Source organism: Cavia porcellus, unplaced genomic scaffold (genome assembly GCF_034190915.1).
Source record: "Cavia porcellus strain 051 isolate PalLab524CR breed Dunkin Hartley unplaced genomic scaffold, mCavPor4.1 scaffold_13, whole genome shotgun sequence".
NCBI classification, from domain to species: Eukaryota; Metazoa; Chordata; class Mammalia; order Rodentia; family Caviidae; genus Cavia; species Cavia porcellus.
In genome coordinates this window covers 73758820-73830908 of record NW_026947496.1, presented here as the reverse complement: position 1 = coordinate 73830908, position 72089 = coordinate 73758820, and positions in this window count along the sequence as shown.

Here is a 72089-nt window from a genome sequence, read left to right as displayed (position 1 = left end):
ACTATCCTACATTGCCACTGCATGTTTCCTGACCTCCCCATGCTGAACACCCCGTGGTGCTATTCTCCATCGTACATTGCCACTCACTGCCTATCCTAATTCAGACCCTATGATTCACACCACCCCGTGATGTTTTTCTAAATCGTACTAGTGAATGTAATGTTACACACCCATACAATGCGCACCAGCCAGCGATGTTTTTCAGAAACCTATCATACATTGCCACTGCATGTTTCCTGACCTCCCCATGCTCACCACCCCGGGGTGCTTTTCTCCATCCTACATTGCCACTCACTGCCAATCCTAATTCAGACCCTATGATTCACACCACCCCGTGATGTTTTTGTCACTTGTACTAGTGAATGTAATGTTACACACCCATACAATGCGCACCACCCCGCGATGTTTTTCAGAAACCTATCCTACATTGCCACTGCATGTTTCCTGACCTCCCCATGCTGACCAACCAGTGGTGCTTTTCTCCATCCTACATTGCCATTCACTGCCTATCCTAATTCAGACCCTATGATTCGCACCACCACGTGATGTTTTTCTCACTCCTTCTAGTGAATTTAATGTTACACACCCATACAATGCGCACCACCCCGCGATGTTTTTCAGAAACCTATCCTACATTGCCACTGCATGTTTCCGGAATTCCCCATGCTGACCACCCCGTGGTGCTTTTCTCCATTCTACATTGCCTGTCACTGCCTCTCCTAATTGAGACCCTATGATTCACACCACCCCGTGATGTTTTTCTCACTCCTCCTAGTGAATGTAAAGTTATACACCAATACAATGCGCACCACCCGGCGAGGTTTCTCAGAAACCTATCCTACATTGCCACTGCATGTTTCCTGACCTCCCCATGCTGACCACTCCGTGGTGCTTTTCTCCATCCTACATTGCCCCTCAATGCCTATCCTAATTCAGACCCTATGATTCACACCACCCCGTGATGTTTTTCTGAGTCTTACTAGTGAATGTAACGTTACACTCCCATACAATGCACACCACCCCGCGATGTTTTTCAGAATCCTATCCTACATTGCCACTGTATGTTTCCTGACCTTCCCATGCTGACCAACCCGTGGTGCGTTTCTCCATCCTACATTGCCACTCACTGCCTATCCGAACACAGACGCTATGTTTCACACCACCCCACGATGTTTTTCTCACTCCTACTAGTGAATGTAATGTTACAAACCCATACAATGCGGACCAACCCGAGATGTTTTTCAGAAACCTATCCTACATTGCCACTGCATGTTTCCTGACCTCCCCATGCTGACCACCCCGTGGTGCTTTTCTCCATCCTACATTGCCACTCACTGCCTATCCGAACACAGACGCTATGTTTCATACAGCCCCACGATGTTTTTCTCACTCCTACTATTGAATGTAATGTTACACACCCATACAATGCGCACCACCGCGCGATGTTTTTCAGAAACCTATCCTACAATGCCACTGCATGTTTCCTGTCCTCCCCATGCTGACCACACCGTGGTGCTTTTCTCCATCCTACTTTGCCACTCACTATCTATCCTAATTCAGACCCTATGATTCACACCACCCCGTGATGTATTTCTCACTCCTACTAGTGAATGTAATGTTACAAACTCATAAAATGCGCACCTCCCCGCGATGTTTTTCAGAAAACTATCCTACATTGCCATTGCATGTTTCCTGACCTCAACATGCTGACCATCCCGTGGTGCTTTTCTCCATCCTACATTGCCACTCACTGCCTATCCTAATTCAGACCCCATGATTCACACAACCCCGTGATGTTTTTTGCACTCCTACTAGTGAATGTAATGTTACACACCGATACAACGCACACCACCCCGCGATGTTTTTCAGAAACCTATCCTACATTGCCACTGCATGTTTCCTGACTTCCCCATGCTGACCACCCCGTGGTGCTTTTCTCCATCCTACATTGCCACTCACTGCCTATCCTAATTCAGACCCTATGATTCACACCACCCCGTGATGTTTTTCTCACTCCTACTAGTGAATGTAAAGATACACACCCGTACAATGCGCACCACGCCGCGATGTTTTTCAGAAACCTATACTACATTGCCACTGCATGTTTCCAAACCTCCCCATGCTGACCATCCCGTGGTGCTTTTTTCCATCCTACATTGCAACTCACTGCGTATCCTAATTCAGACAATATGATTCACACTACCCCGTGATGTTTTTCTCACTCCTACTAGTGAATGTAATGTTACACACCCATACAATGCGCACCACCACGCGATGTTTTTCAAAAACCTATCCTACATTGCCACTGCATGTTTCCTGACTTCCCCATTTTGACCACCCCGTGGTGCTTCTCTCCATCCTACATTGCCACTCACTGCCTATCCTAATTGAGACCCTATGATTCACACCACCCCGTGATTTTTTTCTCACTCCTACTAGTGAATGTAATGTTACACACCCATACAATGTGCACAACCCTGAGATGTTTTACTGAAACGTATCCTACATTGCCACTGCATGTTTCCTGACCTCCCCATGCTGACCACACCGTGGTGCTTTTCTCCATCCTACATTGCCACTCATTGCCTAACCTAATACAGACCCTATGATTCACACCACCCCGTGATGTATTTCTCACTCCTACTATTGAATGTAATGTTACACACCCATACAATGCGCACCTCCCCGCGATGTTTTTCAGAAACCTATCCAACATTGCCACTGCATGTTTCCTGACCTCCCCATGCTGACCACCCCGTGGTGCTTTTCTCCATCCTACATTGCCACTCACTGCCTATCCGAACACAGACCTATGTTTCACACCACCCCACGATGTTTTTCTCACGCCTACTAGTGAATGAAATGTTACACACCAATACAATGCACACCACCCCGCGTTGTTTTTCAGAAACCTATCCTACATTGCCACTGCATGTTTCCTGACCTCCCCATGCTGACCACCCCGTGGTGCTTTTCTCCATCCTACATGGCCACTCACTGCCTATCCGAACACAGACCCTATGTTTCACACCACCCCACGATGTTTTTCTCACTCCTACTAGTGAATGTAATGTTACACACCCATACAATGCGCACCACCCCGCGAGGTTTTTCAGACAACTATCCTAGATTGCCACTGCATGTTTCCTGACCTCCCCATGCTGAACACCCCGCGGTGCTTTTCTCCATCATACATTGCCACTCACTGCCTATCCTAATTCAGACCCTATGATTCACACCACCCCGTGATGTTTTTCTCACTCGTACTAGTGAATGTAATGTTACACACCCATACAATGCGCACCAGCCCACTATGTTTTTCAGAAACCTATCCAACATTGCCACTGCATGTTTCCTGGCCTCCCCATGCTGACCACCCGTGGTGCTTTTCTCCATCCTACATTGCCACTCACTGCCTATCCTAATTCAGACCCTATGATTCACACCACCCCGTGATGTTTTTGTCACTTGTACTAGTGAATGTAATGTTACACACCCATACAATGCGCACCACCGCGCGATGTTTTTCAGAAACCTATCCTACATTGCCACTGCATGTTTCCTGACCTCCCCATGCCGACCACCCCGTGGTGCTTTTCTCCATCCTACATTGCCACTCACTGCCTATCCTAATTCAGACCCTATGATTCACACCACCCCGTGATGTTTTTCTCACTCCTACTAGTGAATGTAAAATTATACACCCACACAATGCGCAGCACCCCACGAGGTTTCTCAGAAACCTGTCCTACATTGCCACTGCATGTTTCCAGACCTCCCCATGCTAACCACTCCGTGGTGCTTTTCTCCATCCTACATTTCCCCTCAATGCCTATCCTAATTCAGACCCTATGATTCGCACCACCCCGTGATGTTTTTCTCACTCCTTCTAGTGAATGTTATGTTACACACCCATACAATATACACCACCCTACGATGTTTTTCAGAAACCACTCCTACATTGCCACTGCATTTTTCTTGACCTCCCCAGGCTGACCACCCCGTGGTGCTTTTCTCCATCCTACATTGCCACTCACTGCCTATCCTAATTCAGACCCCATGATTCACAACAACCCGTGATGTTTTTCTCACTCCTACGAGGGACTGTAAAGTTACACACCCATACAATGTGCACAACCCTGAGATGTTTTACTGAAACGTATCCTACATTGCCACTGCATGTTTCCTGACCTCCCCATGCTGACCACACCGTGGTGCTTTTCTCCATCCTACATTGCCACTCACTGCCTATCCTAATACAGACCCTATGATTCACACCACCCCGTGATGTATTTCTCACTCCTACTAGTGAATGTAATGTTACACACCCATACAATGCGCACCTCCCCGCGATGTTTTTCAGAAACCTATCCTACTTTGCCACTATATGTTTCCTGACTTCCCCATGCTGACCACCCCGTGGTGCTTTTCTCCATGCTACATTGCCACTCACTGCCTATCCTAATTCAGACCCTATGATTCACAACACCCCGTGATGTTTTTCTCACTCCTACTAGTGAATGTCAAGTTACACACCCATACAATGCGCACCACGCCCTGTTGTTTTTCAGAAACCTATCCTACATTGCCACTGCATGTTTCCTGACTTCCCCATGCTGACCACCCCTTGGTAGCTTTCTCCATCCTGCATTGCCACTCTCTGCCTATCCTAATTCAGACCCTATGATTCACACCACCCCGTGATTTTTTCTCACTCCTACTAGTGAATGTAATGTTACATACAATGCCCACCACCCCGCGATGTTTTTCAGAAACCTATCCTACATTGCCACTGCATGTTTCCAGACCTCCCCATGCTTTACCACCCCGTGGTGCTTTTCTCCATCCTACATTGCCACTCACTGCCTATCCTAATTCAGACCCTATGATTCACACAACACCGTTATGTTTTTCTCACTCCTACCAGTGAATGTAATGTTACAAACCCATACAATGCGCACCACCCCGCAATGTTTTTCAGAAACCTATCCTACATTGCCACTGCATGTTTCCTGACCTCCCCATGCTGACCACCCCGTGGTGCTTTTCTCCATCCTACATTGCCACTCACTGCCTATCCTAATACAGACCCTATGATTCACACCACCCCTCGATGTTTTTCTCACTCCTAATAGTGAATGTAATGTTACACACCCATACAATGAGCACCACACTGCGATGTTTTTCAGAAACCTATCCTACATTGCCACTGCATGTTTCCTGACTTCCCCATGCTGACTACTCCGTGGTGCTTCTCTCCATCCTACATTGCCACTCACTGCCTATCCTAATTCAGACCCTATGATTCACACCACGCCGTGATGTTTTTCTCACTCGTACTAGTGAATGTAATCTTACAAACCCATACAATGCGCACCACCCCGCGATGTTTTTCAGAAACCTATCTTACATTGCCACTGCATGTTTCCTGACCTCCCCATGCTGACCACGCCGTGGTGCTTTTCTCCATCCTACATTGCCACTCACTGCCTATCTGAACACAGACCCTATGTTTCACACCACCCCACGATGTTTTTCTCACTCCTACTAGTGAATGTAATGTTACACACCAATACAATGCACACCACCCCGCGTTGTTTTTCAGAAACCTATCCTACATTGCCAATGCATGTTTCCTGACCTCCCCATGCTGACCACCCCGTGGTGCTTTTCTCCATTCTACATTGCTACTCACTGCCTATAAAAACACAGATCCTATGTTTCACACCACCCCACGATGTTTTTCTCACTCCTACTAGTGAATGTAATGTTACACACACATACAATGCGCACCACCCCGCGAGGTTTTTCAGAAAACTATCCTACATTGCCACTGCATGTTTCCTGACCTCCCCATGCTGAACACCCCGTGGTGCTTTTCTCCATCGTACATTGCCACTCACTGCCTATCCTAATTCAGACCCTATGATTCACACCACCCCGTGATGTTTTTCTCACTCGTACTAGTGAATGTAATGTTACACACCCATACAATGCGCACCAGCCCGCGATGTTTTTCAGAAAACTATCCTACATTGCCACTGCATGTTTCCTGACCTCCCCATGCTCACCACCCCGGGGTGCTTTTCTCCATCCTACATTGCCACTCACTGCCAATCCTAATTCAGACCCTATGATTCGCACCACCACGTGATGTTTTTCTCACTCCTTCTAGTGAATTTAATGTTACACACCCATAAAATGCGCACCACCCCGCGATGTTTTTCAGAAACCTATCCTACATTGCCACAGCATGTTTCCGGAATTCCCCATGCTGACCACCCCGTGGTGCTTACTCCATCCTACATTGCCTCTCACTGCCTATCCTAATTCAGACCCTATGATTCACACCACCCCATGATGTTTTTCTCACTCCTCCTAGTGAATGTAAAGTTATACACCAATACAATGCGCACCACCCGGCGAGGTTTCTCAGAAACCTATCCTACATTGCCCCTGCATGTTTCCTGACCTCACCATGCTGACCACTCCGTGGTGCTTTTCTCCATCCTACATTGCCCCTCAATGCCTATCCTAATTCAGACCCTATGATTCACACCACCCCGTAATGTTTTTCTCAGTCTTACTAGTGAATGTAACGTTACACACCCATACAAAGCACACCACCCCGCGATGTTTTTCAGAATCCTATCCTACATTGCCACTGTATGTTTCCTGACCTTCCCATGCTGACCAACCCGTGGTGCGTTTCTCCATCCTACATTGCCACTCACTGCCTATCCTAATTCAGACCCTATGATTCACACCACCCCGTGATGTTTTTCTCACTCCTACTAGTGCATGTAATGTTACAAACCCATACAATGCGCACCAACCCGAGATGTTTTTCAGAAACCTATCCTACATTGCCACTGCATGTTTCCTGACCTCCCCATGCTGACCACCCCGTGGTGTTTTTCTCCATCCTACATTGCCACTCACTGCCTATCCGAACACAGACGCTATGTTTCACACCACCCCACGATGTTTTTCTCACTCCTACTATTGAATGTAATGTTACACACCCATACAATGCGCACCACCGCGCGATGTTTTTCAGAAACCTATCCTACAATGCCACTGCATGTTTCCTGTCCTTCCCATGCTGACCAATCCGTGGTGCTTTTCTCCATCCTACTTTGCAACTCACTACCTATCCTAATTCAGACCCTATGATTCACACCACCCCGTGATGTATTTCTCACTCCTACTAGTGAATGTAATGTTACACACTCATACAATGCGTACCTCCCCGCGATGTTTTTCAGAAAACTATCCTACATTGCCACTGCATGTTTCCTGACCTCAACATGCTGACCATCCCGTGGTGCTTTTCTCCATCCTACATTGCCACTCACTGCCTATACTAATTCAGACCCTATGATTCACACAACCCCGTGATGTTTTTTTCACTCCTACTAGTGAATGTAATGTTACACACCGATACAATGCACACCACCCCGCGATGTTTTTCAGAAACCTATCCTACATTGCCACTGCATGTTTCCTGACTTCCCCTTGCTGACCACCCCGTGGTGCTTTTCTCCATCCTACATTGCCACTCACTGCCTATCCTAATTCAGACCCTATGATTCACACCACCCCGTGATGTTTTTCTCAGTCCTACTAGTGAATATAATGTTACACACCCATACAATGCGCACCACCCCGCGATGTTTTTCAGAAACCTATCCTACATTTCCACTGTATGTTTCCTGTCCTCCCCATGCTGACCAACCCGTGGTGCTTTTCTCCATCCTACATTGCCACTCACTGCCTATCCTAATTCAGACCGTATGATTCACACCACCCCGTGATGTTTTTCTCACTCCTACTAGTGAATGTAATGTTACAAACCCATACAATGTGCACCAACCCGAGATGTTTTTCAGAAACCTATCCTACATTGCCACTGCATGTTTCCTGACTACCCCATGATGACCACACCGTGGTGCTTTTCTCCATCCTACATTGCCACTCACTGCCTATCCGAACACAGACCCTATGTTTCACACCACCCCACGATGTTTTTCTCACTCCTACTAGTGAATGTAATGTTACACACCCATACAATGCGCAGCACCCCGCGATGTTTTTCAGAAACCTATCCTATATTGACACTGCATGTTTCCTGACCTCTCCATGCTGACCAACCAGTGGTGCTTTTCTCAATCCTACATTGCCACTCACTGCCTATCCTAATTCAGACCCTATGATTCGCACCACCCCGTGATGTTTTTCTCACTCCTTCTAGTGAATGTAATGTTACACACCCATACAATGCGCACCACCCCGCGATGTGTTTCAGAAACCTATCCTACATTGCCACTGCATTTTTCCGGAATTCCCCGTGCTGACCACGCCGTGGTGCTTTTCTCCATCCTCCATTGCCACTAACTGCCTATCCTAATTCAGACCCTATGATTCACAGCACCCTGTGATGTTTTTCTCACTCCTACTAGTGAATGTAAAGTTATACACCCATACAATGCGCACCACCCCGCGAGGTTTCTCAGAAACCTATCCTACATTGCCACTGCATGTTTCCTGACCTCCCCATGCTGACCACTCCGTGGTGCTTTTCTCCATCCTCCGTTGCCCCTCAATGCCTATCCTAATTCAGACCCTATGATTCACACCACCCTGTGATGTTTTTCTCAGTCCTACTTGTGAATGTAATGTTACACACCCATGCAATGCGCACCACCCCGCGATGTTTTTCAGAAACCTATCCTACATTACCACTGTATGTTTCCTGACCTCCCCATGCTGACCAACCCGTGGTGCGTTTCTCCATCCTACATTGCCACTCACTGCCTATCCTAATTCAGACCCTATGATTCACACCACCCCTTGATGTTTTTCTCACTCCTACTAGTGAATGTAATGTTACACACCCATAAAATGCGCACCTCCCCGCGATGTTTTTCAGAAACCTATCCAACATTGCCACTGCATATTTCCTGACCTCCCCATGCTGACCATCCCGTGGTGCTTTTCTCCATCCTACATTGCCACTCACTGCCTATCCTAATTCAGACCCTATGATTCACACAACCCCGTGATGTTTTTTTCACTCCTACTAGTGAATGTAATGCTACACACCCATACAATGCACACCACCCCGCAATGTTTTTCAGAAACCTATCCTACATTGCCACTGCATGTTTCCTGACTTCCCCATGCTGACCACCCCGTGGTGCTTTTCTCCATCCTACATTGCCACTCACTGCCTATCCTAATTCAGACCCTATGACTCACACCACCCCGTGATGTTTTTCTCACTCCTACTAGTGAATGTAAAGATACACACCCATACAATGCGCACCACCCCGCGATGTTTTTCAGAAACCTATCCTATATTGCCAATGCATGTTTCCAAGCCTCCCCATGCTGACCACCCCGTGGTGCTTTTCTCCATCCTACATTGCCACTCACTGCCTATCCTAATTCAGACCCTATTATTCACACCACCCCGTGATGTTTTTCTCACTCCTACCTGTGAATGTAATGTTACAAACCCATACAATGCGCAACACCCCGCAGTGTTTTTCAGAAACCTATCCTACATTGCCACTGCATGTTTCCTGACCTCCCCATGCTGACCACCCCGTGGTGATTTTCTCCATCCTACATTGCCACTCACTGCCTATTCTAATTGAGACTCTATGATTGACACCACCCCGTGATATTTTTCTCACTCCTACCAGTGAATGTAATATTACACACCCATACAATGCGCACAACCCTGCGATGTTTTACTGAAACGTATCCTACATTGCCACTGCATGTTTCCTGACCTCCCCATGCTGACCAACCAGTGGTGCTTTTCTCCATCCTACATTGCCACTCACTGCCTATCCTAATTCAGACCCTATGATTCGCACCACCCGTGATGTTTTTCTCACTCCTACTAATGAATGTAATGTTACACACCCATACAATTCGCACCACCCCGCGATGTTTTTCAGAAACCTATCCTACATTGCCACTGCATGTTTCCGGACTTCCCCATGCTGACCACCCCGTGGTGCTTTTCTCCATCCTACATTGCCACTCACTGCCTATCCTAATTCAGACCCTATGATTCACACCACCCCGTGATGTTATTCTCACTCCTCCTAGTGAATGTAAAGTTATACACCCACACAATGCACACCACCCCGCGAGGTTTCTCAGAAACCTATCCTACATTGCCACTGCATGTTTCCTGACCTCCCCATGCTAACCACTCCGTGGTGCTTTTCTCCATGCTACATTGCCCCTCAATGCCTATCCTAATTCAGACCCTATGATTCACACCACCCCGAGATGTTTTTCTCAGTCCTACTAGTTAATATAATGTTACACACCCATACAATGCGCACCACCCCGCGATGTTTTTCAGAAACCTATGCTACATTTCCACTGTCTGTTTCCTGTCCTCCCCATGCTGACCAACCCGTGGTGCTTTTCTCCATCCTACATTGCCACTCACTGCCTATACTAATTCAGACCCTATGATTCACACCACCCCGTGATGTTTTTCTCTCTCCTACTAGTGAATGTAATGTTACAAACCCATACAATGCGCACCAACCCGAGATGTTTTTCAGAAACCTATCCTACATTGCCACTGCATGTTTCCTGACTTCCACATGCTGACCACACCGTGGTGCTTTTCTCCATCCTACATTGCCACTCACTGCCTTTCCGAACACAGACCCTATGTTTCACACCACCCCACGATGTTTTTCTCACTCCTACTAGTGAATGTAATGTTACACACCCATACAATGTGCACCACCCCGAGATGTTTTTCAGAAACCTATCCTACATTGCCACTGCATTTTTCCGGAATTCCCCATGCTGACCACGCCGTGGTGCTTTTCTCCATCCTCCATTGCCACTCACTGCCTATCCTAATTCATACCCTATGATTCACACCACCCCGTGATGTTTTTCTCACTCCTCCTAGTGAATGTAAAGTTATACACCCATACAATGCGCACCACCCCGCGAGGTTTCTCAGAAACCTATCCTACATTGCCACTGCATGTTTCCTGACCTCCCCATGCTGACCACTCCGTGGTGCTTTTCTCCATCCTACATTGCCCCTCAATGCCTATCCTAATTCAGACCATATGATTCACACCACCCCGTGATGTTTTTCTTAGTCCTACTTGTGAATATAATATTACACACCCATGCAATGCGCACCACCCCGCGATGTTTTTCAGAAACCTATCCTACATTGCCACTGTATGTTTCCTGACCTCCCCATGCTGACCAACCATTGGTGCGTTTCTCCATCCTACATTGCCACTCACTGCCTATCCTAATTCAGACCCTATGATTCACACCACCCCGTGATGTTTTTCTCACTCCTACTAGTGAATGTAATGTTACACACCCATACAATGCGCACCTCCCCGCGATGTTTTTCAGAAACCTATCCAACATTGCCACTGCATGTTTCCTGACCTCCCCATGCTGAACACCCCGTGGTGGTTTTCTCCATCGTACATTGCCACTCAATGCCTATCCTAATTCAGACCCTATGATTCACACCACCCCGTGATGTTTTTCTCACTCGTACTAGTGAATGTAATGTTACACACCCATACAATGCACACCACCCCGCGATGTTTTGCAGAAACCTATCCTACATTGCCACTGCATGTTTCCTGACTTCCCCATGCTGACCACCCCGTGGTGCTTTTCTCCATCCTACATTGCCACTCACTGCCTATCCTAATTCAGACCCAATGATTCACACCACCCCGTGATGTTATTCTCACTCCTCCTAGTGAATGTAATGTTACAAACCCATACAATGTGCACCAACCCGAGATGTTTTTCAGAAACCTATCCTACATTGCCACTGCATGTTTCCTGACTTCCCCATGCTGACGACACCGTGGTGCTTTTCTCCATCCTACATTGCCACTCACTGCCTATCCGAACACAGACCCTATGTTTCACACCACCCCACGATGTTTTTCTCACTCCTACTAGTGAATGTAATGTTACACACCCATACAATGCGCACCACCCCGCGATGGTTTTCAGAAACCTATCCTATATTGACACTGCATGTTTCCTGACCTCCACATGCTGACCAACCAGTGGTGCTTTTCTCAATCCTACATTGCCACTCACTGCCTATCCTAATTCAGACCCTATGATTCGCACCACCCCGTGATGTTTTTCTCACTCCTTCTAGTGAATGTAATGTTACACACCCATACAATGCGCACCACCCCGCGATGTTTTTCAGAAACCTATCCTACATTGCCACTGCATGTTTCCGGAATTCCCCATGCTGACCACGCCGTGGTGCTTTTCTCCATCCTCCATTGCCACTCACTGCCTATCCTAATTCAGACCCTATGATTCACACCACCCTGTGATGTTTTTCTCACTCCTCCTAGTGAATGTAAAGTTATACACCCATACAATGCGCACCACCCCGCGAGGTTTCTCAGAAACCTATCCTACATTGCCACTGCATGTTTCCGGAATTCCCCATGCTGACCAACCAGTGGTGCTTTTCTCCATCCTACATTGCCCCTCAATGCCTATCCTAATTCAGACCCTATGATTCACACCACCCTGTGATGTTTTTCTCAGTCCTACTTGTGAATGTAATGTTACACACCCATGCAATGCGCACCACCCCGCGATGTTTTTCAGAAACCTATCTTACATTACCACTGCATGTTTCCTGACCTCCCCATGCTGACCAACCCGTGGTGCGTTTCTCCATCCTACATTGCCACTCACTGCCTATCCTAATTCAGACCCTATGATTCACACCACCCCTTGATGTTTTTCTCACTCCTACTAGTGAATGTAATGTTACACACCCATACAATGCGCACCTCCCCGCGATGTTTTTCAGAAACCTATCCAACATTGCTACTGCATATTTCCTGACCTCCCCATGCTGACCACCCCGGGGTGCTTTTCTCCATCCTACATTGCCACTCACTGCCAATCCTAATTCAGACCCTATGATTCACACCACCCCGTGATGTTTTTGTCACTTGTACAAGTGAATGTAATGTTACACACCCATACAATGCGCACCACCCCGAGATGTTTTTCAGAAACGTATCCTACATTGCCACTGCATGTTTCCTGACCTCCCCATGCTGACCAACCAGTGGTGCTTTTCTCCATCCTACATTGCCATTCACTGCCTATCCTAATTCAGACCCTATGATTCGCACCACCACGTGATGTTTTTCTCACTCCTTCTAGTGAATGTAATGTTACACACCCATACAATGCGCACCACCCCGCGATGTTTTTCAGAAACCTATCCTACATTGCCACTGCATGTTTCCGGAATTCCCCATGCTGACCACCCCGTGGTGCTTTTCTCCATCCTACATTGCCTCTGACTGCCTATCCTAATTCAGACCCTATGATTCACACCACCCCGTGATGTTTTTCTCACTCCTCCTAGTGAATGTAAAGTTATGCACCAATACAATGCGCACCACCCGGCGAGGTTTCTCAGAAACCTTACCTACATTGCCACTGCATGTTTCCTGACCTCCCCATGCTGACCACTCCGTGGTGCTTTTCTCCATCCTACATTGCCCCTCAATGCCTATCCTAATTCAGACCCTATGATTCACACCACCCCGTGATATTTTTCTCAGTCCTACTAGTGAATGTAATGTTACACACCCATACAATGCGCACCACCCCGCGATGTTTTTCAGAATCCTATCCTACATTGCCACTGTATGTTTCCTGACCTTCCCATGCTGACCAACCCGTGGTGCGTTTCTCCATCCTACAATGCCACTCACTGCCTATCCTAATTCAGACCCTATGATTCACACCACCCCGTGATGTTTTTCTCACTCCTACTAGTGAATGTAATGTTACAAACCCATACAATGCGCACCAACCCGAGATGTTTTTCAGAAACCTATCCTACATTGCCACTGCATGTTTCCTGTCCTCCCCATGCTGACCACCCCGTGGTGCTTTTCTCCATCCTACATTGCCACTCACTGCCTATCCGAACACAGACGCTATGTTTCACACCACCCCACGACGTTTTTCTCACTCCTACTATTGAATGTAATGTTACACACCCATACAATGCGCACCACCGCGCGATGTTTTTCAGAAACCTATCCTACAATGCCACTGCATGTTTCCTGACGTCTCCATGCTGACCAAACCGTGGTGCTTTTCTCCATCCTACTTTGCCACTCACTACCTATCCTAATTCAGGCCCTATGATTCACACCACCCCGTGATGTATTTCTCACTCATACTAGTGAATGTAATGTTACACACTCATACAATGCGCACCTCCCCGCGATGTTTTTCAGAAACCTATCCTACATTGCCACTGCATGTTTCCTGACCTCACCATGCTGACCATCCCGTGGTGCTTTTCTCCATCCTACATTGCCACTCACTGCCTATACTAATTCAGATCCTATGATTCACACAACCCCGTGATATTTTTCTCAGTCCTACTAGTGAATGTAAAGATACACACCCATACAATGCGTACCACCCCGCGATGTTTTTCAGAAACCTATCCTATATTGCCAATGCATGTTTCCAAGCCTCCCCATGCTGACCACCCCGTGGTGCTTTTCTCCATCCTACATTGCCACTCACTGCGTATCCTAATTCAGACCGTATTATTCACACCACCCCGTGATGTTTTTCTCACTCCTACCTGTGAATGTAATGTTACAAACCCATACAATGCGCAACACCCCGCAATGTTTTTCAGAAACCTATCCTACATTGCCACTGCATGTTTCCTGACCTCCCCATGCTGACAACCCCGTGGTGCTTTTCTCCATCCTACATTGCCACTCACTGCCTATCCTAATTGAGACTCTATGATTAACACAACCCCGTGATATTTTTCTCACTCCTACTAGTGAATATAATGTTACACACCCATACAATGCGCACAACCCTGCGATGTTTTACTGAAACGTATCCTACATTGCCACTGCATGTTTCCTGACCTCCCCATGCTGACCAACCAGTGGTGCTTTTCTCCATCCTACATTGCCACTCACTGCCTATCCTAATTCAGACCCTATGATTCGCACCACCCCGTGATGTTTTTCTCACTCCTACTAATGAATGTAATGTTACACACCCATACAATGCGCACCACCCCGCGATGTTTTTCAGAAACCTATCCTACATTGCCACTGCATGTTTCCGGACTTCCCCATGCTGACCACCCCGTGGTGCTTTTCTCCATCCTACATTGCCACTCACTGCCTATCCTAATTCAGACCCTATGATTCACACCACCCCGTGATGTTATTCTCACTCCTCCTAGTGAATGTAAAGTTATACACCCACACAATGCACACCACCCCGCGAGGTTTCTCAGAAACCTATCCTACATTGCCACTGCATGTTTCCTGACCTCCCCATGCTAACCACTCCGTGGTGCTTTTCTCCATGCTACATTGCCCCTCAATGCCTATCCTAATTCAGACCCTATGATTCACACCACCCCGAGATGTTTTTCTCAGTCCTACTAGTTAATATAATGTTACACACCCATACAATGCGCACCACCCCGCGATGTTTTTCAGAAACCTATCCTACATTTCCACTGTATGTTTCCTGTCCTCCCCATGCTGACCAACCCGTGGTGCTTTTCTCCATCCTACATTGCCACTCACTGCCTATACTAATTCAGACCCTATGATTCACACCACCCCGTGATGTTTTTCTCACTCCTACTAGTGAATGTAATGTTACAAACCCATACAATGCGCACCCACCCGAGATGTTTTTCAGAAACCTATCCTACATTGCCACTGCATGTTTCCTGACTTCCCCATGCTGACCACACCGTGGTGCTTTTCTCCATCCTACATTGCCACTCACTGCCTATCCGAACACAGACCCTATGTTTCACACCACCCCACGATGTTTTTCTCACTCCTACTAGTGAATGTAATGTTACACACCCATACAATGCGCACCACCCCGCGATGTTTTTCAGAAACCTATCCTATATTGACACTGCATGTTTCCTGACCTCCCCATGCTGACCAACCAGTGGTGCTTTTCTCCATCCTACATTGCCACTCACTGCCTATCCTAATTCAGACCCTATGATTCGCAAAACCCCGTGATGTTTTTCTCACTCCTTCTAGTGAATGTAATGTTACACACCCTTACAATGCGCACCACCCCGCGATGTTTTTCAGAAACCTATCCTACATTGCCACTGCATTTTTCCGGAATTCCCCATGCTGACCACGCCGTGGTGCTTTTCTCCATCCTCCATTGCCACTCACTGCCTATCCTAATTCAGACCCTATGATTCACACCAACCCGTGATGTTTTTCTCACTCCTCCTAGTGAATGTAAAGTTATACACCCATACAATGCGCACCACCCCGCGAGGTTTCGCAGAAACCTATCCTACATTGCCACTGCATGTTTCCTGACCTCCCCATGCTGACCACTCCGTGGTGCTTTTCTCCATCCTACATTGCCCCTCAATGCCTATCCTAATTCAGACCCTATGATTCACACCACCCCGTGTTGTTTTTCTTAGTCCTACTTGTGAATGTAATGTTACACACCCATGCAATGCGCACCACCCCGCGATGTTTTTCAGAAACCTATCCTACATTGCCACTGTATGTTTCCTGACCTCCCCATGCTGACCAACCAGTGGTGCGTTTCTCCACCCTACATTGCCACTCACTGCCTATCCTAATTCAGACCCTATGATTCACACCACCCCGTGATGTTTTTCTCACTCCTACTAGTGAATGAAATGTTACACACCCATACAATGCGCACCTCCCCGCGATGTTTTTCAGAAACCTATCCAACATTGCCACTGCATGTTTCCTGACCTCCCGATGCTGAACACCCCGTGGTGCTTTTCTCCATCGTACATTGCCACTCAATGCCTATCCTAATTCAGACCCTATGATTCACACCACCCCGTGATGTTTTTCTCACTCGTACTAGTGAATGTAAAGTTACACACCCATACAATGCACACCAGCCCGCGATGTTTTTCAGAAACCTATCCTACATTGCCACTGCATGTTTCCTGACCTTCCCATGCTGACCAACCCGTGGTGCGTTTCTCCATCCTACATTGCCACTCACTGCCTATCCTAATTGAGGCCCTATGATTCACACCACCCCGGAATGTTTTTCTCACTCCTAGTAGTGAATGTAATGTTACAAACCCATACAACGCGCACCACCCCGCGATGTTTTTCAGAAACCTGTCCTACATTGCCACTGCATGTTTCCGGAATTCCCCATGCTGACCACCCCGTGGTGCTTTTCTCCATCCTACATTGCCTCTCACTGCCTATCCTAATTCAGACCCTATGATTCCCACCACCCCGTGATGTTTTTCTCACTCCTCCTAGTGAATGTAAAGTTATACACCAATACAATGCGCACCACCCGGCGAGGTTTCTCAGAAACCTATCCTACATTGCCACTGCATGTTTCCTGACCTCCCCATGCTGACCACTCCGTGGTGATTTTCTCCATCCTACATTGCCCCTCAATGCCTATCCTAATTCAGACCCTATGATTCACACCACCCCGTGATGTTTTTCTCAGTCCTACTAGTGAATGTAATGTTACACACCCATACAATGCGCACCACCCCGCGATGTTTTTCAGAATCCTATCCTACATTGCCACTGTATGTTTCCTGACTTTCCCATGCTGACCAACCCGTGGTGCGTTTCTCCATCCTACATTGCCACTCACTGCCTATCCTAATTCAGACCCTATGATTCACACCACCCCGGAATGTTTTTCTCACTCCTACTAGTGAATGTAATGTTACAAACCCATACAATGCGCACCAACCCGAGATGTTTTTCAGAAACCTATCCTACATTGCCACTGCATGTTTCCTGACCTCCCCATGCTGACCACCCCGTGGTGCTTTTCTCCATCCTACATTGCCACTCACTGCCTATCCGAACACAGACGCTATGTTTCACACCACCCCACGATGTTTTTCTCACTCCTACTATTGAATGTAATGTTACACACCCATACAATGCGCACCACTGCGCGATGTTTTGCAGAAACCTATCCTACAATGCCACTGCATGTTTCCTGACCTCCCCATGCTGACCACACCGTGGTGCTTTTCTCCATCCTACTTTGCCACTCACTACCTATCCTAATTCAGACCCTATGATTCACACCACCCCGTGATGTATTTCTCACTCCTACTAGGGAATGTAATGTTACACACCCATACAATGCGCACCACCCCGCGATGTTTTTCAGAAACCTATCCTACATTGCCACTGCATGTTTCCGGACTTCCCCATGCTGACCAACCCGTGGTGCTTTTCTCCATCCTACATTGCCACTCACTGCCTATCCTAATTCAGACCCTATGATTCACACCACCCCGTGATGTTATTCTCACTCCTCCTAGTGAATGTAAAGTTATACACCCACACAATGCACACCACCCCGCGAGGTTTCTCAGAAACCTATCCTACATTGCCACTGCATGTTTACTGACCTCCCCATGCTAACCAACCCGTGGTGCTTTTCTCCATGCTACATTGCCCCTCAATGCCTATCCTAATTCAGACCCTATGATTCACACCACCCCGAGATGTTTTTATCAGTCCTACTAGTTAATATAATGTTACACAACCATACAATGCGCACCACCCCGCGATGTTTTTAAGAAACCTATCCTACATTTCCACTGTATGTTTCCTGTCCTCCCCATGCTGACCAACCCGTGGTGCTTTTCTCCATCCTACATTGCCACTCACTGCCTATACTAATTCAGACCCTATGATTCACACCACCCCGTGATGTTTTTCTCACTCCTACTAGTGAATGTAATGTTACAAACCCATACAATGCGCACCAACCCGAGATGTTTTTCAGAAACCTATCCTACATTGCCACTGCATGTTTCCTGACTTCCCCATGCTGACCACACCGTGGTGCTTTTCTCCATCCTACATTGCCACTCACTGCCTATCCGAACACAGACCCTATGTTTCACACCACCCCACGATGTTTTTCTCACTCCTACTAGTGAATGTAATGTTACACACCCATACAATGCGCACCACCCCGCGATGTTTTTCACAAACCTATCGTATATTGACACTGCATGTTTCCTGACATCCCCATGCTGACCAACCAGTGGTGCTTTTCTCCATCCTACATTGCCACTCACTGCCTATCCTAATTCAGACCCTATGATTCGCAAAACCCCGTGATGTTTTTCTCACTCCTTCTAGTGAATGTAATGTTACACACCCATACAATGCGCACCACCCCGCGATGTTTTTCAGAAACCTATCCTACATTGCCACTGCATTTTTCCGGAATTCCCCATGCTGACCACGCCGTGGTGCTTTTCTCCATCCTCCATTGCCACTCACTGCCTATCCTAATTCAGACCCTATGATTCACACCACCCCGTGATGTTTTTCTCACTCCTCCTAGTGAATGAAAAGTTATACACCCATACAATGCGCACCACCCCGCGAGGTTTCGCAGAAACCTATCCTACATTGCCACTGCATGTTTCTTGACCTCCCCATGCTGACCACTCCGTGGTGCTTTTCTCCATCCTACATTGCCCCTCAATGCCTATCCTAATTCAGACCCTATGATTCACACCACCCCGTGTTGTTTTTCTTAGTCCTACTTGTGAATGTAATGTTACACACCCATGCAATGCGCACCACCCCGCGATGTTTTTCAGAAACCTATCCTACATTGCACTGTATGTTTCCTGACCTCCCCATGCTGACCAACCACTGGTGCGTTTCTCCATCCTACATTGCCACTCACTGCCTATCCTAATTCAGACCCTATGATTCACACCACCCCGTGATGCTTTTCTCACTCCTACTAGTGAATGAAATGTTACACACCCATACAATGCGCACCTCCCCGCGATGTTTTTCAGAAACCTATCCAACATTGCCACTGCATGTTTCCTGACCTCCCGATGTTGAACACCCCGTGGTGCTTTTCTCCATCGTACATTGCCACTCAATGCCTATCCTAATTCAGACCCTATGATTCACACCACCCCGTGATGTTTTTCTCACTCGTACTAGTGAATGTAAAGTTACACACCCATACAATGCACACCAGCCCGCGATGTTTTTCAGAAACCTATCCTACATTGCCACTGCATGTTTCCTGACCTTCCCATGCTGACCAACCCGTGGTGCGTTTCTCCATCCTACATTGCCACTCACTGCCTATCCTAATTCAGACCCTATGATTCACACCACCCAGGAATGTTTTTCTCACTCCTACTAGTGAATGTAATGTTACAAACCCATACAATGCGCACCACCCCGCGATGTTTTTCAGAAACCTGTCCTACATTGCCACTGCATGTTTCCGGAATTCCCCATGCTGACCACCCCGTGGTGCTTTTCTCCATCCTACATTGCCTCTCACTGCCTATCCTAATTCAGACCCTATGATTCACACCACCCCGTGATGTTTTTCTCACTCCTCCTAGTGAATGTAAAGTTATACACCAATACAATGCGCACCACCCGGCGAGGTTTCTCAGAAACCTATCCTACATTGCCACTGCATGTTTCCTGACCTCCCCATGCTGACCACTCCGTGGTGCTTTTCTCCATCCTACATTGCCCCTCAATGCCTATCCTAATTCAGACCCTATGATTCACACCACCCCGTGATGTTTTTCTCAGTCCTACTAGTGAATGTAATGTTACACACCCATACAATGCGCACCACCCCGCGATGTTTTTCAGAATCCTATCCTACATTTCCACTGTATGTTTCCTGTCCTCCCCATGCTGACCAACCCGTGGTGCTTTTCTCCATCCTACATTGCCACTCACTGCCTATCCTAACTCAGACCCTATGATTCACACCACCCAGTGATGTTTTTCTCACTCCTACTAGTGAATGTAATGTTACAAATCCATACAATGCGCACCAACCCGAGATGTTTTTCAGAAACCTATCCTATATTGCCACTGCATGTTTCCTGACTTCCCCATGCTGACCACACCGTGGTGCTTTTCTCCATCCTACATGGCCACTCACTGCCTATACGAACACAGACCCTATGTTTCACACCACCCCACGATGTTTTTCTCACTCCTACTAGTAAATGTAATGTTACACACACATACAATGCGCACCACCCCGCGATGTTTTCCAGAAACCTATCCTATATTGACACTGCATGTTTCCTGACCTCCCCATGCTGACCAACCAGTGGTGCTTTTCTCAATCCTACATTGCCACTCACTGCCTATCCTAATTCAGACCCTATGATTCGAACCACCCCGTGATGTTTTTCTCACTCCTTCTAGTGAATGTAATGTTACACACCCATACAATGCGCACCACCCCGCGATGTTTTTCAGAAACCTATCCTACATTGCCACTGCATTTTTCCGGAATTCCCCATGCTGACCAGGCCGTGGTGCTTTTCTCCATCCTCCATTGCCACTCACTGCCTATCCTAATTCAGACCCTATGATTCACACCACCCCGTGATGTTTTTCTCACTCCTCCTAGTGAATGTAAAGTTATACACCCATACAATGCGCACCACCCCGCGAGGTTTCTCAGAAACCTATCCTACATTGCCACTGCATGTTTCCTGACCTCCCCATGCTGACCACTCCGTGGTGCTTTTCTCCATCCTACATTGCCCCTCAATGCCTATCCTAATTCAGACCCTATGATTCACACCACCCCGTGATGTTTTTCTCAGTCCTACTTGTGAATGTAATGTTACACACCCATGCAACGCGCACCACCCCGCGATGTTTTTCAGAAACCTATCCTACATTGCCACTGCATGTTTCCTGACCTTCCCATGCTGACCAACCCGTGGTGCGTTTCTCCATCCTACATTGCCACTCACTGCCTATCCTAATTGAGGCCCTATGATTCACACCACCCCGGAATGTTTTTCTCACTCCTAGTAGTGAATGTAATGTTACAAACCCATACAACGCGCACCACCCCGCGATGTTTTTCAGAAACCTGTCCTACATTGCCACTGCATGTTTCCGGAATTCCCCATGCTGACCACCCCGTGGTGCTTTTCTCCATCCTACATTGCCTCTCACTGCCTATCCTAATTCAGACCCTATGATTCCCACCACCCCGTGATGTTTTTCTCACTCCTCCTAGTGAATGTAAAGTTATACACCAATACAATGCGCACCACCCGGCGAGGTTTCTCAGAAACCTATCCTACATTGCCACTGCATGTTTCCTGACCTCCCCATGCTGACCACTCCGTGGTGATTTTCTCCATCCTACATTGCCCCTCAATGCCTATCCTAATTCAGACCCTATGATTCACACCACCCCGTGATGTTTTTCTCAGTCCTACTAGTGAATGTAATGTTACACACCCATACAATGCGCACCACCCCGCGATGTTTTTCAGAATCCTATCCTACATTGCCACTGTATGTTTCCTGACTTTCCCATGCTGACCAACCCGTGGTGCGTTTCTCCATCCTACATTGCCACTCACTGCCTATCCTAATTCAGACCCTATGATTCACACCACCCCGGAATGTTTTTCTCACTCCTACTAGTGAATGTAATGTTACAAACCCATACAATGCGCACCAACCCAAGATGTTTTTCAGAAACCTATCCTACATTGCCACTGCATGTTTCCTGACCTCCCCATGCTGACCACCCCGTGGTGCTTTTCTCCATCCTACATTGCCACTCACTGCCTATCCGAACACAGACGCTATGTTTCACACCACCCCACGATGTTTTTCTCACTCCTACTATTGAATGTAATGTTACACACCCATACAATGCGCACCACTGCGCGATGTTTTGCAGAAACCTATCCTACAATGCCACTGCATGTTTCCTGACCTCCCCATGCTGACCACACCGTGGTGCTTTTCTCCATCCTACTTTGCCACTCACTACCTATCCTAATTCAGACCCTATGATTCACACCACCCCGTGATGTATTTCTCACTCCTACTAGGGAATGTAATGTTACACACCCATACAATGCGCACCACCCCGCGATGTTTTTCAGAAACCTATCCTACATTGCCACTGCATGTTTCCGGACTTCCCCATGCTGACCAACCCGTGGTGCTTTTCTCCATCCTACATTGCCACTCACTGCCTATCCTAATTCAGACCCTATGATTCACACCACCCCGTGATGTTATTCTCACTCCTCCTAGTGAATGTAAAGTTATACACCCACACAATGCACACCACCCCGCGAGGTTTCTCAGAAACCTATCCTACATTGCCACTGCATGTTTACTGACCTCCCCATGCTAACCAACCCGTGGTGCTTTTCTCCATGCTACATTGCCCCTCAATGCCTATCCTAATTCAGACCCTATGATTCACACCACCCCGAGATGTTTTTATCAGTCCTACTAGTTAATATAATGTTACAAAACCATACAATGCGCACCACCCCGCGATGTTTTTAAGAAACCTATCCTACATTTCCACTGTATGTTTCCTGTCCTCCCCATGCTGACCAACCCGTGGTGCTTTTCTCCATCCTACATTGCCACTCACTGCCTATACTAATTCAGACCCTATGATTCACACCACCCCGTGATGTTTTTCTCACTCCTACTAGTGAATGTAATGTTACAAACCCATACAATGCGCACCAACCCGAGATGTTTTTCAGAAACCTATCCTACATTGCCACTGCATGTTTCCTGACTTCCCCATGCTGACCACACCGTGGTGCTTTTCTCCATCCTACATTGCCACTCACTGCCTATCCGAACACAGACCCTATGTTTCACACCACCCCACGATGTTTTTCTCACTCCTACTAGTGAATGTAATGTTACACACCCATACAATGCGCACCACCCCGCGATGTTTTTCACAAACCTATCGTATATTGACACTGCATGTTTCCTGACATCCCCATGCTGACCAACCAGTGGTGCTTTTCTCCATCCTACATTGCCACTCACTGCCTATCCTAATTTAGACCCTATGATTCGCAAAACCCCGTGATGTTTTTCTCACTCCTTCTAGTGAATGTAATGTTACACACCCATACAATGCGCACCACCCCGCGATGTTTTTCAGAAACCTATCCTACATTGCCACTGCATTTTTCCGGAATTCCCCATGCTGACCACGCCGTGGTGCTTTTCTCCATCCTCCATTGCCACTCACTGCCTATCCTAATTCAGACCCTATGATTCACACCACCCCGTGATGTTTTTCTCACTCCTCCTAGTGAATGAAAAGTTATACACCCATACAATGCGCACCACCCCGCGAGGTTTCGCAGAAACCTATCCTACATTGCCACTGCATGTTTCTTGACCTCCCCATGCTGACCACTCCGTGGTGCTTTTCTCCATCCTACATTGCCCCTCAATGCCTATCCTAATTCAGACCCTATGATTCACACCACCCCGTGTTGTTTTTCTTAGTCCTACTTGTGAATGTAATGTTACACACCCATGCAATGCGCACCACCCCGCGATGTTTTTCAGAAACCTATCCTACATTGCACTGTATGTTTCCTGACCTCCCCATGCTGACCAACCACTGGTGCGTTTCTCCATCCTACATTGCCACTCACTGCCTATCCTAATTCAGACCCTATGATTCACACCACCCCGTGATGCTTTTCTCACTCCTACTAGTGAATGAAATGTTACACACCCATACAATGCGCACCTCCCCGCGATGTTTTTCAGAAACCTATCCAACATTGCCACTGCATGTTTCCTGACCTCCCGATGTTGAACACCCCGTGGTGCTTTTCTCCATCGTACATTGCCACTCAATGCCTATCCTAATTCAGACCCTATGATTCACACCACCCCGTGATGTTTTTCTCACTCGTACTAGTGAATGTAAAGTTACACACCCATACAATGCACACCAGCCCGCGATGTTTTTCAGAAACCTATCCTACATTGCCACTGCATGTTTCCTGACCTTCCCATGCTGACCAACCCGTGGTGCGTTTCTCCATCCTACATTGCCACTCACTGCCTATCCTAATTCAGACCCTATGATTCACACCACCCAGGAATGTTTTTCTCACTCCTACTAGTGAATGTAATGTTACAAACCCATACAATGCGCACCACCCCGCGATGTTTTTCAGAAACCTGTCCTACATTGCCACTGCATGTTTCCGGAATTCCCCATGCTGACCACCCCGTGGTGCTTTTCTCCATCCTACATTGCCTCTCACTGCCTATCCTAATTCAGACCCTATGATTCACACCACCCCGTGATGTTTTTCTCACTCCTCCTAGTGAATGTAAAGTTATACACCAATACAATGCGCACCACCCGGCGAGGTTTCTCAGAAACCTATCCTACATTGCCACTGCATGTTTCCTGACCTCCCCATGCTGACCACTCCGTGGTGCTTTTCTCCATCCTACATTGCCCCTCAATGCCTATCCTAATTCAGACCCTATGATTCACACCACCCCGTGATGTTTTTCTCAGTCCTACTAGTGAATGTAATGTTACACACCCATACAATGCGCACCACCCCGCGATGTTTTTCAGAATCCTATCCTACATTTCCACTGTATGTTTCCTGTCCTCCCCATGCTGACCAACCCGTGGTGCTTTTCTCCATCCTACATTGCCACTCACTGCCTATCCTAACTCAGACCCTATGATTCACACCACCCAGTGATGTTTTTCTCACTCCTACTAGTGAATGTAATGTTACAAATCCATACAATGCGCACCAACCCGAGATGTTTTTCAGAAACCTATCCTATATTGCCACTGCATGTTTCCTGACTTCCCCATGCTGACCACACCGTGGTGCTTTTCTCCATCCTACATGGCCACTCACTGCCTATACGAACACAGACCCTATGTTTCACACCACCCCACGATGTTTTTCTCACTCCTACTAGTAAATGTAATGTTACACACACATACAATGCGCACCACCCCGCGATGTTTTCCAGAAACCTATCCTATATTGACACTGCATGTTTCCTGACCTCCCCATGCTGACCAACCAGTGGTGCTTTTCTCAATCCTACATTGCCACTCACTGCCTATCCTAATTCAGACCCTATGATTCGAACCACCCCGTGATGTTTTTCTCACTCCTTCTAGTGAATGTAATGTTACACACCCATACAATGCGCACCACCCCGCGATGTTTTTCAGAAACCTATCCTACATTGCCACTGCATTTTTCCGGAATTCCCCATGCTGACCAGGCCGTGGTGCTTTTCTCCATCCTCCATTGCCACTCACTGCCTATCCTAATTCAGACCCTATGATTCACACCACCCCGTGATGTTTTTCTCACTCCTCCTAGTGAATGTAAAGTTATACACCCATACAATGCGCACCACCCCGCGAGGTTTCTCAGAAACCTATCCTACATTGCCACTGCATGTTTCCTGACCTCCCCATGCTGACCACTCCGTGGTGCTTTTCTCCATCCTACATTGCCCCTCAATGCCTATCCTAATTCAGACCCTATGATTCACACCACCCCGTGATGTTTTTCTCAGTCCTACTTGTGAATGTAATGTTACACACCCATGCAACGCGCACCACCCCGCGATGTTTTTCAGAAACCTATCCTACATTGCCACTGTATGTTTCCTGACCTCCCCATGCTGACCAACCCGTGGTGCGTTTCTCCATCCTACTTTGCCACTCACTGCCTTTCCTAATTCAGACCCTATGATTCACACCACCCCGTGATGTTTTTCTCACTCCTACTAGTGAATGTAATGTTACACACCCATACAATGCGCACCTCCCCGCGATTTTTTTCAGAAACCTATCCTACATTGCCACTGCATTTTTACAGAATTCCCCATGCTGACCACGCCGTGGTGCTTTTCTCCATCCTACATTGCCACTCACTGCCTATCCTAATTCAGACCCTATGATTCACACCACCCCGTGATGTTTTTCTCACTCCTCCTAGTGAATGTAAAGTTATACACCCATACAATGCGCACCACCCCGCGAGGTTTCTCAGAAACCTATCGTACATTGCCACTGCATGTTTCCGGACTTCCCCATGCTGACCACCCCGTGGTGCTTTTCTCCATCCTACATTGCCACTCACTGCCTATCCTAATTCAGACCCTATGATTCACAGCACCCCGTGATGTTTTTCTCACTCCTACTATGGAATGTAATGTTACACACCCATACAATGCACACCACACCGCGATGTTTTTCAGAAACCTATCCTACATTGCCACAGCATGTTTCCTGACTTCCCCATGCTGACCACCCCGTGGTGCTTTTCTCCATCCTACATTGCCACTCACTGCCTAACCTAATTCAGACCCTATGATTCACACCACCCCGTGAGGTTTTTCTCACTCCTACTAGTGAATGTAAAGATACACACTCATACAATGCGCACCACCCCGCGATGTTTTTCAGAACCCTATCCTACATTGCCACTGCCTGTTTCCAGACCTCCCCATGCTTTACCACCCCGTGGTGCTTTTCTCCATCCTACATTGCCACTCACTGCCTATCCTAATTCAGACCCTATTATTCACACCACCCCGTGATGTTTATCTCACTCCTACTAGTGAATGTAATGTTACAAACCCATACAATGCGCACGACCCCGCAATGTTTGTCAGAAACCTATCCTATATTGCCACTGTGTGTTTCCTGACCTCCCCATCCTGACCACCCCGTGGTGCTTTTCTCCATCCTACATTGCCACTCACTGCCTATCCGAACACAGACCCTATGTTTCACACCACCCCACGATGTTTTTCTCACTCCTACTAGTGAATGTAATGTTACACACCAATACAAGGCACACCACCCCGCGATGTTTTTCAGAAACCTATCCTACATTGCCCCTGCATGTTTCCTGACCTCCCCATGCTGACCACCCCGTGGTGCTTTTCTCCATCCTACATTGCCCCTCAGTGCCTATCCTAATACAGACCCTATGATTCACACCACCCCGTGATGTATTTCTCACTCCTACTAGTGAATGTAATGTTACACACCCATACAATGCACACCTCCCCGAGATGTTTTTCAGAAACCTATCCAACATTGCCACTGCATGTTTCCTGACCTCCCCATGCTGACCACCCCGTGGTGCTTTTCTCCATCCTACATTGCCACTCACTGCCTATCCGAACACAGACCCTATGTTTCACACCACCCCACGATGTTTTTCTCACGCCTACTAGTGAATGTAATGTTACACACCAATACAATGCACACCACCCCGCGTTGTTTTTCAGAAACCTATCCTACATTGCCACTGCATGTTTCCTGACCTGCCCATGCTGAACACCCCGTGGTGCTTTTCTCCATCGTACATTGCCACTCACTGCCTATCCTAATTCAGACCCTATGATTCACACCACCCCGTGATGTTTTTCTCAGTCCTACTAGTGAATGTAATGTTACACACCCATACAATGCGCACCACCCCGCGATGTTTTTCAGAATCCTATCCTACATTGCCACTGTATGTTTCCTGACTTTCCCATGCTGACCAACCCGTGGTGCGTTTCTCCATCCTACATTGCCACTCACTGCCTATCCTAATTCAGACCCTATGATTCACACCACCCCGGAATGTTTTTCTCACTCCTACTAGTGAATGTAATGTTACAAACCCATACAATGCGCACCAACCCGAGATGTTTTTCAGAAACCTATCCTACATTGCCACTGCATGTTTCCTGACCTCCCCATGCTGACCACCCCGTGGTGATTTTCTCCATCCTACATTGCCACTCACTGCCTATCCGAACACAGACGCTATGTTTCACACCACCCCACGATGTTTTTCTCACTCCTACTATTGAATGTAATGTTACACACCCATACAATGCGCACCACTGCGCGATGTTTTGCAGAAACCTATCCTACAATGCCACTGCATGTTTCCTGACCTCCCCATGCTGACCACACCGTGGTGCTTTTCTCCATCCTACTTTGCCACTCACTACCTATCCTAATTCAGACCCTATGATTCACACCACCCCGTGATGTATTTCTCACTCCTACTAGGGAATGTAATGTTACACACCCATACAATGCGCACCACCCCGCGATGTTTTTCAGAAACCTATCCTACATTGCCACTGCATGTTTCCGGACTTCCCCATGCTGACCAACCCGTGGTGCTTTTCTCCATCCTACATTGCCACTCACTGCCTATCCTAATTCAGACCCTATGATTCACACCACCCCGTGATGTTATTCTCACTCCTCCTAGTGAATGTAAAGTTATACACCCACACAATGCACACCACCCCGCGAGGTTTCTCAGAAACCTATCCTACATTGCCACTGCATGTTTACTGACCTCCCCATGCTAACCAACCCGTGGTGCTTTTCTCCATGCTACATTGCCCCTCAATGCCTATCCTAATTCAGACCCTATGATTCACACCACCCCGAGATGTTTTTATCAGTCCTACTAGTTAATATAATGTTACACAACCATACAATGCGCACCACCCCGCGATGTTTTTAAGAAACCTATCCTACATTTCCACTGTATGTTTCCTGTCCTCCCCATGCTGACCAACCCGTGGTGCTTTTCTCCATCCTACATTGCCACTCACTGCCTATACTAATTCAGACCCTATGATTCACACCACCCCGTGATGTTTTTCTCACTCCTACTAGTGAATGTAATGTTACAAACCCATACAATGCGCACCAACCCGAGATGTTTTTCAGAAACCTATCCTACATTGCCACTGCATGTTTCCTGACTTCCCCATGCTGACCACACCGTGGTGCTTTTCTCCATCCTACATTGCCACTCACTGCCTATCCGAACACAGACCCTATGTTTCACACCACCCCACGATGTTTTTCTCACTCCTACTAGTGAATGTAATGTTACACACCCATACAATGCGCACCACCCCGCGATGTTTTTCACAAACCTATCGTATATTGACACTGCATGTTTCCTGACATCCCCATGCTGACCAACCAGTGGTGCTTTTCTCCATCCTACATTGCCACTCACTGCCTATCCTAATTCAGACCCTATGATTCGCAAAACCCCGTGATGTTTTTCTCACTCCTTCTAGTGAATGTAATGTTACACACCCATACAATGCGCACCACCCCGCGATGTTTTTCAGAAACCTATCCTACATTGCCACTGCATTTTTCCGGAATTCCCCATGCTGACCACGCCGTGGTGCTTTTCTCCATCCTCCATTGCCACTCACTGCCTATCCTAATTCAGACCCTATGATTCACACCACCCCGTGATGTTTTTCTCACTCCTCCTAGTGAATGAAAAGTTATACACCCATACAATGCGCACCACCCCGCGAGGTTTCGCAGAAACCTATCCTACATTGCCACTGCATGTTTCTTGACCTCCCCATGCTGACCACTCCGTGGTGCTTTTCTCCATCCTACATTGCCCCTCAATGCCTATCCTAATTCAGACCCTATGATTCACACCACCCCGTGTTGTTTTTCTTAGTCCTACTTGTGAATGTAATGTAACACACCCATGCAATGCGCACCACCCCGCGATGTTTTTCAGATACCTATCCTACATTGCCACTGTATGTTTCCTGACCTCCCCATGCTGACCAACCACTGGTGCGTTTCTCCATCCTACATTGCCACTCACTGCCTATCCTAATTCAGACCCTATGATTCACACCACCCCGTGATGCTTTTCTCACTCCTACTAGTGAATGAAATGTTACACACCCATACAATGCGCACCTCCCCGCGATGTTTTTCAGAAACCTATCCAACATTGCCACTGCATGTTTCCTGACCTCCCGATGTTGAACACCCCGTAGTGCTTTTCTCCATCGTACATTGCCACTCAATGCCTATCCTAATTCAGACCCTATGATTCACACCACCCCGTGATGTTTTTCTCACTCGTACTAGTGAATGTAAAGTTACACACCCATACAATGCACACCAGCCCGCGATGTTTTTCAGAAACCTATCCTACATTGCCACTGCATGTTTCCTGACCTTCCCATGCTGACCAACCCGTGGTGCGTTTCTCCATCCTACATTGCCACTCACTGCCTATCCTAATTCAGACCCTATGATTCACACCACCCAGGAATGTTTTTCTCACTCCTACTAGTGAATGTAATGTTACAAACCCATACAATGCGCACCACCCCGCGATGTTTTTCAGAAACCTGTCCTACATTGCCACTGCATGTTTCCGGAATTCCCCATGCTGACCACCCCGTGGTGCTTTTCTCCATCCTACATTGCCTCTCACTGCCTATCCTAATTCAGACCCTATGATTCACACCACCCCGTGATGTTTTTCTCACTCCTCCTAGTGAATGTAAAGTTATACACCAATACAATGCGCACCACCCGGCGAGGTTTCTCAGAAACCTATCCTACATTGCCACTGCATGTTTCCTTACCTACCATGCTGACCACCCCGTGGTGCTTTTCTCCATCCTACATTGCCACTCACTGCCTATCCTAATTCAGACCCTATGATTCACACCACCCCGTGATGTTTTTCTCAGTCCTACTAGTGAATGTAATGTTACACACCCATACAATGCGCACCACCCCGCGATGTTTTTCAGAATCCTATCCTACATTTCCACTGTATGTTTCCTGTCCTCCCCATGCTGACCAACCCGTGGTGCTTTTCTCCATCCTACATTGCCACTCACTGCCTATCCTAACTCAGACCCTATGATTCACACCACCCAGTGATGTTTTTCTCACTCCTACTAGTGAATGTAATGTTACAAATCCATACAATGCGCACCAACCCGAGATGTTTTTCAGAAACCTATCCTATATTGCCACTGCATGTTTCCTGACTTCCCCATGCTGACCACACCGTGGTGCTTTTCTCCATCCTACATGGCCACTCACTGCCTATACGAACACAGACCCTATGTTTCACACCACCCCACGATGTTTTTCTCACTCCTACTAGTAAATGTAATGTTACACACACATACAATGCGCACCACCCCGCGATGTTTTCCAGAAACCTATCCTATATTGACACTGCATGTTTCCTGACCTCCCCATGCTGACCAACCAGTGGTGCTTTTCTCAATCCTACATTGCCACTCACTGCCTATCCTAATTCAGACCCTATGATTCGAACCACCCCGTGATGTTTTTCTCACTCCTTCTAGTGAATGTAATGTTACACACCCATACAATGCGCACCACCCCGCGATGTTTTTCAGAAACCTATCCTACATTGCCACTGCATTTTTCCGGAATTCCCCATGCTGACCAGGCCGTGGTGCTTTTCTCCATCCTCCATTGCCACTCACTACCTATCCTAATTCAGACCCTATGATTCACACCACCCCGTGATGTTTTTCTCACTCCTCCTAGTGAATGTAAAGTTATACACCCATACAATGCGCACCACCCCGCGAGGTTTCTCAGAAACCTATCCTACATTGCCACTGCATGTTTCCTGACCTCCCCATGCTGACCACTCCGTGGTGCTTTTCTCCATCCTACATTGCCCCTCAATGCCTATCCTAATTCAGACCCTATGATTCACACCACCCCGTGATGTTTTTCTCAGTCCTACTTGTGAATGTAATGTTACACACCCATGCAACGCACACCACCCCGCGATGTTTTTCAGAAACCTATCCTACATTGCCACTGTATGTTTCCTGACCTCCCCATGCTGACCAACCCGTGGTGCGTTTCTCCATCCTACTTTGCCACTCACTGCCTTTCCTAATTCAGACCCTATGATTCACACCACCCCGTGATGTTTTTCTCACTCCTACTAGTGAATGTAATGTTACACACCCATACAATGCGCACCTCCCCGCGATTTTTTTCAGAAACCTATCCTACATTGCCACTGCATTTTTACAGAATTCCCCATGCTGACCACGCCGTGGTGCTTTTCTCCATCCTACATTGCCACTCACTGCCTATCCTAATTCAGACCCTATGATTCACACCACCCCGTGATGTTTTTCTCACTCCTCCTAGTGAATGTAAAGTTATACACCCATACAATGCGCACCACCCCGCGAGGTTTCTCAGAAACCTATCGTACATTGCCACTGCATGTTTCCGGACTTCCCCATGCTGACCACCCCGTGGTGCTTTTCTCCATCCTACATTGCCACTCACTGCCTATCCTAATTCAGACCCTATGATTCACACCACCCCGTGATGTTTTTCTCACTCCTACTATGGAATGTAATGTTACACACCCATACAATGCACACCACACCGCGATGTTTTTCAGAAACCTATCCTACATTGCCACTGCATGTTTCCTGACTTCCCCATGCTGACCACCCCGTGGTGCTTTTCTCCATCCTACATTGCCACTCACTGCCTAACCTAATTCAGACCCTATGATTCACACCACCCCGTGAGGTTTTTCTCACTCCTACTAGTGAATGTAAAGATACACACTCATACAATGCGCACCACCCCACGATGTTTTTCAGAACCCTATCCTACATTGCCACTGCCTGTTTCCAGACCTCCCCATGCTTTACCACCCCGTGGTGCTTTTCTCCATCCTACATTGCCACTCACTGCCTATCCTAATTCAGACCCTATTATTCACACCACCCGTGATGTTTATCTCACTCCTACTAGTGAATGTAATGTTACAAACCCATACAATGCGCACGACCCCGCAATGTTTGTCAGAAACCTATCCTATATTGCCACTGTGTGTTTCCTGACCTCCCCATCCTGACCACCCCGTGGTGCTTTTCTCCATCCTACATTGCCACTCACTGCCTATCCGAACACAGACCCTATGTTTCACACCACCCCACGATGTTTTTCTCACTCCTACTAGTGAATGTAATGTTACACACCAATACAAGGCACACCACCCCGCGATGTTTTTCAGAAACCTATCCTACATTGCCCCTGCATGTTTCCTGACCTCCCCATGCTGACCACCCCGTGGTGCTTTTCTCCATCCTACATTGCCCCTCAGTGCCTATCCTAATACAGACCCTATGATTCACACCACCCCGTGATGTATTTCTCACTCCTACTAGTGAATGTAATGTTACACACCCATACAATGCACACCTCCCCGAGATGTTTTTCAGAAACCTATCCAACATTGCCACTGCATGTTTCCTGACCTCCCCATGCTGACCACCCCGTGGTGCTTTTCTCCATCATACATTGCCACTCACTGCCTATCCGAACACAGACCCTATGTTTCACACCACCCCACGATGTTTTTCTCACGCCTACTAGTGAATGTAATGTTACACACCAATACAATGCACACCACCCCGCGTTGTTTTTCAGAAACCTATCCTACATTGCCACTGCATGTTTCCTGACCTGCCCATGCTGAACACCCCGTGGTGCTTTTCTCCATCGTACATTGCCACTCACTGCCTATCCTAATTCAGACCCTATGATTCACACCACCCCGTGATGTTTTTCTCACTCGTACTAGTGAATGTAATGTTACACACCCATACAATGCGCACCAGCCAACGATGTTTTTCAGAAACCTATCCAACATTGCCACTGCATGTTTCCTGGCATCCCCATGCTGACCACCCGGGGTGCTTTTCTCCATCCTACATTGCCACTCACTGCCTATCCTAATTCAGACCCTATGATTCACACCAGCCCGTGATGTTTTTGTCACTTGTACTAGTGAATGTAATGTTACACACCCATACAATGCGCACCACCCCGCGATGTTTTTCAGAAACCTATCCTACATTGCCACTGCATGTTTCCTGACCTCCCCATGCCGACCACCCCGTGGTGCTTTTCTCCATCCTACATTGCCACTCACTGCCTATCCTAATTCAGACCCTATGATTCACACCACCCCGTGATGTTTTTCTCACTCCTACTAGTGAATGTAAAATTATACACCCACACAATGCGCAGCACCCCACGAGGTTTCTCAGAAACCTATCCTACATTGCCACTGCATGTTTCCTGACCTCCCCATGCTAACCACTCCGTGGTGCTTTTCTCCATCCTACATTGCCCCTCAATGCCTATCCTAATTCAGACCCTATGATTCGCACCACCCCGTGATGTTTTTCTCACTCCTTCTAGGGAATGTAATGTTACACACCCATACAATATGCACCACCCTACGATGTTTTTCAGAAACCTCTCCTACATTGCCACTGCATGTTTCTTGACCTCCCCAGGCTGACCACCCCGTGGTGCTTTTCTCCATCCTACATTGCCACTCACTGCCTATCCTAATTCAGACCCTATGATTCACAACAACCCGTGATGTTTTTCTCACTCCTACGAGGGACTGTAAAGTTACACACCCATACAATGTGCACAACCCTGAGATGTTTTACTGAAACGTATCCTACATTGCCACTGCATGTTTCCTGACCTCCCCACGCTGACGAGACCGTGGTGCTTTTCTCCATCCTACATTGCCACTCACTGCCTATCCTAATACAGACCCTAAGATTCACACCACCCCGTGATGTATTTCTCACTCCTACTAGTGAATGTAATATTACATACAATGCGCACCACCCCGCGATGTTTTTCAGAAACCTATCCTACATTGCCAATGCATGTTTCCAGACCTCCCCATGCTTTACCACCCCGTGGTGCTTTTCTCCATCCTACATTGCCACTCACTGCCTATCCTAATTCAGACCCTATGATTCACACAACACCGTTATGTTTTTCTCACTCCTACTAGTGAATGTAATGTTACAAACCCATACAATGCGCACCACCCCGCAATGTTTTTCAGAAACCTATCCTACATTGCCACTGCATGTTTCCTGACCTCCCCATGCTGACCACCCCGTGGTGATTTTCTCCATCCTACATTGCCACTCACTGCCTATCCGAACACAGACCCTATGTTTCACACCACGCCACGATGTTTTTCTCACTCCTAGTAGTGAATGTAATGTTACACACACATACAATGCGCACCACCCCGCGAGGTTTTTCAGAAAACTATCCTACATGGCCACTGCATGTTTCCTGACCTCCCCATGCTGAACACCCCGTGGTGCTTTTCTCCATCGTACATTGCCACTCACTGCCTATCCTAATTCAGACCCTATGATTCACACAACCCCGTGATGTTTTTTTCACTCCTACTAGTGAATGTAATGTTACACACCAATACAATGCACACCACCCCGCGATGTTTTTCAGAAACCTATCCTACATTGCCACTGCATGTTTCCTGACTTCCCCATGCTGACCACCCCGTGGTGCTTTTCTCCATCCTACATTGCCACTCACTGCCTATCCTAATTCAGACCCTATTATTCACACCACCCCGTGATGTTTTTCTCACTCCTACTAGTGAATGTAACGTTACAAACCCATACAATGCGCACCACCCCACAATGTTTTTCAGAAACCTATCCTACAATGCCACTGCATGTTTCCTGACCTCCCCATGCTGACCACCCCGTGGTGCTTTTCTCCATCCTACATTGCAACTCACTGCGTATCCTAATTCAGACCCTATGATTCACACCACCCCGTGATGTTTTTCTCACTCTTACTAGTGAATGTAATGTTACACACCCATACAATGCGCACAACCCCGCGATGTTTTTCAGAAACCTATCGTACATTTCCACTGTATGTTTCCTGACCTCCCCATGCTAAGCACTCCGTGGTGCTTTTCTCCATCCTACATTGCCCCTCAATGCCTATCCTAATTCAGACCCTATGATTCACACCACCCTGAGATGTTTTTCTCAGTCCTACTAGTGAATATAATGTTACACACCCATACAATGCGCAGCACCCCGCGATGTTTTCCAGAAACCTATCCTACATTTGCACTGTATGTTTCCTGTCCTCCCCATGCTGACCAACCCGTGGTGCTTTTCTCCATCCTACATTGCCACTCACTGCCTATCCTAATTCAGACCCTATGATTCACACCACCCCATGATGTTTTTCTCACTCCTACTAGTGAATGTAATGTTACAAACCCATACAATGTGCACCAACCCGAGATGTTTTTCAGAAACCTATCCTACATTGCCACTGTATGTTTCCTGACCTCCCCATGCTGACCACCCCGTGGTGCTTTTCTCCATCCTACATTGCCACTCACTGCCTATCCGAACACAGACGCTAAGTTTCACACCACCCCACGATGTTTTTCTCACTCCTACTAGTGAATGTAATGTTACACACACATACAATGCGCACCACCCCGCGAGGTTTTTCAGAAAACTATCCTACATTGCCACTGCATGTTTCCTGACCTCCCCGTGCTGACCAACCAGTGGTGCTTTTCTCAATCCTACATTGCCACTCACTGCCTATCCTAATTCAGACCCTATGATTCGCACCACCCCGTGATGTTTTTCTCACTCCTTCTAGTGAATGTAATGTTACACACCCATACAATGCGCACCACCCCGCGATGTTTTTCAGAAACCTATCCTACATTGCCACTGCATTTTTCCGGAATTCCCCATGCTGACCACCCCGTGGTGCTTTTCTCCATCCTCCATTGCCACTCACTGCCTATCCTAATTCAGACCCTATGATTCACACCACCCCGTGATGCTTTTCTCACTCCTCCTAATGAATGTAAAGTTATACACCCATACAATGCGCACCACCCCGCGAGGTTTCTCAGAAACCTATCCTACATTGCCAATGCATGTTTCCTGACCTCCCCATGCTGACCACTCCGTGGTGCTTTTCTCCATCCTACATTGCCCCTCAATGCCTATCCTAATTCAGACCCTTTGATTCACACCACCCCGTGATGTTTTTCTCAGTCCTACTAGTGAATGTAATGTTACACACCCATACAATGCGCACCACCCCGCGATGTTTTTCAGAATCCTATCCTACATTGCCACTGTATGTTTCCTGACCTTCCCATGCTGACCACCCCGTGGTGCGGTTCTCCATCCTACATTGCCACTCACTGCCTATCCTAATTCAGACACTATGGTTCTCACCACCCCGGAATGTTTTTCTCACTCCTACTAGTGAATGTAATGTTACAAACCCATACAATGCGGACCAACCCGAGATGTTTTTCAGAAACCTATCCTACATTGCCACTGCATGTTTCCTGACCTCCCCATGCTGACCACCCCGTGGTGCTTTTCTCCATCCTACATTGCCACTCACTGCCTATCCGAAAACAGACGCTATATTTCACACCACCCCACGATGTTTTTCTCACTCCTACTATTAAATGTAATGTTACACACCCATACAATGCGCACCACCGCGCGATGTTTTTCAGAAACCTATCCTACAATGCCACTGCGTGTTTCCTGACCTCCCCATGCTGACCAACCCGTGGTGCGTTTCTCCATCCTACATTGCCACTCACTGCCTATCCTAATTCAGACCCTATGATTCACACCACCCCGGAATGTTTTTCTCACTCCTACTAGTGAATGTAATGTTACAAACCCATACAATGCCCACCAACCCGAGATGTTTTTCAGAAACCTATCCTACATTGCCACTGCATGTTTCCTGACCTCCCCATGCTGACCAACCCGTGGTGCGTTTCTCCATCCTACATTGCCACTCACTGACTATCCTAATTCAGACCCTATGATTCGCACCACCCTGTGATGTTCTTCTCACTCCTTCTAGTGAATGTAATATTACACACCCATACAATGCGCACCACCCCGCGATGTTTTTCAGAAACCTATCCTACATTGCCACTGCATTTTTCCGGAATTCCCCATGCTGACCAGGCCGTGGTGCTTTTCTCCATCCTCCATTGCCCCTCAATGCCTATCCTAATTCAGACCCTATGATTCACACCACCCCGTGATGTTTTTCTCTGTCCTACTTTTGAATGTAATGTTACACACCCAAGCAATGCGCACCACCCCGCGATGTTTTTCAGAAACCTATCCTACATTGCCACTGTATGTTTCCTGACCTCCCCATGCTGACCAACCCGTGGTGCGTTTCTCCATCCTACTTTGCCACTCACTGCCTATCCTAATTCAGACCCTATGATTCACACCACCCCGTGATGTTTTTCTCACTCCTACTAGTGAATGTAATGTTACACACCCATACAATCCGCACCTCCCCGCGATGTTTTTCAGAAACCTATCCTACATTGCCACTGCTTGTTTCCTGAATTCCCCATGCTGACCACCCCGTGGTGCTTTTCTCATTCCTACATTGCCACTCACTGCCTATCCTAATTCAGACCCTATGATTCACACCACCCCGTGATGTTTTTCTCACTCCTACTAGTGAATATAAAGATACACACCCATACAATGCGCACCACTCCGCGATGTTTTTCAGAAACCTATCCTACATTGCCACTGCATGTTTCCCAACCTCCCCATGCTGACCACCCCGTGGTGCTTTTCTCCATCCTACATTGCCACTCACTGCCTATCCTAATTCAGACCCTATTATTCACACCACCCCGTGATGTTTTTCTCACTCCTACTAGTGAATGTAATGTTACACACCCATACAATGCGCACCACCCCACGATGTTTTTCAGAAACCTATCCTACATTGCCACTGTATGTTTCCGGACTTCCCCATGCTGACCACCCCGTGGTGCTTTTCTCCATCCTACATTGCCACTCACTGCCTATCCTAATTCAGACCCAATTATTCACACCACCCCGTGATGTTTTTCTCACTCCTACTAGTGAATGTAACGTTACAAACCCATACAATGCGCACCACCCCGCAATGTTTTTCAGAAACCTATCCTACATTGCCACTGCATGTTTCCTGACCTCCCCATGCTGACCACCCCGTGGTGCTTTTCTCCATCCTACATTGCAACTCACTGCGTATCCTAATTCAGACCCTATGATTCACACCACCCCGTGATGTTTTTCTCACTCTTACTAGTGAATGTAATGTTACACACCCATACAATGCGCACAACCCCGCGATGTTTTTCAGAAACCTATCGTACATTTCCACTGTATGTTTCCTGACCTCCCCATGCTAAGCACTCCGTGGTGCTTTTCTCCATCCTACATTGCCCCTCAATGCCTATCCTAATTCAGACCCTATGATTCACACCACCCTGAGATGTTTTTCTCAGTCCTACTAGTGAATATAATGTTACACACCCATACAATGCGCAGCACCCCGTGATGTTTTCCAGAAACCTATCCTACATTTGCACTGTATGTTTCCTGTCCTCCCCATGCTGACCAACCCGTGGTGCTTTTCTCCATCCTACATTGTCACTCACTGCCTATCCTAATTCAGACCCTATGATTCACACCACCCCATGATGTTTTTCTCACTCCTACTAGTGAATGTAATGTTACAAACCCATACAATGTGCACCAACCCGAGATGTTTTTCAGAAACCTATCCTACATTGCCACTGCATGTTTCCTGACCTCCCCATGCTGACCACCCCGTGGTGCTTTTCTCCATCCTACATTGCCACTCACTGCCTATCCGAACACAGACGCTAAGTTTCACACCACCCCACGATGTTTTTCTCACTCCTACTAGTGAATGTAATGTTACACACACATACAATGCGCATCACCCCGCGAGGTTTTTCAGAAAACTATCCTACATTGCCACTGCATGTTTCCTGACCTCCCCGTGCTGACCAACCAGTGGTGCTTTTCTCAATCCTACATTGCCACTCACTGCCTATCCTAATTCAGACCCTATGATTCGCACCACCCCGTGATGTTTTTCTCACTCCTTCTAGTGAATGTAATGTTACACACCCATACAATGCGCACCACCCCGCGATGTTTTTCAGAAACCTATCCTACATTGCCACTGCATTTTTCCGGAATTCCCCATGCTGACCACGCCGTGGTGCTTTTCTCCATCCTCCATGCCACTCACTGCCTATCCTAATTCAGACCCTAAGATTCACACCACCCCGTGATGCTTTTCTCACTCCTCCTAGTGAATGTAAAGTTATACACCCATACAATGCGCACCACCCCGCGAGGTTTCTCAGAAACCTATCCTACATTGCCAATGCATGTTTCCTGACCTCCCCATGCTGACCACTCCGTGGTGCTTTTCTCCATCCTACATTGCCCCTCAATGACTATCCTAATTCAGACCCTTTGATTCACACCACCCCGTGATGTTTTTCTCAGTCCTACTAGTGAATGTAATGTTACACACCCATACAATGCGCACCACCCCGCGATGTTTTTCAGAATCCTATCCTACATTGCCACTGTATGTTTCCTGACCTTCCCATGCTGACCACCCCGTGGTGCGTTTCTCCATCCTACATTGCCACTCACTGCCTATCCTAATTCAGACCCTATGGTTCACACAACCCCGGAATGTTTTTCTCACTCCTACTAGTGAATGTAATGTTACAAACCCATACAATGCGGACCAACCCGAGATGTTTTTCAGAAACCTATCCTACATTGCCACTGCATGTTTCCTGACCTCCCCATGCTGACCACCCCGTGGTGCTTTTCTCCATCCTACATTGCCACTCACTGCCTATCCGAAAACAGACGCTATGTTTCACACCACCCCACGATGTTTTTCTCACTCCTACTATTAAATGTAATGTTACACACCCATACAATGCGCACCACCGCGCGATGTTTTTCAGAAACCTATCCTACAATGCCACTGCGTGTTTCCTGACCTCCCCATGCTGACCAACCCGTGGTGCGTTTCTCCATCCTACATTGCCACTCACTGCCTATCCTAATTCAGACCCTATGATTCACACCACCCCGGAATGTTTTTTTCACTCCTACTAGTGAATGTAATGTTACAAACCCATACAATGCGCACCAACCCGAGATGTTTTTCAGAAACCTATCCTACATTGCCACTGCATGTTTCCTGACCTCCCCATGCTGACCAACCCGTGGTGCGTTTCTACATCCTACATTGCCACTCACTGCCTATCCTAATTCAGACCCTATGATTCGCACCACCCTGTGATGTTCTTCTCACTCCTTCTAGTGAATGTAATATTACACACCCATACAATGCGCACCACCCCGCGATGTTTTTCAGAAACCTATCCTACATTGCCACTGCATTTTTCCGGAATTCCCCATGCTGACCAGGCCGTGGTGCTTTTCTCCATCCTCCATTGCCCCTCAATGCCTATCCTAATTCAGACCCTATGATTCACACCACCCCGTGATGTTTTTCTCTGTCCTACTTTTGAATGTAATGTTACACACCCAAGCAACGCGCACCACCCCGCGATGTTTTTCAGAAACCTATCCTACATTGCCACTGTATGTTTCCTGACCTCCCCATGCTGACCAACCCGTGGTGCGTTTCTCCATCCTACTTTGCCACTCACTGCCTATCCTAATTCAGACCCTATGATTCACACCACCCCGTGATGTTTTTCTCACTCCTACTAGTGAATGTAATGTTACACACCCATACAATGCGCACCTCCCCGCGATGTTTTTCAGAAACCTATCCTACATTGCCACTGCTTGTTTCCTGAATTCCCCATGCTGACCACCCCGTGGTGCTTTTCTCATTCCTACATTGCCACTCACTGCCTATCCTAATTCAGACCCTATGATTCACACCACCCCGTGATGTTTTTCTCACTCCTACTAGTGAATGTAAAGATACACACCCATACAATGCGCACCACTCCGCGATGTTTTTCAGAAACCTATCCTACATTGCCACTGCATGTTTCCAAACCTCCCCATGCTGACCACCCCGTGGTGCTTTTCTCCATCCTACATTGCCACTCACTGCCTATCCTAATTCAGACCCTATTATTCACACCACCCCGTGATGTTTTTCTCACTCCTAATAGTGAATGTAATGTTACACACCCATACAATGCGCACCACCCCACGATGTTTTTCAGAAACCTATCCTACATTGCCACTGCATGTTTCCGGACTTCCCCATGCTGACCACCACGTGGGGCTTTTCTCCATCCTACGTTGCCACTCACTGCCTATCCTAATTCAGACCCTATGATTCACACCACCCCGTGATGTTATTCTCACTCCTCTTAGTGAGTGTAAAGTTATACACCCACACAATGCGCACCACCCCGCGAGGTTTCTCAGAAACCTATCCTACATTGCCACTGCATGTTTCCTGACCTCCCCATGCTAACCACTCTGTGGTGCTTTTCTCCATCCTACATTGCCCCTCAATGCCTATCCTAATTCAGACCCTATGATTCACACCACCCCGAGATGTTTTTCTCAGTCCTACTAGTGAATATAATGTTACACACCCATACAATGCGCACCACCCCGCGATGTTTTTCAGAAACCTATCCTACATTTCCACTGTATGTTTCCTGTCCTCCCCATTCTGACCAACCCGTGGTGCTTTTCTCCATCCTACATTGCCACTCACGGCCTATCCTAATTCAGACCCTATGATTCACACCACCCCGTGATGTTTTTCTCACTCCTACTAGTGAATGTAATATTACAAACCCATACAATGCGCACCAACCCGAGATGTTTTTCAGAAACCTATCCTATATTGACACTGCATGTTTCCTGACCTCCCCATGCTGACCAACCAGTGGTGCTTTACTCAATCCTACATTGCCACTCACTGCCTATCCTAATTCAGACCCTATGATTCGCAACACCCCGTGATGTTTTTCTCACTCCTTATAGTGAATGTAATGTTACACACCCATACAATGCGCACCACCCCGCGATGTTTTTCAGAAACCTATCCTACATTGCCACTGCATTTTTCCAGAATTCCCCATGCTGACCACGCCGTGGTGCTTTTCTCCATCCTCCATTGCCACTCACTGCCTATCCTAATTCAGACCCTATGATTCACACCACCCCGTGATGTTTTTCTCACTCCTCCTAGTGAATGTAAAGTTATACACCCATACAATGCGCACCACCCCGCGAGGTTTCTCAGAAACCTATCCTACATTGCCACTGCATGTTTCCTGACCTCCCCATGCTAACCACTCCGTGGTGCTTTTCTCCATCCTACATTGCCTCTCAATGCCTATCCTAATTCACACCCTATGATTCACACCACCCCGTGATGTTTTTCTCAGTCCTACTTGTGAATGTAATGTTACACACCTTTGCAATGCGCACCACCCCGCGATGTTTTTCAGAAACCTATCCTACATTGCCACTGTATGTTTCCTGACCTCCCCATGCTGACCAACCCGTGGTGCGTTTCTCCACCCTACATTGCCACTCACTGCCTATCCTAATTCAGACCCTATGATGCACACCACGCCGTGATGTTTTTCTTACTCCTACTAGTGAATGTAATGTTACATACCCATACAATGCGCACCAACCCGCGATGTTTTTCAAAAACCTATCCTACATTGCCACTGCATGTTTCCTGACTTCCCCATGCTGACCACCCCGTGGTGCTTCTCTCCTTCCTACATTGCCACTCACTGCCTATCCTAATTGAGACCCTATGATTCACACCACCCGGTGGTATTTTTCTCACTCCTACTAGTGAATGAAATGTTACACACCCATACAATGTGCACAACCCTGAGATGTTTTACTGAAACGTATCCTACATTGCCACTGCATGTTTCCTGACCTCCCCATGCTGACCAACCCGTGGTGCTTTTCTCCATCCTACATTGCCACTCACTGCCTATCCTAATACAGACCCTATGATTCACACCACCCCGTGATGTATTTCTCACTCCTACTATGGAATGTAATGTTACACACCCATACAATGCGCACCTCCCCGCGATGTTTTTCAGAAACCTATCCAACATTGCGACTGCATGTTTCCTGACCTCCCCATGCTGACCACCCCGTGGTGCTTTTCTCCATCCCACATTGCCACTCACTGCCTATCCGAACACAGACCCTATGTTTCACACCACCCCACGATGTTTTTCTCACTCCTACTAGTGAATGTAATGTTACACACCCATACAATGCGCATCACCCCGTGATGTTTTTCAGAAACCTATCCTACATTGCCACTGCATGTTTCCTGACCTCCCCATGCTGACCACCCTGTGGTGCTTTTCTCCGTTCTACATTGCCACTCACTGCCTATACTAATTCAGACCCTATGATTCACACCAGCGCGTGATGTTTTTCTCACTCCTACTAGTGAATGTAATGTTACACACCCATACAATGCGCACCACCCTGCGATGTTTTACTGAAACCTATCCTACATTGCCACTGCATGTTTCCTGACCTCCCCATGCTGACCACCCCGTGGTGCTTCTCTCCATCCTACATTGCCACTCACTGCCTATCCTAATTCAGACCCTATGATTCACACCATCCCGTGATGTTTTTCTCACTCCTATTAGTGAATGTAATGTTACACACCCATACAATGCGCACCACCGCGCGATGTTTTTCAGAAACCTATCCTACAATGCCACTGCATGTTTCCTGACCTCCCCATGCTGACCACCCCATGGTGCTTTTCTCCATCCTACATTGCCACTCATTGCCTATCCTAATTCAGACCCTATGATTCACACCACCCCGTGATGTTTTTCTCACTCCTACTAGTGAATGTAAAGATACACACCCATACAATGCGCACCACCCCGCGATGTTTTTCAGAAACCTATCCTACATTGCCACTGCATGTTTCCAAACCTCCCCATGCTGACCACCCCGTGGTGCTTTTCTCCATCCTACATTGCCACTCACTGCCTATCCTAATTCAGACCCTATTATTCACACCACCCCGTGATGTTTTTCTCACTCCTACTAGTGAATGTAATGTTACAAACCCATACAATGCGCACCACCCCGCTATGTTTTTCAGAAACCTATCCTACATTGCCACTGCATGTTTCCTGACCTCCCCATGCTGACCAGCCCGTGGTGCTTTTCTCCATCCTACATTGCAACTCACTGCGTATCCTAATTCAGACCCTATGATTCACACCACCCCGTGATGTTTTTCTCACTCTTACTAGTGAATGTAATGTTACACACCCAGACAATGCGCACAACCCTGCGATGTTTTACTGAAACATATCCTACATTGCCACTGCATGTTTCCTGACCTCCCCATGCTGACCAACCAGTGGTGCTTTTCTCCATCCTACATTGCCACACACTGCCTATCCTAATTCAGACCCTATGATTCGCACCACCCCGTGATGTTTTTCTCACTCCTACTAATGAATGTAATGTTACACACCCATACAATGCGCACCACCCCGCGATGTTTTTCAGAAACCTATCCTACATTGCCACTGCATGTTTCCTGACCTCCCCATGCTAACCACTCCGTGGTGCTTTTCTCCATCCTACATTGCCCCTCAATGCCTATCCTAATTCAGACCCTATGATTCACACCACCCCGAGATGTTTTTCTCAGTCCTACTAGTGAATATAATGTTACACACCCATACAATGCGCACCACCCCGCGATGTTTTTCAGAAACCTATCCTACATTGCCACTGCATGTTTCCGGACTTCCCCATGCTGACCACCACGTGGTGCTTTTCTCCATCCTACGTTGCCACTCACTGCCTATCCTAATTCAGACCCTATGATTCACACCACCCCGTGATGTTATTCTCACTCCTCTTAGTGAATGTAAATTTATACACCCACACAATGCCCACCACCCCGCGAGGTTTCTCAGAAACCTATCCTACATTGCCACTGCATGTTTCCTGACCTCCCCATGCTAACCACTCCGTGGTGCTTTTCTCCATCCTACATTGCCCCTCAATGCCTATCCTAATTCAGACCCTATGATTCACACCACCCTGAGATGTTTTTCTCAGTCCTACTAGTGAATATAATGTTACACACCCATACAATGCGCACCACCCCGCGATGTTTTTCAGAAACCTATCCTACATTTCCACTGTATGTTTCTTGTCCTCCCCATGCTGACCACCCCGTGGTGCTTTTCTCCATCCTACATTGCCACTCACTGCCTATCCTAATTCAGACCCTATGGTTCACAACACCCCGTGATGTTTTTCTCACTCCTACTAGTGAATGTAATGTTACAAACCCATACAATGTGCACCAACCCGAGATGTTTTTCAGAAACCTATCCTGTATTGACACTGCATGTTTCCTGACCTCACCATGCTGACCAACCAGTGGTGCTTTTCTCAATCCTTCATTGCCACTCACTGCCTATCCTAATTCAGACCCTATGATTCGCACCACCCCGTGATGTTTTTCTCACTCCTTCTAGTGAATGTAATATTACACACCCATACAATGCGCACCACCCCGCGATGTTTTTCAGAAATCTATCCTACATTGCCACTGCATTTTTCCAGAATTCCCCATGCTGACCACGCCGTGGTGCTTTTCTCCATCCTCCATTGCCATTCACTGCCTATCCTAATTCAGACCCTATGATTCACACCACCCCGTGATGTTTTTCTCACTCCTCCTAGTGAATGTAAAGTTATACACCCATACAATGCGCACCACCCCGCGAGGTTTCTCAGAAACCTATCCTACATTGCCACTGCATGTTTCCTGACCTCCCCATGCTAACCACTCCGTGGTGCTTTTCTCCATCCTACATTGCCCCTCAATGCCTATCCTAATTCAGACCCTATGATTCACACCACCCCGTGATGTTTTTCTCAGTCCTACTTGTGAATGTAATGTTACACACCCATGCAATGCGCACCACCCCGCGATGTTTTTCAGAAACCTATCCTACATTGCCACTGTATGTTTCCTGACCTCCCCATGCTGACCAACCCGTGGTGCGTTTCTCCATCCTACATTGCCACTCACTGCCTATCCTAATTCAGACCCTATGATTCACACCACCCCGTGATGTTTTTCTCACTCCTACTAGTGAATGTAATGTTACACACCCATACAATGCGCACCTCCCCTCGATGTTTTTCAGAAACCTATCCAACATTGCCACTGCATGTTTCCTGACCTCCCCATGCTGACCACCCCGTGGTGCTTTTCTCCATCCTACATTGCCACTCACTGCCTATCCTAATTAAGACCCTATGATGCACACCACCCCGTGATGTTTTTCTTACTCCTACTAGTGAATGTAATGTTACATACCCATACAATGCGCACCACCCCGCGATGTTTTTCAAAAACCTATCCTACATTGCCACTGCATGTTTCCTGACTTCCCCATGCTGACCACCCCGTGGTGCTTCTCTCCATCCTACATTGCCACTCACTGCCTATCCTAATTGAGACCCTATGATTCACACCAGCCGGTGATATTTTTCTCACTCCTACTAGTGAATGTAATGTTACACACCCATACAATGTGCACAACCCTGAGATGTTTTACTGAAACGTATCCTACATTGCCACTGCATGTTTCCTGACCTCCCCATGCTGACCAACCCGTGGTGCTTTTCTCCATCCTACATTGCCACTCACTGCCTATCCTAATACAGACCCTATGATTCACACCACCCCATGATGTATTTCTCACTCCTACTAGTGAATGTAATGTTACACACCCATACAATGCGCACCTCCCCGGGATGTTTTTCAGAAACCTATCCAACATTGCCACTGCATGTTTCCTGACCTCCCCATGCTGACCACCCCGTGGTGCTTTTCTCCATCCTACATTGCCACTCACTGCCTATCCGAACACAGACCCTATGTTTCTCACCACCCCACGATGTTTTTCTCACTCCTACTAGTGAATGTAATGTTACACACCAATACAATGCACACCACCCTGCGTTGTTTTTCAGAAACCTATGCTACATTGCCACTGCATGTTTCCGGAATTCCCCATGCTGACCACCCCGTGGTGCTTTTCTCCATCCTACATTGTCTCTCACTGCCTATCCTAATTCAGACCCTATGATTCACACCACCCTGTGATGTTTTTCTCACTCGTACTAGTGAATGTAATGTTACACACCCATACAATGCACAACCAGCCCGCGATGTTTTTCAGAAACCTATCCTACATTGCCACTGCATGTTTCCTGACCTCCCCATGCTGACCACCACGGGGTGCTTTTCTCCATCCTACATTGCCACTCACTGCCAATCCTAATTCAGACACTATGATTCACACCACCCCGTGATGTTTTTGTCACTTGTACTAGTGAATGTAATGTTACACACCCATACAGTGCGCACCACCCCGCGATGTTTTTCAGAAACCTATCCTACATTGCCACTGCATGTTTCCTGACCTCCCCATGCTGACCAACCAGTGGTGCTTTTCTCCATCCTACATTGCCATTCACTGCCTATCCTAATTCAGACCCTATGATTCACACCACCACGTGATGTTTTTCTCACTCCTTCTAGTGAATGTAATGTTACACACCCATACAATGCGCACCACCCCGCGATGTTTTTCAGAACCCTATCCAACATTGCCACTGCATGTTTCCGGACTTCCCCATGCTGACCACCCCGTGGTGCTTTTCTCCATCCTAAATTGCGTCTCACTGCCTATCCTAATTCAGACCCTATGATTCACACCACCCCGTGATGTTTTTCTCACTCCTCCTAGTGAATGTAAAGTTATACACCAATACAATGCGCACCACCCGGCGAGGTTTCTCAGAAACCTATCCTACATTGCCACTGCATGTTTCCTGACCTCCCCATGCTGACCACTCCGTGGTGCATTTCTCCATCCTACATTGCCCCTCAATGCCTATCCTAATTCAGACCCTATGATTCACACCACCCCGTGATGTTTTTCTCAGTCCTACTAGTGAATGTAATGTTACACACCCATACAATGCGCACCACCCCGCGATGTTTTTCAGAATCCTATCCTACATTGCCACTGTATGTTTCCTGACCTTCCCATGCTGACCAACCCGTGGTGCGTTTCTCCATCCTACATTGCCACTCACTGCCTATCCTAATTCAGACCCTATGATTCACACCACCCCGGAATGTTTTTCTCACTCCTACTAGTGAATGTAATGTTACAAACCCATACAATGCGCACCAACCCGAGATGTTTTTCAGAAACCTATCCTACATTGCCACTGCATGTTTCCTGACCTCCCCATGCTGACCACACCGTGGTGCTTTTCTCCATCCTACATTGCCACTCACTGCCTATCTGAAAACAGACGCTATGTTTCACACCACCCCACGATGTTTTTCTCACTCCTACTATTGAATGTAATGTTACACACCCATACAATGCGCACCACCGCGCGATGTTTTTCAGAAACCTATCCTACAATGCCACTGCATGTTTCCTGACCTCCCCATGCTGACCACACCGTGGTGCTTTTCTCCATCCTACTTTGCCACTCACTACCTATCCTAATTCAGACCCTATGATTCACACCACCCGTGATGTATTTCTCACTCCTACTAGTGAATGTAATGTTACACACCCATACAATGCGCACCACCCCGCGATGTTTTTCAGAAACCTATCCTACATTGCCACTGCATGTTTCCGGAATTCCCCATGCTGACCACCCCGTGGTGCTTTTCTCCATCCTACATTGCCTGTCACTGCCTATCCTAATTCAGACCCTATGATTCACACCACCCCGTGATGTTTTTCTCACTCCTCCTAGTGAATGTAAAGTTATACACCAATACAATGCGCACCACCCGGCGAGGTTTCTCAGAAACCTATCCTACATTGCCACTGCATGTTTCCTGACCTCACCATGCTGACCACTCCGTGGTGCTTTTCTCCATCCTACATTGCCCCTCAATGCCTATCCTAATTCAGACCCTATGATTCACACCACCCCGTGATGTTTTTCTCAGTCCTACTAGTGAATGTAATGTTACACACCCATACAATGCGCACCACCCTGCGATGTTTTTCAGAATCCTATCCTACAATGCCACTGTATGTTTCCTGACCTTCCCATGCTGACCAACCCGTGGTGCGTTTCTCCATCCTACATTGCCACTCACTGCCTATCCTAATTCAGACCCTATGATTCACACCACCCCGGAATGTTTTTCTCACTCCTACTAGTGAATGTAATGTTACAAACCCATACAATGCGCACCAACCCGAGATGTTTTTCAGAAACCTATCCTACATTGCCACTGCATGTTTCCTGACCTCCCCATGCTGACCAACCCGTGGTGCGTTTCTCCATCCTACATTGCCACTCACTGCCTATACTAATTCAGGCCCTATGATTCGCACCACCCCGTGATGTTCTTCTCACTCCTTCTAGTGAATGTAAAGTTACACACCCATACAATGCGCACCACCCCGCGATGTTTTTGAGAAACCTATCCTACATTGCCACTGCATTTTTCCGGAATTCCCCATGCTGACCAGGCCGTGGTGCTTTTCTCCATCCTCCATTGCCACTCACTGCCTATCCTAATTCAGACCCTATGATTCACACCACCCCGTGATGTTTTTCTCACTCCTCCTAGTGAATGTAAAGTTATACACCCATACAATGCGCACCACCCCGCGAGGTTTCTCAGAAACCTATCCTACATTGCCACTGCATGTTTCCTGACCTCCCCATGCTGACCACTCCGTTGTGCTTTTCTCCATCCTACATTGCCCCTCAATGCCTACCCTAATTCAGACCCTATGATTCCCACCACCCCGTGATGTTTTTCTCAGTCCTACTTGTGAATGTAATGTTACACACCCATGCAACGCGCACCACCCCGCGATGTTTTTCAGAAACCTATCCTACATTGCCACTGTATGTTTCCTGACCTCCCCATGCTGACCAACCCTTGGTGCGTTTCTCCATCCTACTTGGCCACTCACTGCCTATCCTAATTCAGAACCTATGATTCACACCACCCCGTGATGTTTTTCTCACTCCTACTAGTGAATGTTATGTTACACACCCATACAATGCGCACCTCCCCGCGATGTTTTTAGAAACCTATCCTACATTGCCACTGCTTGTTTCCTGATTTCCCCATGCTGACCACCCCGTGGTGCTTTTCTCATTCCTACATTGCCACTCACTGCCTATCCCAATTCAGACCCTATGATTCACACCACCCCGTGATGTTTTTCTCACTCCTACTAGTGAATGTAAAGATACACACACATACAATGCGCACCACCCCGCGATGTTTTTCAGAAACCTATCCTACATTGCCACTGCATGTTTCCAAACCTCCCCATGCTGACCACCCCGTGGTGCTTTTCTCCATCCTACATTGCCACTCACTGCCTATCCTAATTCAGACCCTATTATTCACACCACCCCGTCATGTTTTTCTCACTCCTACTAGTGAATGTAATGTTACAAACCCATACAATGCGCACCACCCCGCAATGTTTTTCAGAAACCTATCCTACATTGCCACTGAATGTTTCCTGACCTCCCCATGCTGACCACCCCGTGGTGCTTTTCTCCATCCTACATTGCAACTCACTGCGTATCCTAATTCAGACCCTATGATTCACACCAACCCCTGATGTTTTTCTCACTCTTACTAGTGAATGTAATGTTACACACCCATACAATGCGCACCACCCCGCGATGTTTTTCAGAAACCTATCATACATTGCCACTGCATGTTTCCTGACTTCCCCATGCTGACCACCCCGTGGTGCTTCTCTCCATCCTACATTGCCACTCACTGCCTATCCTAATTGAGACCCTATGATTCACACCACCCCGTGATATTTTTCTCACTCCTACTAGTGAATGTAATGTTACACACCCATACAATGAGCACAACCCTGCGATGTTTTACTGAAACGTATCCTACATTGCCACTGCATGTTTCCTGACCTCCCCATGCTGACCAACCAGTGGTGCTTTTCTCCATCCTACATTGCCACTCACAGCCTATCCTAATTCAGACCCTATGATTCGCACCACCCCGTGATGTTTTTCTCACTCCTACTAATGAATGTAATGTTACACACCCATACAATGCGCACCACCCCGCGATGTTTTTCAGAAACCTATCCTATATTGCCACTGCATGTTTCCGGACTTCCCCATTCTGACCACCACGTGGTGCTTTTCTCCATCCTACGTTGCCACTCACTGCCTATCCTAATTCAGTCCCTATGATTCACACCACCGCGTGATGTTATTCTCACTCCTCTTAGTGAATGTAAACTTATACACCCACACAATGCGCACCACCCCGCGAGGTTTCTCAGAAACCTATCCTACATTGCCACTGCATGTTTCCTGACCTCCCCATGCTAACCAGTCCGTGGTGCTTTTCTCCATCCTACATTGCCCCTCAATGCCTATCCTAATTCAGACCCTATGATTCACACCACCCCGAGATGTTTTTCTCAGTCCTACTAGTGAATATAATGTTACACACCCATACAATGTGCACCACCCCGCGATGTTTTTCAGAAACCTTTCCTACATTTCCACTGTATGTTTCTTGTCCTCCCCATGCTGACCACCCCGTGGTGCTTTTCTCCATCCTACATTGCCACTCACTGCCTATCCTAATTCAGACCCTATGATTCACACCACCCCGTGATGTTTTTCTCACTCCTACTAGTGAATGTAATGTTATAAACCCATACAATGCGCACCAACCCGAGATGTTTTTCAGAAACCTATCCTATATTGACACTGCATGTTTCCTGACCTCCCCATGCTGACCAACCAGTGGTGCTTTTCTCAATCCTACATTGCCACTCACTGCCTATCCTAATTCAGACCCTATGATTCGCACCACCCCGTGATGTTTTTCTCACTCCTTCTAGTGAATGTAATGTTACACACCCATACAATGCGCACCACCCCGCGATGTTTTTCAGAAACCTATCCTACATTGCCACTGCATTTTTTCAGAATTCCCCATGCTGACCACGCCGTGGTGCTTTTCTCCATCCTCCATTGCCACTCACTGCCTATCCTAATTCAGACCCTATGATTCACACCACCCCGTGATGTTTTTCTCACTCCTCCTAGTGAATGTAAAGTTATACACCCATACAATGCGCACCACCCCGCGAGGTTTCTCAGAAACCTATCCTACATTGCCACTGCATGTTTCCTGACCTCCCCATGCTAACCACTCCGTGGTGCTTTTCTCCATCCTACATTGCCCCTCAATGCCTATCCTAATTCAGACCCTATGATTCACACCACCCCGTGATGTTTTTCTCAGTCCTACTTGTGAATGTAATGTTACACACCCACGCAATGCGCACCACCCCGCGATGTTTTTCAGAAACCTATCCTACATTGCCACTGTATGTTTCCTGACCTCCCCATGCTGACCAACCCGTGGTGCGTTTCTCCATCCTACATTGCCACTCACTGCCTATCCTAATTCAGACCCTATGATTCACACCACCCCGTGATGTTTTTCTCACTCCTACTAGTGAATGTAATGTTACACACCCATACAATGCGCACCTCCCCGCGATGTTTTTCAGAAACCTATCCAACATTGCCACTGCATGTTTCCTGACCTCCCCATGCTGACCACCCCGTGGTGCTTTTCTCCATCCTACATTGCCACTCACTGCCTATCCTAATTCAGACCCTATGATGCACACCACCCCGTGATGTTTTTCTTACTCCTACTAGTGAATGTAATGTTACATACGCATACAATGCGCACCACCACGCGATGTTTTTCAAAAACCTATCCTACATTGCCACTGCATGTTTCCTGACTTCCCCATGGTGACCACCCCGTGGTGCTTCTCTCCATCCTACATTGCCACTCACTGCCTATCCTAATTGAGACCCTATGATTCACACCACCCGGTGATATTTTTCTCACTCCTACTAGTGAATGTAATGTTACACACCCATACAATGTGCACAACCCTGAGATGTTTTACTGAAACGTATCCTACATTGCCACTGCATGTTTCCTGACCTCCACATGCTGACCAACCCGTGGTGCTTTTCTCCATCCTACATTGCCACTCACTGCCTATCCTAATACAGACCCTATGATTCACACCACCCCGTGATGTATTTCTCACTCCTACTAGTGAATGTAATGTTACACACCCATACAATGCGCACCTCCCCGCGATGTTTTTCAGAAACCTATCCAACATTGCCACTGCATGTTTCCTGAACTCCCCATGCTGACCAACCCGTGGTGCTTTTCTCCATCCTACATTGCCACTCACTGCCTATCCGAACACAGACCCTATGTTTCACACCACCCCACGATGTTTTTCTCACTCCTACTAGTGAATGTAATGTTACAAACCAATACAATGCACACCACCCTGCGTTGTTTTTCAGAAACCTATCCTACATTGCCACTGCATGTTTCCTGACCTCCCCATGCTGACCACCCCGTGGTGCTTTTCTCCATCGTACATTGCAACTCACTGCGTATCCTAATTCAGACCCTATGAATCACACCACCCCGTGATGTTTTTCTCACTCCTACTAGTGAATGTAATGTTACACACCCATACAATGCGCACCACCCCGCGATGTTTTTCAGAAACCTATCCTACATTGCCACTGCATGTTTCCGGAATTCCCCATGCTGACCACCCCGTGGTGCTTTTCTCCATCCTACATTGCCTCTCACTGCCTATCCTAATTCAGACCCTATGATTCACACCACCCCGTGATGTTTTTCTCACTCCTCCTAGTGAATGTAAAGTTATACACCAATACAATGCGCACCACCCGGCGAGGTTTCTCAGAAACCTATCCTACATTGCCACTGCATGTTTCCTGACCTCACCATGCTGACCACTCCGTGGTGCTTTTCTCCATCCTACATTGCCCCTCAATGCCTATCCTAATTCAGACCCTATGATTCACACCACCCCGTGATGTTTTTCTCAGTCCTACTAGTGAATGTAATGTTACACACCCATACAATGCGAACCACCCCGCGATGTTTTTCAGAATCCTATCCTACATTGCCACTGCATTTTTCCGGAATTCCCCATGCTGACCAGGCCGTGGTGCTTTTCTCCATCCTCCATTGCCACTCACTGCCTATCCTAATTCAGACCCTATGATTCACACCACCCCGTGATGTTTTTCTCACTCCTCCTAGTGAATGTAAAGTTATACACCCATACAATGCGCACCACCCCGCGAGGTTTCTCAGAAACCTATCCTACATTGCCACTGCATGTTTCCAAACCTCCCCATGCTGACCACCCCGTGGTGCTTTTCTCCATCCTACATTGCCACTCACTGCCTATCCTAATTCAGACCCTATTATTCACACCACCCCGTGATGTTTTTCTCACTCCTACTAGTGAATGTAATGTTACAAACCCATACAATGCGCACCACCCCGCAATGTTTTTCAGAAACCTATCCTACATTGCCACTGAATGTTTCCTGACCTCCCCATGCTGACCACCCCGTGGTGCTTTTCTCCATCCTACATTGCACCTCACTGCGTATCCTAATTCAGACCCTATGATTCACACCACCCCCTGATGTTTATCTCACTCTTACTAGTGAATGTAATGTTACACACCCATACAATGCGCACCACCCCGCGATGTTTTTCAGAAACCTATCATACATTGCCACTGCATGTTTCCTGACTTCCCCATGCTGACCACCCCGTGGTGCTTCTCTCCATCCTACATTGCCACTCACTGCCTATCCTAATTGAGACCCTATGATTCACACCACCCCGTGATATTTTTCTCACTCCTACTAGTGAATGTAATGTTACACACCCATACAATGAGCACAACCCTGCGATGTTTTACTGAAACGTATCCTACATTGCCACTGCATGTTTCCTGACCTCCCCATGCTGACCAACCAGTGGTGCTTTTCTCCATCCTACATTGCCACTCACTGCCTATCCTAATTCAGACCCTATGATTCGCACCACCCCGTGATGTTTTTCTCACTCCTACTAATGAATGTAATGTTACACACCCATACAATGCGCACCACCCCGCGATGTTTTTCAGAAACCTATCCTACATTGCCACTGCATGTTTCCGGACTTCCCCATGCTGACCACCACGTGGTGCTTTTCTCCATCCTACATTGCCACTCACTGCCTATCCTAATTCAGTCCCTATGAGTCACACCACCCCGTGATGTTATTCTCACTCCTCTTAGTGAATGTAAACTTATACACCCACACAATGCGCACCACCCCGCGAGGTTTCTCAGAAACCTATCCTACATTGCCACTGCATGTTTCCTGACCTCCCCATGCTAACCAGTCCGTGGTGCTTTTCTCCATCCTACATTGCCCCTCAATGCCTATCCTAATTCAGACCCTATGATTCACACCACCCCGAGATGTTTTTCTCAGTCCTACTAGTGAATATAATGTTACACACCCATACAATGCGCACCACCCCGCGATGTTTTTCAGAAACCTTTCCTACATTTCCACTTTATGTTTCTTGTCCTCCCCATGCTGACCAACCCGTGGTGCTTTTCTCCATCCTACATTGCCACTCACTGCCTATCCTAATTCAGACCCTATGATTCACACCACCCCGTGATGTTTTTCTCACTCCTACTAGTGAATGTAATGTTACAAACCCATACAATGCGCACCAACCCGAGATGTTTTTCAGAAACCTATCCTATATTGACACTGCATGTTTCCTGACCTCCCCAGGCTGACCAACCAGTGGTGCTTTTCTCAATCCTACATTGCCACTCACTGCCTATCCTAATTCAGACCCTATGATTCGCACCACCCCGTGATGTTTTTCTCACTCCTTCTAGTGAATGTAATGTTACACACCCATACAATGCGCACCACCCCGCGATGTTTTTCAGAAACCTATCCTACATTGCCACTGCATTTTTTCAGAATTCCCCATGCTGACCACGCCGTGGTGCTTTTCTCCATCCTCAATTGCCCCTCAATGCCTATCCTAATTCAGACCCTATGATTCACACCACCCCGTGATGTTTTTCTCAGTCCTACTTGTGAATGTAATGTTACGCACCCACGCAATGCGCACCACCCCGCGATGTTTTTCAGAAACCTATCCTACATTGCCACTGTATGTTTCCTGACCTCCCCATGCTGACCAACCCGTGGTGCGTTTCTCCATCCTACATTGCCACTCACTGCCTATCCTAATTCAGACCCTATGATTCACACCACCCCGTGATGTTTTTCCCACTCCTACTAGTGAATGTAATGTTACACACCCATACAATGCGCACCTCCCCGCGATGTTTTTCAGAAACCTATCCAACATTGCCACTGCATGTTTCCTGACCTCCCCATGCTGACCACCCCGTGGTGCTTTTCTCCATCCTACATTGCCACTCACTGCCTATCCTAATTCAGACCCTATGATGCACACCACCCCGTGATGTTTTTCTTACTCCTACTAGTGAATGTAATGTTACATACGCATACAATGCGCACCACCCCGCGATGTTTTTCAAAAACCTATCCTACATTGCCACTGCATGTTTCCTGACTTCCCCATGCTGACCACCCCGTGGTGCTTCTCTCCATCCTGCATTGCAACTCACTGCCTATCCTAATTGAGACCCTATGATTCACACCACCCGGTGATATTTTTCTCACTCCTACTAGTGAATGTAATGTTACACACCCATACAATGTGCACAACCCTGAGATGTTTTACTGAAACGTATCCTACATTGCCACTGCATGTTTCCTGACCTCCACATGCTGACCAACCCGTGGTGCTTTTCTCCATCCTACATTGCCACTCACTGCCTATCCTAATACAGACCCTATGATTCACACCACCCCGTGATGTATTTCTCACTCCTACTAGTGAATGTAATGTTACACACCCATACAATGCGCACCTCCCCGCAGTGTTTTTCAGAAACCTATCCAACATTGCCACTGCATGTTTCCTGACCTCCCCATGCTGACCAACCCGTGGTGCTTTTCTCCATCCTACATTGCCACTCACTGCCTATCCGAACACAGACCCTATGTTTCACACCACCCCACGATGTTTTTCTCACTCCTACTAGTGAATGTAATGTTACACACCAATACAATGCACACCGCCCTGCGTTGTTTTTCAGAAACCTATCCTACATTGCCACTGCATGTTTCCTGACCTCCCCATGCTGACCACCCCGTGGTGCTTTTCTCCATCGTACATTGCAACTCACTGCGTATCCTAATTCAGACCCTATGAATCACACCACCCCGTGATGTTTTTCTCACTCCTACTAGTGAATGTAATGTTACACACCCATACAATGCGCACCATCCAGCGATGTTTTTGAGAAACCTATCCTACATTGCCACTGCATGTTTCCAGACCTCCCCATGCTTTACCACCCCGTGGTGCTTTTCTCCATCCTACATTGCCACTCACTGCCTATCCTAATTCAGACCCTATGATTCACACCACCCCGTGATGTATTTCTCACTCCTACTAGTGAATGTAATGTTACACACCCATACAATGCGCACCACCCCGCGATGTTTTTCAGAAACCTATCCTACATTGCCACTGCATGTTTCCGGAATTCCCCATGCTGACCACCCCGTTTTGCTTTTCTCCATCCTACATTGCCTCTCACTGCCTATCCTAATTCAGACCCTATGATTCACACCACCCCGTGATGTTTTTCTCACTCCTCCTAGTGAATGTAAAGTTATACACCAATACAATGCGCACCACCCGGCGAGGTTTCTCAGAAACCTATCCTACATTGCCACTGCATGTTTCCTGACCTCACCATGCTGACCACTCCGTGGTGCTTTTCTCCATCCTACATTGCCCCTCAATGCCTATCCTAATTCAGACCCTATGATTCACACCACCCCGTGATGTTTTTCTCAGGCCTACTAGTGAATGTAATGTTACACACCCATACAATGCGCACCACCCCGCGATGTTTTTCAGAATCCTATCCTACAATGCCACTGTATGTTTCCTGACCTTCCCATGCTGACCAACCCGTGGTGCGTTTCTCCATCCTACATTGCCACTCACTGCCTATCCTAATTCAGACCCTATGATTCACACCACCCCGGAATGTTTTTCTCACTCCTACTAGTGAATGTAATGTTACAAACCCATACAATGCGCACCAACCCGAGATGTTTTTCAGAAACCTATCCTACATTGCGACTGCATGTTTCCTGACCTCCCCATGCTGACCAACCCGTGGTGCGTTTCTCCATCCTACATTGCCACTCACTGCCTATCCTAATTCAGGCCCCATTATTCGCACCACCCCGTGATGTTCTTCTCACTCCTTCTAGTGAATGTAATGTTACACACCCATACAATGCGCACCACCCCACGATGTTTTTGAGAAACCTATCCTACATTGCCACTGCATTTTTCCGGAATTCCCCATGCTGACCAGGCCGTGGTGCTTTTCTCCATCCTCCATTGCCACTCACTGCCTATCCTAATTCAGACCCTATGATTCACACCACCCCGTGATGTTTTTCTCACTCCTCCTAGTGAATGTAAAGTTATACACCCATACAATGCGCACCACCCCGCGAGGTTTCTCAGAAACCTATCCTACATTGCCACTGCATGTTTCCTGACCTCCCCATGCTGACCACTCCGTTGTGCTTTTCTCCATCCTACATTGCCCCTCAATGCCTACCCTAATTCAGACCCTATGATTCACACCACCCCGTGATGTTTTTCTCAGTCCTACTTGTGAATGTAATGTTACACACCCATGCAACGCGCACAACCCCGCGATGTTTTTCAGAAACCTATCCTACATTGCCACTGTATGTTTCCTGACCTCCCCATGCTGACCAACCCTTGGTGCGTTTCTCCATCCTACTTGGCCACTCACTGCCTATCCTAATTCAGACCCTATGATTCACACCACCCCATGATGTTTTTCTCACTCCTACTAGTGAATGTAATGTTACACACCCATACAATGCGCACCTCCCCGCGATGTTTTTAGAAACCTATCCTACATTGCCACTACTTGTTTCCTGATTTCCCCATGCTGACCACCCCGTGGTGCTTTTCTCATTCCTACATTGCCACTCACTGCCTATCCCAATTCAGACACTATGATTCACACCATCCCGTGATGTTTTTCTCACTCCTCCTAGTGAATGTAAAGATACACACCCATACAATGCGCTCCACCCCGCGATGTTTTTCAGAAACCTATCCTACATTGCCACTGCATGTTTCCAAACCTCCCCATGCTGACCACCCCGTGGTGCTTTTCTCCATCCTACATTGCCACTCACTGCCTATCCTAATTCAGACCTTATTATTCACACCACCCCGTGATGTTTTTCTCACTCCTACAAGTGAATGTAATGTTACAAACCCATACAATGCGCACCACCCCGCGATGTTTTTCAGAAACCTATCCTACATTGCCACTGCATGTTTCCTGACCTCCCCATGCTGACCACCCCGCGGTGCTTTTCTCCATCCTACATTGCAACTCACTGCGTATCCTAATTCAGACCCTATGATTCACACCACCCCCTGATGTTTTTCTCACTCTTACTAGTGAATGTAATGTTACACACCCATACAATGCGCACCACCCCGCGATGTTTTTCAGAAACCTATCATACATTGCCACTGCATGTTTTCTGACTTCCCCATGCTGACCACCCCGTGGTGCTTCTCTCCATCCTACATTGCCACTCACTGCCTATCCTAATTGAGACCCTATGATTCACACCACCCCGTGATATTTTTCTCACTCCTACTAGTGAATGTAATGTTACACACCCGTACAATGCGCACAACCCTGCGATGTTTTACTGAAACGTATCCTACATTGCCACTGCATGTTTCCTGACCTCCCCATGCTGACCAACCAGTGGTGCTTTTCTCCATCCTACATTGCCACTCACAGCCTGTCCTAATTCAGACCCTATGATTCGCACCACCCCGTGATGTTTTTCTCACTCCTACTAATGAATGTAATGTTACACACCCATACAATGCGCACCACCCCTCGATGTTTTTCAGAAACCTATCCTACATTGCCACTGCATGTTTCCGTACTTCCCCATGCTGACCACCACGTGGTGCTTTTCTCCATCCTACGTTGCCACTCACTGCCTATCCTAATTCAGACCCTATGATTCACACCACCCCGTGATGTTATTCTCACTCCTCTTAGTGAATGTAAACTTATACACCCACACAATGCGCACCACCCCGCGAGGTTTCTCAGAAACCTATCCTACATTGCCACTGCATGTTTCCTGACATCCCCATGCTAACCAGTCCGTGGTGCTTTTCTCCAACCTACATTCCCCTTCAATGCCTATCCTAATTCAAACCCTATGATTCACACCACCCCGAGATGTTTTTCTCAGTCCTACTAGTGAATATAATGTTACACACCCATACAATGCGCACCACCCCGCGATGTTTTTCAGAAACCTTTCCTACATTTCCACTGTATGTTTCCTGTCCTCCCCATGCTGACCAACCCGTGGTGCTTTTCTCCATCCTACATTGCCACTCACTGCCTATCCTAATTCAGACCCTATGATTCACACCACCCCGTGATGTTTTTCTCACTCCTACTAGTGAATGTAATGTTACACACCCATACAATGCGCACTACCCTGCGATGTTTTTCAGAAACCTATCCTACATTGCCACTGCATGTTTCCTTACCTACCTTGCTGACCACCCCGTGGTGCTTTTCTCCATCCTACATTGCCACTCACTGCGTATCCTAATTCAGACCCTATGATTCACACCACCCCGTGATGTTTTTCTCACTCCTAGTAGTAAATGTAATATTACAAACCCATACAATGCGCACCACCCCGCAATGTTTTTCAGAAACCTATCCTACATTACCACTGCATATTTCCTGACCTCCCCATGCTGAACACCCCGTGGTGCTTTTCTCCATCCCACATTGCCACTCACTGCCTATCCTAATACAGACCCTATGATTCATACCACCCCACGATGTTTTTCTCACTCCTACTAGTGAATGTAATGTTACACACCCATACAATGCGCACCACCCCGCGATGTTTTTCAGAAACCTATACTACATTGCCACTGCATGTTTCCAAACCTCCCCATGGTTTACAACCCCGTGGTGCTTTTCTCCATCCTACATTGCCACTCACTGCCTATCCTAATTCAGACCCTATGATTCACACCACCCCTTGATGTTTTTCTCACTCCTACTAGTGAATGTAATGTTGCACACCCATACAATGCGCACCACCCCGCGATGTTTTTCAGAAACCTATTCTACATTGCCACTGCATGTTTCCTTACCTCCCCATGCTGACCACCCCGTGGTGCTTTTCTGCATCCTACATTGCCACTCACTGCCTATCCTAATTCAGACCCTATGATTCACACCACCCCGTGATGTTTTTCTCACTCCTACTAGTGAATGTAATGTTACACACCCATACAATGCGCACCACCCCGCGATGTTTTTCAGAAACCTATCCTACATTGCCACTGCATGTTTCCTTACCTGCATGCTGACCACCCCGTGGTGCTTTTCTCCATCCTATATTGCCACTCACTGCCTATCCTAATTCAGACCCTATGATTCACACCACCCCGTGATGTTTTTCTCACTCCTACTAGTGAATGTAATGTTACACACCCATACAATGCGCACCACCACGCGATGTTTTTCAGAAACCTATCCTACATTGCCACTGCATGTTTCCTGACCTCCCCATGCTGACCACCCCGTGGTCCTTTTCTTCATCCTACATTGCCACTCACTGCCTATCCTAATACAGACCCTATGATTCACACCACCCCACAATGTTTTTCTCACTCCTAATAGTGAATGTAATGTTACACACCCATACAATTCGCACCACCCGTGATGTTTTTCAGAAACCTAACCTACATTGCCACTGCATGTTTCCAGACCTACCATGCTGACCACCCCGTGGTGCTTTTCTCCATCCTACATTGCCACTCACTGCCTATCCTAATTCAGACCCTATGATTCACAGCACCCCGTGATGTTTTTCTCACTCCTACTAGTGAATGTAAAGTTACACACCAATACAATGCGCACCACCCCGCGTTGTTTTTCAGAAACCTAACCTACATTGCCACTGCATGTTTCTTGACTTCCCCATGCTGACCACCCCGTGGTGATTTCTCCATCCTACATTTCCACTCACTGCCTATCCTAATTCAGACCCTATGATTTACACCACCCCGTGATATTTTTCTCACTCCTACTAGTGAATGTCATGTTACACACCCATACAATGCGCACCACCCGCGATGTTTTTCAGAAACCTATCCTCCATTGCCACTGCATGTTTCCAGACCTCCCCATGGTTTACAACCCTGTGGTGCTTTTCTCCATCGTACATTGCCACTCACTGCCTATCCTAATTCAGACCCTATGATTCACACCACCCCGTGATGTTTTTCTCACTTCGACTAGTGAATGTAATGTTACACACCCATACAATGCGCACCACCCCGCGATGTTTTTCAGAAACCTATCCTACATTGCCACTGCATGTTTCCTGATCTCCCCATGCTGACCACCCCGTGGTGCTTTTCTCCATCCTACATTGCCACTCACTGCGTATCCTAATTCAGACCCTATGATTCACACCACTCCTTCATGTTTTTCTCACTCCTACTAGTGAATGTAATGTTACACACCCATACAATGCGCACCACCCCGCGATGTTTTTCAGAAACCTATCCTACATTGCCACTGCATGTTTCCTGATCTCCCCATGATGACCACCCCGTGGTGCTTTTCTCCATCCTACATTGCCACTCATTGCCTATCCTACTTCATACCCTATGATTCACACTACCCCGTGATGTTTTTCTCACTCGTACTAGTGAATGTAATATTACACACCCATACAATGCGCACCACCCCGCGATGTTTTTCAGAAACCTATCCTACATTGCCACTGCATGTTTCCTGACCTCCCCATGCTGACCACCCCGTGGTGATTTTCTCCATCCTACATTGCCACTCACTGCCTATCCTAATTCAGACCCTATGATTCACACCACCCCGTGATGTTTATCTCACTCCTACTAGTGAATGTAATGTTGCACACCCATACAATGCGCACCACCTCGCGATGTTTTTCAGAAACCTATCCTACATTGCCACTGCATGTTTCCTGACCTCCCCATGCTGACCACCCCGTGGTCCTTTTCTCCATCCTACATTGCCACTCACTGCCTATCCTAATACAGACCCTATGATTCACACCACCCCACAATGTTTTTCTCACTCCTACTAGAGAATGTAATGTTACACACGCATACAATGCGCACCACCCCGCGATGTTTTTCAGAAAAATATCCTACATTGCCACTGCATGTTTCCTTACCTACCTTGCTGACCACCCCGTGGTGCTTTTCTCCATCCTACATTGCCACTCACTGCCTATCCTAATTCAGACCCTATGATTCACACCACCCCGTGATGTTTTTCTCACTCCTACTAGTGAATGTAATATTACACACCCATACAATGCGCACCACCCCGCGATGTTTTTCAGAAATCTATCCTACATTGCCACTGCATTTTTCCTGACCTCTTCATGCTGACCACACCGTGGTGCTTTTCTCCATCCTACATTGCCACTCACTGCCTATCCTAATTCAGACCCTATGATTCACACCACCCCGTGATGTTTATCTCACTCCTACTAGTGAATGTAATGTTGCACACCCATACAATGCGCACCACCCCGCGATGTTTTTCAGAAACCTATCCTACATTGCCACTGCATGTTTCCTGACCTCCCCATGCTGACCACCCCGTGGTGCTTTTCTCCATCCTACATTGCCACTCACTGCCTATCCTAATTCAGAACCTATGATTCACACAACCCCGTGATGTTTTTCTCACTCCTAATAGTGAATGTATTGTTACACACCCATACAATTCGCACCACCCGTGATGTTTTTCAGAAACCTAACCTACATTGCCACTGCATGTTTCCTGACCTCCCCATGCTGACCACCCCGTGGTCCTTTTCTCCATCCTACATTGCCACTCACTGCCTAAACTAATACAGACCCTATGATTCACACCACCCCACAATGTTTTTCTCACTCCTACTAGAGTATGTAATGTTACACACCCATACAATGCGCACCACCCCGCGATGTTTTTCAGAAACCTATCCTACATTACCCCTGCATGTTTCCTTACCTCCGATGCTGACCACCCTGTGGTGCTTTTCTCCATCCTATATTGCCACTCACTGCCTATCCTAATTCAGACCCTATGATTCACACCACCCCGTGATGTTTTTCTCACTCCGACTAGTGAATGTAATGTTACACACCCATACAATGCGCACCACCCCGAGATGTTTTTCAGAAACCTATCCTACATTGCCACTGCATGTTTCCTGACCTCCCCATGCTGACCACCCCGTGGTGCTTTTCTCCATCCTACATTGCCACTCACTGCCTATCCTAATACAGACCCTATGATTCATACCACCCCACGATGTTTTTCTCACTCCTACTAGTGAATGTAATGTTACACACCCATACAATGCGCACCACCCCGCGATGTTTTTCAGAAACCTATCCTACATTGCCACTGCATGTTTCCAAACCTCCCCATGGTTTACAACCCCGTGGTGCTTTTCTCCATCCTACATTGCCACTCACTGCCTATCCTAATTCAGACCCTATGATTCACACCACCCCGTGATGTTTTTCTCACTCCTACTAGTGAATGTAATGTTGCACACCCATACAATGCGTACCACCCCGCGATGTTTTTCAGAAACCTATTCTACATTGCCACTGCATGTTTCCTTACCTCCCCATGCTGACCACCCCGTGGTGCTTTTCTCCATCCTACATTGCCACTCACTGCCTATCCTAATTCAGACCCTATGATTCACACCACCCCGTGATGTTTTTCTCACTCCTACTAGTGAATGTAATGTTACACAAACATACAATGCGCACCACCCCGCGCTGTTTTTCAGAAACCTATCCTACATTGCCACTGCATGTTTCCTTACCTCCCATGCTGACCACCCCGTGGTGCTTTTCTCCATCCTATATTGCCACTCACTGCCTATCCTAATTCAGACCCTATGATTCACACCACCCCGTGATGTTTTTCTCACTCCTACTAGTGAATGTAAAGTTACACACCAATACAATGCGCACCACCCCGCGTTGTTTTTCAGAAACCTAACCTACATTGCCACTGCATGTTTCCTGACTTCCCCATGCTGACCACCCCGTGGTGATTTCTCCATCCTACATTTCCACTCACTGCCTATCCTAATTCAGACCCTATGATTCACAGCACCCCGTGATATTTTTCTCACTCCTACTAGTGAATGTCATGTTACACACCCATACAATGCGCACCACCCGAGATGTTTTTCAGAAACCTATCCTCCATTGCCACTGCATGTTTCCAGACCTCCCCATGGTTTACAACCCTGTGGTGCTTTTCTCCATCCTACATTGCCACTCACTGCCTATCCTAATTCAGACCCTATGATTCACACCACCCCGTGAAGTTTTTCTCACTGCTAGTAGTGAATGTAATATTACAAACCCATACAATGCGCATCACCCCGCAATGTTTTTCAGAAACCTATCCTACATTGCCACTGCATGTTTCCTGACCTCCCCATGCTGACCACCCCGTGGTGCTTTTCTCCATCCCACATTGCCACTCACAGCCTATCCTAATACAGACCCTATGATTCACACCACCCCGTGATGTTTTTTCTAACTCCTACTAGAGTATGTAATGTTACACACCCATACAATGCGCACCACCCCGCGATGTTTTTCAGAAACCTATCCTACATTACCGCTGCATGTTTCCTTACCTCCGATGCTGACCACCAAGTGGTGCTTTTCTCCATCCTATATTGCCACTCACTGCCTATCCTATTTGAGACCCTATGATTCACACCACCCCGTGATGTTTTTCTCACTCCTACTAGTGAATGTAATGTTACACACCCATACAATGCGCACCACCCCGCGATGTTTTTCAGAAACCTATCCTACATTGCCACTGCATGTTTCCTGACCTCCCCATGCTGACCACCCCGTGGTGCTTTTCTCCATCCCACATTGCCACTCACTGCCTATCCTAATACAAACCCTATGATTCATACCACCCCACGATGTTTTTCTCACTCCTACTAGTGAATGTAATGTTACACACCCATACAATGCGCACCACCCCGCGATGTTTTTCAGAAACCTATCCTACATTGCCACTGCATGTTTCCAGACCTCCCCATGGTTTACAACCCCGTGGTGCTTTTCTCCATCCTACATTGCCACTCACTGCCATCCTAATTCAGACCCTATGATTCACACCACCCCGTGATGTTTTTCTCACTCCTACTAGTGAATGTAATGTTGCACACCCATACAATGCGAACCACCCCGCGATGTTTTTCAGAAACCTATCCTACATTGCCACTGCATGTTTCCTGACCTCCCCATGCTGACCACCCCGTGGTCCTTTTCTCCATCCTACATTGCCACTCACTGCCTATCCTAATTCAGACCCTATGATTCACACCACCCCGTGATGTTTTTCTCACTCCTACTAGTGAATGTAATGTTACACACCCATACAATGCGCACCACCCCGCGATGTTTTTCAGAATCTTATTCTACATTGCCACTGCATGTTTCCTTACCTCCCCATGCTGACCACCCCGTGGTGCTTTTCTCCATCCTACATTGCAACTCACTGCCTATCCTAATTCAGACCCTATGATTCACACCACCCCGTGATGTTTTTCTCACTCCTACTTGTGAATGTCATGTTACACACCCATAAAATGCGCACCACCCCGCGATGTTTTTCAGAAACCTATCCTACATTGCCACTGCATGTTTCCTTACCTCCCATGCTGACCACCCCGTGGTGCTTTTCTCCATCCTATATTGCCACTCACTGCCTATCCTAATTCAGACCCTATGATTCACACCACCCCGTGATGTTTTTCTCACTCCTACTCGTGAATGTAATGTTACACACCCATACAATGCGCAACACCACGCGATGTTTTTCAGAAACCTATCCTACATTGCCACTGCATGTTTCCTGACCTCCCCATGTTGAGCACCCCGTGGTGCTTTTCTCCATCCTACATTGCCACTCACTGCCTATCCTAATACAGACCCTATGATTCACACCACCCCACAATGTTTTTCTCACTCCTAATAGTGAATGTAATGTTACACACCCATACAATGCGCAACACCACGCGATGTTTTTCAGAAACCTATCCTACATTGCCACTGCATGTTTCCTGACCTCCCCATGCTGACCACCCCGTGATGCTTTTCTCCATCCTACATTGCCACTCACTGCCTATCCTAATTCAGAACCTATGATTCACACAACCCCGTGATGTTTTTCTCACTCCTACTAGAGTATGTAATGTTACACACCCATACAATGCGCACCACCCCGCGATGTTTTTCAGAAACCTATCCTACATTACCCCTGCATGTTTCCTTACCTCTGATGCTGACCACCCCGTGGTGCTTTTCTCCATCCTATATTGCCACTCACTGCCTATCCTACTTGAGACCCTATGATTCACACCACCCCGTGATGTTTTTCGCACTCCTACTAGTGAATGTAAGGTTACACAACCATACAATGCGCACCACCCCGCGATGTTTTTCAGAAACCTATCCTACATTGCCACTGCATGTTTCCTGACCTCCCCATTCTGACCACCCCGTGGTGCTTTTCTCCATCCTACATTGCCACTCACTGCCTATCCTAATTCAGACCCTCTGATTCACACAACCCCGTGATGTTTTTCTCACTCCTAATAGTGAATGTAATGTTACACACCCATACATTTCGCACCACCCTTGCTGTTTTTCAGAAACCTAACCTACATTGCCACTGCATGTTTCCTGACCTCCCCATGCTGTACCCCCCGTGGTGCTTTTCTCCATCCTACATTGCCACTCACTGCCTATCCTAATTCAGACCCTATGATTCACACCACCCCGTGATGTTTTTCTCAGTACTACTAGTGAATGTAAAGTTACACACCAATACAATGCGCACCACCCCGCGTTGTTTTTCAGAAACCTAACCTACATTGCCACTGCATGTTTCCTGACTTCCCCATGCTGACCACCCCGTGGTGATTTCTCCATCCTACATTTCCACTCACTGCCTATCCTAATTCATACCCTATGATTCACACCACCCCATGATATTTTTCTCACTCCTACTAGTGAATGTAAAGTTACACACCCATACAATGCGCACCACCCCGCGATGTTTTTCAGAAACCTATCCTACATTGCCACTGCGTGTTTCCAGACCTCCCCATGGTTTACAACCCCGTGGTGCTTTTCTCCATCCTACATTGCCACTCACTGCCTATCCTAATTCAGACCCTATGATTCACACCACCCCGTGATGTTTTTCTCACTCCTACTAGTGAATGTAATATTACAAACCCATACAATGCACACCACCCCGCAATGTTTTTCAGAAACCTATCCTACATTGCCACTGCATGTTTCCTGACCTCCCCATTCTGACCACCCCATGGTGCTTTTCTCCATCCCACATTGCCACTCACTGCCTATCCTAATACAGACCCTATGATTCATACCACCCCACGATGTTTTTCTCACTCCTACTAGTGAATGTAATGTTACACACCCATACAATGCGCACCACCCCGCGATGTTTTTCAGAAACCTATCCTACATTGCCATTGCATGTTTCCAGACCTCCCCATGGTTTACAACCCCGTGGTGCTTTTCTCCATCCTACATTGCCACTCACTGCCTATCCTAATTCAGACCCTATGATTCACACCACCCCGTGATGTTTTTCTCACTCCTCCTAGTGAATGTAATGTTGCACACCCATACAATGCGAACCACGCCGCGATGTTTTTCAGAAACCTATCCTACATTGCCACTGCATGTTTCCTGACCTCCCCATGCTGACCACCCCGTGGTGCTTTTCTCCATCCCACATTGCCACTCACTTCCTATCCTAATACAGACCCTATGATTCATACCACCCCACGATGTTTTTCTCACTCCTACTAGTGAATGTAATGTTACACACCCATACAATGTGCACCACCCCGCGATGTTTTTCAGAAACCTATTCTACATTGCCACTGCATGTTTCCTTACCTCCCCATGCTGACCAGCCCGTGGTGCTTTTCTCCTTCCTACATTGCCACTCACTGCCTATCCTAATTCAGACCCTATGATTCACACCACCCCGTGATGTTTTTATCACTCCTACTAGTGAATGTAATGTTACACACCCATACAATGCGCACCACCCCGCGATGTTTTTCAGAAACCTATCCTACATTGCCACTGCATGTTTCCTGACCTCCCCATGCTGACCACCCCGTGGTCCTTTTCTCCATCCTATATTGCCACTCACTGCCTATCCGAATTGAGACCCTATGATTCACACCACCCCGTGATGTTTTTCTCACTCCTACTAGTGAATGTAAGGTTACACAACCATACAATGCGCACCACCCCGCGATGTTTTTCAGAAACCTATCCTACATTGCCACTGCATGTTTCCTGACCTCCCCATGCTGACCACCCCGTGGTGCTTTTCTCCATCCTACATTGCCACTCACTGCCTATCCTAATTCAGACCCTCTGATTCACACAACCCCGTGATGTTTTTCTCACTCCTAATAGTGAATGTAATGTTACACACCCATACATTTCGCACCACCCTTGATGTTTTTCAGAAAGCTAACCTACATTGCCACTGCATGTTTCCTGACCTCCCCATGCTGTACCCCCCGTGGTGCTTTTCTCCATCCTACATTGCCACTCACTGCCTATCCTAATTCAGACCCTATGATTCACACCACTCCGTGATGTTTTTCTCAGTCCTACTAGTGAATGTAAAGTTACACACCAATACAATGCGCACCACCCCGCGTTGTTTTTCAGAAACCTAACCTACATTGCCACTGCATGTTTCCTGACTTCCCCATGCTGACCACCCCGTGGTGCTTCTCTCCATCCTACATTGCCACTCACTGCCTATCCTAATTGAGACCCTATGATTCACACCACCCCGTGATATTTTTCTCACTCCTACTAGTGAATGTAATGTTACACACCCATACAATGAGCACAACCCTGCGATGTTTTACTGAAACCTATCCTACATTGCCACTGCATGTTTCCTGACCTCCCCATGCTGACTACCCCGTGGTGCTTTTCTCCATCGTACATTGCCACTCACTGCCTATCCTAATTCAGACCCTATGAATCACACAACCCCGTGATGTTTTTCTCACTCCTAATAGTG